The following is a 72,089-nucleotide window of genomic DNA, read 5'->3' as shown; positions in this document are numbered from 1 at the left end:
CCGGTCCCAAGAGCAAATCACCACATTTGAGATTCCTACCCAACATACATATCTAATTTTCTCCGAGTATCAAGATAAAAGGTTTATACTTATCACATTCATGATTCATAGTTTCACTCTAGAAGAGCACTTAAGTCCGTATTTATCGACATAGTAAGAACCATAACACTATTTGCCCCAAACTCACCCCGTGCAGAGACTACGCTAAGCGGCTTTGATTTTCATCCCTACAAATAGTCACTTAACTTTCAAAACAGTCCCACAGTCCGGCATCCTAAACTTATAAGCCTATAATACACTACAAAGATCTGAAACCTAAGTTCTAATACCAACTGTGACGCCCCCACTTCTCCTAAGCGCGAACCCAAGGGTATCCACGGTACGCCTGCCCAACCCTCACCGGGACTCACTACGATCCATAATACAAATTTAGAAATTCTTCGAATAATTTCAATATACATTTAAAATACTCCAAAACACAACTAGTTAACCTTCAAAGGTTAAATATAATCCAAAAGAATATGTACTACAGTCGTATACTATAATACAATTTAAGTCTTCAAAAGCAATTTAATACTATTCGTGAGCACTCTCGGTCTTGAACTCTATTAAGGAAAACAAAAGTGTGGAATGAGCTAAACAACCCAGTGAGGTTCCAAGACACTCTAGCAGTTCTAATAAATCAAGTAATTTGAGCATAACACATGTATGCTTCAAGGTTGCACATTGGTACATTAACATGAAACAGTTATCATTATACAGAAATAAACACATATTGAAAGATCCGGTGTTCCAGTGGAACCATTTCGGTCAACTTCGCCTTATAACTTCAGATCCCCTCGGTTTGTCTGGCCATCACCTTATCCCTCAAGTGGTAATACTCGAGTATACCGAAACGGTGGTCCAGGGTTCCAACCTACCCGACCGAGCCTAGTCCTGGCTCGAGCAGGTTAGTAACCAAGGACAGGATCCAGTTCAGCTTAGAGCTTACAACATGCGCAAGTAATCAAGTAAATCGGTAAATGGTAGTAATTTGTCATATTAGTAGGTCGAGTGAGATAAAGTACACACTCGCCTTAAAATGGAGAAAAAGTTCATAGGAGCAATTATCGGTAGCACTTAACAGTTAAACACGTAATGACTATGGAGTAAACATGTCGTAAAACTATTCAAATTACGTACTCCTACATGGAACTCTCACCAATCAAAATAAGTGAGTAAAGAAAGTCGTCAATAATCCATTTCGGGATTCTCTTCGAGACTTTCTTCATTGCCTGAAGAAAAGTGACCAATAATCACCCTCACAATTTCACAAATTCCTTATCAAACAAGAAAGAATGCACACTTGCTTTAGAATTCAAGTCAATGTCTTTATTAGGGTTTCATTTTATCAAAAGTGTAGATTTTAAAGGTACTGATGAAACTCATATCCTCCACGAAATCGGGTTCAAAACGATAGATTAATGTCAAGATAAGAAGTCAAGTTTCCAAAATTTCATTTTTTAAGAAATCGGCAAATTTTAGCCTTGTGCGTCAAGCCATGAAAAATCATATCTTGCACTCAGTAGGTCCAAAATTGGAAAATCTTATACTGTTGGAATTTCGTTTCAATGTACTAAAAGTTTCTAGAAAACACTTTTCCAAGATTCTAAATGGAAGACATTCGAATTTCAGCTCAAAATGGTTGACTTACACTTCCAAGACAGTTTCAGTCTTGGTTTTCGGTAAACTTTGGAAATTCGGCAAAATTCACCGAAAGTGAACCAACCTCTGAAATTTGCAGCACTATTAGAGTTCCAATCAAAGTTTTAAACACAATGAACAGAATTAGAATAGGAGTTTTGAGGGCCAAGATAAAGCAGCTCAAAATTGGCCAAAAACAAGGACTGTTGGGTCAATTTTCCAGATTTGGAAAACGAATTTGGCCCAGCATTTAGGTATCGAAATGGTCTTGGATTGACACCAAAATTGGTATAACTCAACTTCCATATGAGGACTACTCCTCTACCAAATTTCATTTGAAATTTCACACGGGTAGGTAGTGAACCAAACTACCCAAGTTGAATAAAATCCCAAGACCAATCTGTCTTTTGCTTTCTTCTTCCTTTTCAAACATTTTGCCCAATGAAACGACTCAAATCTGGCTCATTTATAAAACAAAAGTTTGAGAAACATCCAATATATATTTGGTAGGTGATTGACACCAAAATTTTCAAAATAACAAGTCTCAATTCAAGCTAGGCCATTCGGCTAGCCAAAATTAGGGTTTTCCAAATTTGGTACAGTTTGGGAATTGGACTATATCTCACTCAATTCAACTTGGAATTGGACATGGTTGATGGATTTCGAAACTACATTCAAAAGGTTACATTTCATTAGAAGGAGTCGTTTTGAAATTCACTTTTGCAAATAAGAGAAAATGGAGCCACAATTTACAGCTTCTACAATTTTCTCGGTTGCACTGGCAGAACAGAGCAGTTGACTTTGATTAGTCACTACAGATGACTCACTTAGAATTAAAAGGTGCATGATACACCGTTAGAAAATATGGTGTCTAGTTTCAAATGCCGCTAATGGTACCTGATTTTGACATCTGAGCAAAGAGTTATGATCGTTCAAAGTTTACTGCCAGAGAGCCCCTGTTACACGATTTTTCAGTTTTGTTCATACCAAAACTAGGTTTTTCCTCAACCAAATCAAGTGATTTTTGGTGAAAACTTTCCACACATCCTATATAACATATTTGCATCAGATTCAAGGTCATTTGATCACCAAAAATTAGAATCAAAGTTTCGGCAAAAATAGGGCAGAATTGGTCATCAACCAACCGAAATTTTCCTCAACTTTCCTTTCAATTTTCCAACTAATCTCACCTTGTTTACCTCTTAATTAACACAAACCACACTCATAATCACCATATCAGTCCAATATATCCATTGTGGGATTTCATAGAGCCCACTCCAATCATTTACAACAAAATTACAACACCCACATGAAGCTACAAGCTCCAAAGCCAAATTTAACCAACTAGAACTAAGATTAAGGGACCGAATGATTACCTCCTAATTTTTGATGAAAAATTAGAAATTTTGGTCACCAAAAGCTCCAAGAAACTCAGCTAGAGGACCTCCTTCTCCAAGCCAAGGTGAATCTCCAAGTAGTTTAGGTGTTGTGTGAAGATTTGTGGAAGATTTGGAAGCAAGATTGGAAACAAATGAAGAGAGCTTTGCTTCTCTTCTTCCTTGGGGTTGCTGGTCGGCTAATACTGGGAGGAAGTGACAGTGTTTTGTACTTTAAATCTTGACTTAGAAGCTTACGACAATTATGGCCCAAAAGTTTTACAAAAGTCAACTCTTAATAGTGCGCGTACGCGCGCGTTTCGTGCCTGTTTCCTCTCGGATTTGTTCCACTTGTGCACTAAACCTCCAATCTAATTCCTTTAACACTATAAATATTCACTCTTAGTAGTCTAAAATAAAATTATAAAGTCCATCAATTGGTCGCGCACGTGAAAATGCGAACTTCCGACTCGTGCGCGATAAAGCGCAATTTCAAAGAAATTCTTGTAACGATGATATAACTAACTAATACAAGGGTAAATAATCATGAAAATAACTATTTTACAAATAAAAACATGATTTCTCATATGAGTCTAGTATTAATTTCGCAAATCTCCAATTAATTTGTATCAGCGCGTCTTTCGGAAAACTTTCGACCCGCGCACGGTATAAGCTTAATTTTAAGTTACTCACATCTAATCTCTCAATTAAATTTTCTTAATCTACTATCGATTATTCTTAATTCTCCAAGACTAATGTATTCTCGGATCGAACATAGCCTCGAAAAATGTGTACTCCTTATTTCTCGCTAAACGAACCCTAGAAAAATTAATTTTACTAACGACACGTGTTAAAAATATAATTGAGACATTATTCCACTTAATAAGTTTAAAATGATTGAAATAAATTATTCAGAGAAAATGGGTGAGTAAATAATTAATTAAACTAGAAAAATAAAATAAAAATAAGAAAATTCGGGTCCTCACAACCTTCCCTCCTTAAAAAGAATTTAGTTCTCGAAATTCATACCTTCCATAACCTCAAATAACCCTGAACCCTGTTGTGTGATCATTTCAAATGTTCTTACAGATGCCACTGGTCGGTTTCCTCCACCATTAACTTGTCGAGGGATAGTTCTATTCCCTTGTTGAGTAGTAGTTTCTCGTGGATATCTCTTTGGACAGTCGTGAACTTTATGGTTGGTGCTCCCACATCCCATACACTTTCGCCCCTTTAGCCAGCAGTTTCTTCGATATTATTCGTCCTTCCACAATATCCACAGGTCGGACGAGGGTTGTGACTTGGCTTGATTGCGAGGTTTTCTTTGATTGTATCTGCGACGGCCCCACCTCCCCCTAAGGCGAACCAAAGGGTTTAGCGGACTGCCTGCCCAGCTCTCGCCGGGACTCACTCACTTACTACATTCCTCAAGTAAATTACAAGGTACAACTCAAATAATACATCCAATTCTCCAAAAATTACATATCATAAGCGAAGCGGAAACTAGTTCTAAGCGTAGAATGTAGATATACATCCGATTCAATTCCAAATATTTATACAGGCCCAAAAGTACATAAACCAAAACCAAATCTAAACTATACAAGATGTACGCCATCCAGCCACACAGAGATCCAAATACAAGTTCTTCCTTTACTTCGATCCCTGTGGGGAGAAGAAGATAATAGGGGGTGAGCTAGAAGCTCAGTGAGTGACCAGTAAAATCAACAGCCAAGTATATTTCACAATAAAGCATTGATATGATGTCATGATGCAGTAATCAAATGTTCATTTATTGCTCATGTGAGCCAGTGAAGTTCTTGTACTTAAATATCCAACGCTCGTTTAGATCAGGTAACCGTGAAACAGAAGTAAGGAGCCATCGTGCTCCAAAGAATGTGTAAACAATAATGGAGACATTGGTTCTAAGCACAAGACTTTCCAGGAACTCATTGGAGCCAAACTATGTCATGGCACACACCCAAACCCAAATGATATGCAATGGAGTAATAATGCAAGAATTAGTTCAAAAGTAACTTTGGAAATAGTTGAGGGATCACTCACCAACCACGACTCACGAACCTCATCCATCATTTATTATTGTCTTACTCAAGTCCAAGCCCTAGATCACAAATGGAAATAAGGACTAAAACGATCAAAGCGGAAAAACAGTAAAGGAATGCATCGGGCGTGCGCGGAAATGAAAATGGTACAAAACGGTTTACACGATTTTGCCCATAACTGGAGCTGTGATTATCAGATCAAAATGTACTAGGCAGTGTCTCGAAGCTTAGACAAAGAGTTACAACTTTCATGAAGACACCTCAACCTAGTTTTTAGTATATCCAAGTCAAATTTGCCAAATATAGAACTAGAATTCCAAAGGCTAGTTTATCTTTCTCGTGAAAATTTGGCAGCATGCCCCTTGTGTTTACCTAATTTTCCAGCCATTTATGGCCTCATTATTTTTCCTCAGCCAATCCCAAAGTCATACATATCATAGATTCAAGTAAATAGCCGTTCCATAGGCTCATAACAACATAAGAACAAAAATCAAAGTGATAACAAGTGTGGAAATGTAACCTAGCAAAAGACAGATTTGACGTGTGGTTGCGGAAAGAACACATCCGAGGCTACGCTTATCGGATTGAGGCGTAACTTATACCGTTTCGAAGCTAAGACACAGGGATACAATTTTTATGAAGATCACTTAGTCCAGTTTCCAATGAAACCTAGTCAAATTCCCAATTTACAGAACCAAAATCCAACTAGTCGGCTAATTAACCGCACTGTACTGGAATGGTCATATCTCAGGTTACCAAGGTCCGATTAAGGTGTTCTTGGAGGCGTTTAAAAGCTAAGACAGAATACTAAAACTTTCATGTTTTGTCAAAAGGCTAAATCCCAACGGATTATAGTGAATAAATACAACCAAATAGACTAAACTGTCCACGCGGAACTCTGGAATGTACCCTAGAACAGCGAGGGTATTTTCATCTTTTCACAAGCTACATAGCTCCGATTGAGTTGAAATTTTGTAGGAACCTATAAAATACCATTATATACAACTTTCATGTTTTAGGTCCAAGCCTAATTTGGCCTCTAAATATGAGTTCCAAAACCGGGCAGAACTGAATTAGGAAATTCCAGAAATCTGAAATTTTTGGTTTCCAATGAAACTCTCTTCAATTCCTTGTTCCAAACTCTACCAAAGCCCCTTATATAATCTTATATATAACATCTATCAACCATACAACAAGTTTAGGCAGAAATTAATCAAACCCTAACTTGCTTAAATCATCCAAAATTCATCACAACAACTTGCATATCTTGTAATCAAGCCAAAACATGAACTAGATAGCATCTTAAACCAAAATAAAAGAATCAAAGCCATAAATCAGACTTTATACCTCAAAAACAAAGCTTGAAAGAGTGATACTTCACCTCCTTTGGAATTTCTTAGTTCCCCAAGCTTCCCAACTCACAACCCGCACTTTAATCGGTTTAGAATTTTGATTCTTCACTTGGATGATGTAAATCAAGAAGAAAATGGTGCAACTCTTGCTCTCCCTTTCTCTCTCTCTATTCTCGGCCAAGGAGCAGAAAAAAATGAAGAAGAAAGGCTGCTCATGGTGTTAATTAAGGCAAGAGATTAGGATGAATCTTGACCACAAGCTTTGCCAACACTTGGCTCACCCTCCACCACAAAATTTTCTCTTTCTTCTCCTTGCATTTTGGCCACATATTTCGGTCAAGAGATAGCTATGAGGGGGAAGATATTTTGCTCAATTAGTAATGAGCTTGTATGGTAAGAAAGTAGTGGTCAAGTGGTGCGTTCAATCGCTAGTGCGCGGTACCCGCCGGTTCGCGCCGTTTTTCTTAAAAACACACGTACTAGGGTTTTCACTTCCTATTCACTAATCTTGTATCATTGCTTCTAATCACATATTATTTCTCACTTAAAAGTCATTTTTAATCACCAAATTTGATCCTTGCTTTGTACCGAAAATTCATCCGGCGAAAATCGCGAAAACCCTAATTTTGCTCCAATCTTGAAACCAAAAGTGAAACCCTACTTTCTAGGTTCATTGGCACTTATTGTGAGGTGATTGAGTAGTAGGGCCATTATAAAGTGCTAATTGTCAAAGAAAAGGTAATTTTTAAAAAAAATATAAGGAATTTGCACGGCTTCTGGCCGGATTCTCCACAAAACACTATTCACCAGAAATTTTTCCCTTTTCTTCTGCCGCGGGGCGTCACAGTATCTGTCCTACTGGAGCTCTTCGTGACGTAGTCCCTTCTGGTTCCTTTGTCATGGGTGCTGAAAGAAATGATAGTCTTACTCTATCCACTCATTTTCTAACTTTAGGTGGTGGTCCAATTTCTCCTAGTCTACTATCGGATGTGTGACGCCCCGAAAAAAAATGAGTTTGAGAACCCGGAAATTTTCTAATTTTCTAGGGTTTTATTTATTTAATGGCTTGTTTTCTGCGTTTTCTTTAGTAGGGAAATTTTCTAGATATTTTTAAGGAGCAGATATAGTTTTGGGATGATTTTTCTAGTATCAAATAGGTTTTGAGAAATTAAGAGTATATATCGGACGTGGGACCCACGAGTGCGAGAAGTTCGGAAAAATTCGGCCAATTAGGTTAAATTCCAGACACTGTGTAAAATTTATCGGGTGTTAAGAGATAAGTAGAGTGTGTGAAATGATTGATGTGAGAGAGAAAAGAAAGGATAGGAATGCATTAATGGAGTGCCACGTGTCACTTGGTGATTGGTTTTGACTTAAGAACACTATTCACTTTTTTTGACTTTTGACCAAAATTGGTTAACTATCTAAAAATTTCACAAAAAAATCACCATTTTCTTTCACCTTGTGGCCAGCCCTCTCTCTTGCCAAGAAGGAAGAAAACTTCTTCAATCTTCAAGCTTTCCACTAGCTCAAATCATCCAAATCAATCACACAAACTAGTTTCCACTCCATACAATCTCTCCATTTGGTGTTAGTGGTTAGTTTGGTGAAGTTTTTGGAGAAGCTAAGGTGCTAAGTTGGGTCTTTCCTTGGGTTTGCATGGTAAGTGACTAAGGAACCTTTCCTTTGATCTTGATAATGTTCAATTAGTGATTGGTGGTGGTTGAATAAGTGATTTTATGGATGATTTCATGATTTTGGTTGAAATTAGTGAAGTTTATATTTAATTAGGATTTTTCTGTTCTCATATGATTGTTATTATGTGGTTATGTATGATGATTGGAAATGATGTTTAATGATTCTAGAAGGTGCAAAAAGTGGAAGATTGCAAGTAAATTCTGTTTTGGAAGAAATCTGGAAAATTAGGGTTCTTGGTTCTTCATTCTGTCCGAAATTTTTGGTCCTAGATATAGGCCGAATTGGCCTTGGATCAAAACATAAAAGTTGTAGGTATTGATGTTTTAAGGGTGCCTGTAAAATTTCAGGGCAATTGGAGTAGTGTAGAATGAGATAAGCGAATTTACTGTTGCTGTTCTGGGTTCATCAGGATGTAAGAACTGCGTCTGAAATTGGTTGTTTTGACTGGAATTGTTTTGGATTTGGGTGTTGAGGTCTTCTGATGAAATGTAGCTTGATGCCCTAGCTATCATATGCCTTTGGAATTTCTGCATTCGGACCTGTATAGACTGAGTTGTACTGATTACAGCATTGTGTGATTTGTAAACCTGCAATCTCGGTTCTGGTTTAGTATTCTGCATGTTTGACCTAGTTGTGCTAGGATTTGGACTGAGTGACCTTCTACATTGTTGTAGCCCTGTCTTTTAGCTTCGAGACGGTGGGTCTTGTACCTTCATCCGACCATCGTAGCGCCTTTGGTACCATTACCGCAAAATGACGTCAAAACTGTTTTTCTGGTTTTGCGTTTAACTTTCATTTCCGGACTTTTCCCTAGCTTGACTGGTACTATTTGGAGCTTGCTGAATGGCTATTGGATGACCTTGTTGTTGTGTGTGTACCTTTGGGTTGAATGAGAAATATAATGAAGTCGTGATGGCTGGAAAAGTAAAGAAATTTAGGGGAAGTGCTGTCCGAACTTTGAAGGGATTTGTTTGCATTGAGTTGTGATCTAAGACTCGGATTTGAGCAAGGCAATGCTATATGATGGATGGTTTCTGAGCCATGGAGGTGAGTGACCTAAAACTCTTTCTAAAATTATTTATGAACCGTTTCTTGCATTATTGACTTTTGAACTGTTTCCAAATTTACTCTTAAACCGCTTTCCCGCATTATTTACTTTTGAGTTGTTGTCAAAGTTAATTTTGGAACTGTTTTCTTACATAGCATGCATGCTTGCATATCCGTGTCTTGTTATTATTGATTTTGCTTTCAATGATTGCTAAACGAGTTTTCGAAGCGAGTGTGTACTTTATCGCACTTAGCCTAAGTGATTGTGAAATTTTAATGATTGAGCGATTGAAATGTTAATTGTGCATGAATGTAAGCCTTTTGGGCTGAACTGGCCATTGCCCCTTGTTACCGGTCGTCTCGAGCCAGAAGCGGACTCGGTCGGGCGACTAGGAACTTGGGTGAACGTTTCGGTATACTCGAGTATTACCTTGTAGGTTGGTGGAGCCTGGCCAAAAGCCAGGGACGGGGTGAATGAATGAACGAATGAAACCAAATGCAATGAAATGACAGGAGAACGAATGTATCCTTTTCATGAATGTTACTATCGCTTTCCATTGTAAATGTTTCTTGAATTATTGATACTCCATATTGAAATGACATTATTGAAATGAACGATTGTGAAACTGATTTGATAACTGATTTTACTGGTTACTCGCTGAGCTTCTAGCTCACCCCAAAATGTTTTATTCCCCTCCACAGGGCTCAAGGCGAAGGAAGGGCTTGTAGTGTTTATTCATGGATTATCTCATGTATGGATTGAACTTGGATTTCCTTTTGTGTAATCATTCATATTGGGATTGTATTGAACGTTTAGAATTGATTGGATGTGTAATAGTCTAGTTTTGGACTTCCTCCTGTATAATAATTGTGATCAAGGATCAGAGTGGCGCAGTGGAAGCGTGGACGCTTCGATTTTGATATGTAAAGTTTGGGAACCTTTGATGTATATTTGATATATATATCTTGAAATTCAATTGAGGACTTTAGTGAACGACTGAGTCCCGGCGAGAGCTGGGCAGGCGGCCCGCCGAACCCTCTGGTTCGCCTTAGGGGGAGGTGGGGCCGTGACAGGATGCATCCCTTTTCCTCGCTTGAAAGGCTCTCAGTTGGGATTTTGTACTTTCCACCTTTTGCGCTTTCTCGAGAGCGTCAATAAATGTTTCAATCTGTGCTGCGGCAAGGGTATCTTGGATTTCTAAATTTAATCCTTGGATATACCGTCTTATTCTCTTCCATTCCGTAGCTACCAATTCTGGAGCATATGTAGATAATTTTTAAATCGTGTTTCGTACTCAGCCACACTCAAAGTTTCTTGACGAAGCTTTATAAAATCGTCTTCTCTCTTTTCTTGGACAAGTGGAGGAAGAAATATCGCAATAAACTCTCGTACAAAGTTTATCTAACTCCTTGGAGTTTGATCACTTTCCCACTTGTTTCTTATAACATTCCACCAAGCTCGGGTTGCTCCTTCAAGTTGAAATACAGCAAAAGTGACTTGTCTTTCCTCTGTGTAGTCCAAGACATCGAATATATTCCTTCTTTTCTCTAATCAATTCTCAGCCACGTCCGGGTCAGGTTCTCCAGAAAATTTGGGCGAGAAGAATTTCTGAAACCGCTCCAAAGCTCGATCCTCCCCTATCTCTTGGTTTCCATGTTGGTTGCCTTGTCCAACCCCCTGACCCCGTTGAGCTACTAAGAGCTCTAGTACACCCGTCATGCAAGTTAAAACTAATGCCATTTGGTCATCTCTTTCCCCAGCCCTTGGCTCGGCGTTTTGGTCAATATCAGACCCATTATCTACTCTTTCATTTCGGGGTTGTCTAAGTTGACATCCCTTTCGTTGTCTTCTAGTTTCAATGTTCATAGCTAATCTATACGCATATGCATAAACCTCACTAAGCCATAATTGAACTGCACACACATACCAGTAACAATTCTAAAGAAATGAAATCACTTGCACAAATAACATTATAACCATACAAGTCAAACACAAACTAGAGTTCATTAGATCATATCACAAGTTTCAATTAAGTAAAGTACATACCAAGTCAAGATCAGTAAACAAAAGTAAACAGGTGATTAACAAAAGTACTTGCATCATCAAGGTGCAAACTCTTAAGTCCTATTCCCATCGTGCCACTACAAAAGATCACAAGTAGTGCTTCACTAGATTAATTGGACTTAGATGATTCCCGTTCCCTAACACGTTCAACTTCAATCCCAACACCAGGATCTTCTGGGCTACGATCTTCTCCACCTCTCGCTCTTAATTATTGTGCCATCTTAGCCAAACGATTATTGATTTCCTGTAACTATTCACTTGAAATATCGATTCGTTCTTATTTCCCACAAATGGAGATCTCAAGTCCTTAGCATTGCCCTCAACTCCTAAGTACTCGGGTACAAGAATTCGAAACAAGATAATTCACAACTCGAGCTGACCGGTCCCAAGAGTAAATCACCACATTTGAGATTCCTACCCAACATACATATCTAATTTTCTCAAAATATCAAGATAAAGGGCTTATACCTATCACATTCATGATTCATAGCTTCACTCTAGAATAGCACTTATGTCTTTACTTATCCACATAATAAGAACCATAATACTACTTGGCCCAAGCTCACCCCGCGCAAAGACTACGCGAAGCGGTTCTGATTTTCATCCCTACAAATAGTTACTTAACTTTCAAACCAGTCCCACAGTCCGACATCCTAAACTTATAAGCCTAAGATAAACTACAAAGATCTGAAACCTAAACTTTGATACCAACTGTGACGCCCCCACTTCTCCCAAGGGCGAACCCAAGGGTATCCGCGGAACGCCTGCCCAACTCTCGCCGGAACTCACTATGATCCATAATACAAAACTAGAAATTCTTCGAATAATTTCAATATACTTTTAAAATACTCCAGAACACAACTAGTTAACCTTCAAGGTTAAATACAACCCAAAAGAATATGTACTACAGTCGTCTACTATAATACAATTTAAGTCTTCAAAAGAAAGCAACTTAGTACTATTCACGAGCACTCTCGATCTTGAACATTGTTAAGGAAAACAAATGAGTGGAATGAACTAAACAGCCCAGTGAGGTTCCAAAACACTCTAGCAGTTGTAATAACTCAAGTAATTTGAGCATAACACATGTATGGTTCAAGGTTGCACATTGGCACATTAACATGAAACAGTTATCATTATACAGAAATAAACACATATTGAAGGATACGGTGTTCCAGTGCAACCATTTCGGTTAACTTCACCTTATAACTTCAGATCCCCTCGGTTTGTCTGGCCATCACCTTATCCCTCTAGTGGTAATACTCGAGTATACCGAAACGGTGGTCCAGGGTTCCAACCTACCCGACCGAGCCCAGTCCTGGCTCGAGTAGGTTAGTAACCAAGGGCAGGATCCAGTTCAACTTAGAGCATACAACATGCGCAAGTAATCAAATAAATCGGTAAACGGTAGTAATTTGTCATTTTAGTAAGTCGAGTGAGATAAAGTACACACTCGCCTTAAAATGGTGGAAAAATTCATAGGAGCAATTATCGGTAGCACTTAACAGTTACACACGTAATGACCATGGAGTAAACATGTCGTAAAACTATTCAAATTACGTACTCCTATATGGAACACTCACCAATCAAAATAAGTGAGTAAAGAAAGTCGTCAATGATCCATTTCGGGATTCTCTTCGAGACCTTCTTGATCGCCTGAAAAAAAGTGACCAATAATCACCCTCACAATTTCACAAATTCCTTATCAAACAAGAAAGAATGCACACTTGCTTTAGAATTCAAGTCAATGTCTTTGTAAGGGTTTCATTTTATCGAAAGTTAAGATTCAAAAGTGTGGATTTTAAAGTTACTGATGAAACTCATATCCTCCACGAAATTGGGTTCATAACGATAGATTAATATCAAGATAAGAAGTCAAGTTTATGAAATTTCATTTTCTAAGGAATCGGCAAATTTCAGCCTTGTGCGTCAAGCCTAGAAAAATCATATCTTGCACTCAATAGGTCCAAAATTGGAAAATCTTATACCGTTGGAATCTTGTTTCAATGTACAAAAAGTTTCTAGAAAACACTTTTTCAAGATTCTAAATGGAAGACATTCGAATTTCAACTAAAAGTGGTTGACTTACACTCCCAAGACAGTTTCAGTCTTGGTTTTTGGTAAACTTTGGAAATTCGGCAAAATTCACAGAAAGTGAAATAGCCTCTGAAATTTGTAACACTATTAGAGTTCCAATCAAATTTTTAAACACAATAAATGGAACTAGAATCGGAGTTTTGAGCGCCATGATATAGCAGCTCAAAATTGGCCAAAAACAAGGACTGTTGGGTCAATTTTCCAGATTTCGAAAACGACTTTGGACCATCATTTAGGTACCGAAATGGTCTTGGAGTGACACCAAAATTGGTATAACTCAACTTCCATATGAGGACTACTCCTCTACCAAATTCATTTGAAATTTCACACGGGTAGGTAGTGAACCAAACTACCCAAGTTGAATAAAATCCCAAGACCAATCTGTCTTTTGCTTTCTTCTTCCTTTTCAAACATTTTGCCCAATGAAACGACTAAAATCTGGCTCATTTATGAAACAAAAGTCTGAAAAACATCCAATATATATTTGGTAGGTGATTGACACCAAAATTTTCAAAATAACAAGTCTCAATTCAAGCTAGGTCATTCGGCTAGCCAAAATTACGGTTTTTCCAGATTTGGTACAGTTTGGGAATTGGACTATATCTCACTCAATTCAACTTGGAATTGGACATGGTTGATGGATTTGGAAACTACATTCAAAAGGTTACATTTCATCAGAAGGAGTCATTTTGAAATTCAGTTTGCAAATAAGAGAAAATGGAGCCACAATTTGCAGCTTCTACAATTTTCTCGGTTGCACTGGCAGAACAGAGCAGTCGACTTTGATTAGTCACTATAGATGACTCACTTAGAATTAAAATGTGCATGATACACCATTAGAAAACTATGGTTTCTAGTTTCAAATGCCGCTAACGGCACCTACTTTTGACATCTGAGCAAAGAGTTATGATCGTTCAAGGTTTACTGCCAGAGAGCCCTATTACGCGATTTTCCAGTTTTGTTCTTACCAAAACTCGATTTTCCTCAACCAAATCAAGTGATTTTTGGTAGAAACTTTCCACACATCCTATATAACATATTTGCATCAGATTCAAGATCATTTGATCACCAAAAATTTGAATCAAAGTTTCGGCAAAAATAGGGCAGAATTGGTCATCAACCAACCAAAATTTTCCTCAACTTTCCTTTCAATTTTCCAACTAATCTCACCTTGTTTACCACTTAATTAACACAAACCACACTTATAATCACCATATCAGTCCAATATATCCATTGTGGGATTTCATAGAGCCCACTCCAATCATTTACAACAAAATAACAACACCCACATGAAGCTACAAGCTCCAAAGCCAAATTTAACCAACTAGAATTAAGATTAAGGGACTGAATGATTACCTCCTAATTCTTGATGAAAAATCAGAAATTTTGGTCACCAAAAGCTCCAAGAAACTCGGCTAGAAGACCTCCTCCTCCAAGCCAAGGTGAATCTCCAAGTAGTTTAGGTGTTGTGTGAAGATTTGTGGAAGATTTGGAAGCAAGATTGGAAACAAATGAAGACAGCTTTGCTTCTCTTCTTCCTTGGGGTTGCTGGTCAGCTGATACTAGGTGGAAGAAAGAGTCTTTTGTACTTTGAATCTTGTCTTAGAAGCTTATGAGAATCGTGGCCCAAAAGCTTTACCAAAGTCAACTCTTAATAGTGCGCGTACGCGCGCGTTTTGTGCCCGTTTCCTCTCGAGTTTGTTCCACTTGTGCACTAAACCTCCAAATGTAATTCCTTTAACACTATAATTATTCACTCTTAGTAGTCTAAAATAAATTTATAAAGTCCATCAATTAGTCGCGCGCTTGAAAACTCGAACTTCCGACTCGTGCGCGATAAAGCGCAATTTCAAAGAAATTCTTGTAACGATGATATAACTAACTAATACCAGGGTAAATAATCTTGAAAATAACTATTTTAGAAATAAAAAAATGAGTCCTCACATGAGTCTAGTATTAATTTCTCAAATCTCCAATTAATTTGTACCAGCGCGTCTTTCGGAAAACTTTCGACGCGCGCACGGTATAAGCTTAATTTTAACTTACTCACATCTAATCTCTTAATTAAATTTTCTTAATCTACTATTGATCATTCTTAATTCTCCAAGACTAATGTACTCTCAGATCGAACATAGTCTCGAGAAACGTGTACTCCTTATTTCAAACTAAACGAGCCCCAGAAAAATTAATTTTGCTAACGAGACGTGTTAAAAATATAATTGAGATATTATTCCATTTAATAAGTTTAAAATGATTGAAATAAATTATTCAGAGAAAATGGGTGGGAAAATAATTAATTAAACCAGAAAAATTAAATAAAAATAAGAAAATTCGGGTCCTCACAACCTTCCCTCCTTAAAAAGAATTTCGTTCTTGAAATTCATACATTCCATAACCTCAGATAACCCTGAACCTTGTTGTGTGATCATTTCATATATTCTTGCAGATGCCACTGGTCGGTTTCCTCCTCCATTAACTTGTCGAGGGATAGTTCTATTCCCTTGTTGAGTAGTAGTTTCTCGTGGATATCTCTTTGGACAGTCGTGAACTTAATGGTTGGTGCTCCCACATCCCATACACTTTCGTACCTTTAACCAGCAATTTTCTTTGGTATAATTTGTCCTTCCATAATATCCACAGGTCGGACGAGGCGTTGTGACTTAGCTTGCTTGCGAGGTTTTCTTTGATTGTATCTGTCCTACTGGAGCTCTTCAAGACGTAGTCCCTTCTGGTTCCATTATCATGAGTGGTGAAGAAAGTGATAGTCTTACTCCATCCACATCTGTTCTAACTTTGGGTGGTGGTCCAATTTCTCTTAGTCTACTATCGGATGCATCCCTTTTCCTCGCTTGAAAGGCTCTTAGTTGGGATTTTGTACTTTCCACCCTTTACGCTTTCTCGAGAGCGTCACTAAATGTTTCAATCTGTACTGCGGCAAGGGCATCTTGGATTTCTAAATTTAATCTCTGGATAAACCGTCTTATTCTCTTCCGTTCCGTAGTCACCAATTCTGGAGCATATGTAGATAATTTCGTAAATCGTGTTTCAAACTCAGCCACACTCAAAGTTTCATAACGAAACTTTATAAAATCATCTTCTCTCTTTTCTTGGATAAGTGGAGGAAGAAATTTCTTATTAAATTCTCATACAAAGTTTATCCAAATCCTTGGAGTTTGATCTCTTTCCCACTTGTTTCTTATAACATTCCACCAAGCTCGAGCTGCTCCTTCAAGTTGAAATACAGCAAAAGTGACTTGTCTTTCCTCTGTGTAGTCCAAGGCATCGAATATATTCCTTATTTTCTCTAACCAATTCTCAGCCACTTCTGGGTCAGGTTCTCCAGAAAATTTGGGCGGGAAGAATTTCTGAAACCGCTCCAAAGCTCGATCCTCCCCTATGTCTTGGTTTCCAAGTTGGTTTCCTCATCCAATCTCCTGACCCTGTTCAGCTACTAAGAGCTCTAGTACATCCGTCATGCGAGTTAAAACTAATGCCATTTGGTCATCCCTTTCCCCAGCCCTTGGCTCAGCGTTTTGGTCAATATCAGACCCATTATTTAGTCTTTGATTTCGGGGTTGTCTAGGTTGACGTCCATTTCATTGTCCTCTAGTTTCCATGTTCACAGCTAATCTATACGCATATGCATAAACCTCACTAAGCCATAATTGAACTACACACACATACCAGAAACAATTCTAAAGAAATGAAATCACTTGCACAAAATAACATTATCACCATACATGTCAAACACAAACTAGAGTTCATTAGATCATAACACAAGTTACAGTCAAGTAAAGTACATACCAAGTCAAGGTCAGTAAACAAAAGTAAACAGATGATTAACAAAAGTACATGTATCTCCAAGGTGCAAACTCTTAAGTCCTATTCCTATCGCGCCACTACAAAAGATCCCAAGTAATGCTTCACTAGATTAATTGGAACTAGATGATTCCTGTACCCTAACACGTTCAAACTTTATCCCAACACCAGGATCTTCTGGGCTACGATCTTCTCCACCTCCCGCTCTTAATTATTGTGCCATTTAGCCAAACGATTATTGGTTTCCTGTAACTATTCACGTGAAATATCGATTCGTTCTTATTCCCCACAAATGGAGATCTCAAGTCCTTAGGAATGCCCTCAACTCTTAAGTACTCGAATACAAGAATCCGAAACAAGGTAATTCACAACTTGAGCCGGTCGGTCCCAAGAGTAAATCACCACATTTGAGATTCCTACCCAACATATATATCTAATTTTCTCCAAGTATCAAGATAAAGGGTTTATACCTATCACATTCATGATTCATAACTTCACTCTAGAAGAGCACTTAAGTCTTTACTCATCCACATAATATAACCATAACACTACTTGACCCAAGCTCACCCCGCGCAGAGACTACGCGAAACGGCTCTGATTTTCATCCCTATAAATAGTTACTTAACTTTCAAACCAGTCCCACAGTCCGTCTTCCTAAACTTATTAGCCTAAGATACACTACGAAGATCTGAAACCTATGCTCGGATACCAACTGTGACGCCCCCACTTCTTCCAAGGGCGAACCTAAGGATATCCGCGGAACGCCTGCCCAGCTCTCGCCGGGATTCACTACGATCCATAATATAAAACTAGAAATTCTTCGAATAATTTCAATATACATTTAAAATACTCCAGAACACAACTAGTTAACCTTCAATGTTAAATACAACCCAAAAGAATATGTACTATAGTCGTCTACTATAATACAATTTAAATCTTCAAAAGAAAGCAACTTAGTACTATTCGCGAGCACTCTCGGTCTTGCACCCTGTTAAGGAAAACAAATGTGTGGAATGAGCTCAACAGCCCAGTGAGGTTCCAAAACACTCTAGCAGTTCTAATAAATCAAGTAATTTGAGCGTAACACATGTATGGTTCAAGGTTGCACATTGGCACATTAACATGAAACAGTTATCATTATACAGAAATAAACACATATTGAAGGATACGGTGTTCCAGTGGAACCATTTCGGTCAACTTTACCTTATAACTTCAGATCCACTCGGTTTGTCTGGCCATCACCTTATCCCTCCAGTAGTAATACTCAAGTATACCGAAACGGTGGTCCAGGGTTCCAACCTACTCGACCGAACCCAGTCCTGGCTCGAGCAGGTTAGTAACCAAGGACAGGATCCAGTTCAGCTTAGAGCTTACAACATGCGCAAGTAATCAAGTAAATCGGTAAACGGTATTAATTTGTAATTTTAGTTGGTCGAGTGAGATAAAGTACATACTCGCCTTAAAATGGTGGAAAAGTTCATAGGAACAATTATCGGTAGCACTTAACAGTTAAACACGTAATGACCATGGAGTAAACATGTCGTAAAACTATTCAAGTTACGTACTCTTATATGGAACACTCACCAATCAAAATAAGTGAGTAAAGAAAGTCGTCAATGATCCACTTCGGGATTCTCTTCGAGCCTTTCTTGATCGCCTGAAGAAAAGTGACCAATAATCACCCTCACAATTTCACAAATTCCTTATCAAACAAGAAAGAATGCACACTTGCTTTAGAATTGAAGTCAATGTCTTTATAAGGGTTTCATTTTATCGAAAGTTAAAATTCAAAAGTGTGGATTTTAAAGTTACTGATGAAACTCATATCCTCCATGAAATCGGGTTCAAAATGATAGATTAATATCAAGATAAGAAGTCAAGTTTCTAAAATTTCATTTTCTAAGGAATCGGCAAATTTCAGTTTTGTGCGTCAAGCCTAGAAAATTCATATCTTGCATTCAATAGGTCCAAAATTGGAAAATCTTATACCGTTGGAATCTCGTTTCAATGTACTAAATGTTTCTAGAACTCACTTTTCCAAGATTCTAAATGGAAGACATTCGAATTTCAGCTCAAAGTGGTTGACTTACACTCCCAAGACAGTTTCAGTCTTGGTTTTCGGTAAACTTTGGAAATTCGGCAAAATTCATAGAAAGTGAACTAGCCTATGAAATTCGTAGCACTATTAGAGTTCCAATCAAAGTTTTAAACACAATAAACAGAACTAGAATTGGAGTTTTGAGGCCATGATATAGCAGCTCAAAATTGGCCAAAAACACAGACTGTTGGGTCAATTTTCCAGATTTGGAAAACGACTTTGGCCCATCATTTAGGTATCGAAATGGTCTTGGATTGATATCAAAATTGGTACAACTCAACTTCCATATGAGGACTTTTCCTCTACCAAATTTCATTTGAAATTTCACACGGGAAGGTAGTGAACCAAACTACCTAAGTTGAATAAAATCCCAAGACCAATCTGTCTTTTCCTTTCTTCTTCCTTTTCAAACATGTTGCCTAATGAAAATGACTCAAATCTGGCTCATTTATGAAACAAAAGTCTGAGAAACATCTAATATATATTTCACAGGTGATTGATGCCAAAATTTTAAAAATAACAAGTCTCAATTCAAGCTATGCCATTCTGCTAGCCAAAATTAGAGTTTTCCAGATTTGGTACAGTTTGGGAATTGGACTATATCTCACACAATTCAACTTGGAATTGGACATGGTTGATGGCGTTGGAAACTACATTCAAAAGGTTACATTTCATCAGAAGGAGTCATTTTGAAATTCAGTTTACAAATAAGAGAAAATGGAGCCAAAAGTTGCAGCTTCTACAATTTTCTCGGTTGCACTGGCAGAACAGAGCAGTCGACTTTGATTAGTCGCTACAGATGACTCACTTAGAATTAAAAGGTGCATGATACAACGTTTACGGATGTCTAGTTTCAAATGCCGCTAACAGCACCTGATTTTGACATCTAAGCAAAGAGTTATGATCGTTCAAAGTTTATTGCCAGAGTGCCCCTGTTACACGATTTTCCAGTTTTATTCTTACCAAACTCGGTTTTTTCTCAACCAAATCAAGTGATTTTTGGTGGAAACTTTTCACACATCCTATATAACATATTTGCATCAGATTCAAGGTCATTTGGTCACCAAAAATTTGAGTCAAAGCTTCGGAAAAAATAGGGCAGAATTGGTGTGACGACCCCACTTCTCCCAAGGGCGAACCCAAGGGTATCGGCAGGCCGCCTGCCTAGCTCGCGCCAGGACTCAAAACCTAAAGTAATAAAACTAGGTAAATCGAAAGAGCACTATATACAATATATACAAACCCCAAAAGTGTTCTAATTACATTCTTCAAAAGTACCTGCTCATACTATTACATCCTTATAATTATAACCAAAACCAAAGAGTAGACCCTAAGGAGGGTCCTTATACAAACCACCACAACAAAAACAAACATCCTAATTGTCCAACTATTACAAGGAAACCCAACTATACTAGTGTATGTGTCAAAAGTCCCCGCGTCGGCCCCTGCTAAGGAAAATAACAGGAAAGGGGTAAGCTATATGCTTAGTAAGTAAACAGGGGCAAAAGCGTAAATTTCACGTAACAACAGTTACACAGTAAGAGTAAAGCAAAAGCAGAAAAATAACATCACATAATAAGGATACGGGTGGCTCCAAAGCCAATTCATGTGCCATGTATGATCTCCTGCCGACACTCCGTCGACCACAAATAATGGTCCGTAGAACTCCACTTGTTCTCCCACCGTACACCTTATCACCCTCTCTGGCCAGACACCTCACAAACTTGCTCGAGCGAACGAAATTGAGCTTGGTTCACAAGCTCGGGTCACAAACTTGGTCCACATACTCGGTGAACCGGATTCACAAACTTGGTGACCTCAAACCAGGTTGGACTGACTTCGACCAAGCCCTAACCGGCTCGAATAGTCCATCTAGGTCATGAGATCGGGCCCCAAACTCACAAACTTCACAAAATTTACTCAAAAGTCACCCCGAGCCACAAGCTCAAGGGGTTTAGTTCCAAAATGATTCATATACATATGCCATGTACAAATATGTGCGTAAATTAGGGTTTAGGTCGAGTGCGATAAAGTACACCCTCGCCTAGGCACCCTTTTCATACATATCGAAACACATAAGCAACTAACACATAAGAGCGGCCTGAGTACTTACTCAACGAACAAAAGAGCAAAAGTTCGAAATTTGTGCCGCAAGGAGTAGCTAGTAGGCCCCACCGGCTTCACCTAGCTCACCAACGTCTGAAAGAGAAGATTGCGTCACATAATATCATAAACGGCTACTAATATGCCTAAAACAAGCAAAACGGCAAAATCGGCACATACGAGTGCGGAAACGGCATACGGAAACGGGAATGGCGGCCTAGCCATTTTGCCGTCAAAACTGTTTTGAGCCTAAGCGAAGTTACGAGTGTCGGATCAAGGTACATGAGGTACTGTTACGAAGCTAAGAGGAAGGGTTACAGTTTTCATGAAGACACCTCAATCCGGATCTAAACGGAAATAGGTCGAAAGTACAGAAAACCGTTCCAGGAATTCGCACTCTAGAGTAACGAACAGGGTATGTTTGCTGGACCATAACTCCCAGCTCACAAATCCAAATCAGGAAATTCGAAAGGTATTAGAAAGCTGAGACATAAGGCTAAAACATCGATGTTTTGGCCAAGACCTGAATCCACTCAGAATAGAACAAAATTTGAGTGTCAAAGTATCCGTCAGAACTGTCCAGATTCAAGGCAGTTCTGACGATCAATCTTGTTTTGATCATAACGGAAGCTACGGAACTCGGATTTCGACGTACTTTATACCGTTTCGAAGCTAAAACCAAGATCTACATTTCTTATGAAGGAGTTAACACCCAGATCGTACGGGATCAAAACGGAAAAATGCACGGTCAGAAGCTGAAATTCAAAACGTACACAATTTCAGGGTACAAAACAGGTGCGAGTGTTTTGGTCATAACTCGAGCTACACAGATCCGTTTGACCGGAAATTCTGTAGATATATACAGGACTTAAGAGGCTACAATGTTGAAGAAGGCTACTCAGTCCAGTTTCTATTGCAACCAGCTCAAAATTGCCATATACTACCCCAGAACCGTAAAAACAGGCTCACAAACCGTATTCTGGTTCAAACATCATAAGTCAGGCTACCTAAGTCCAAACCAAGTGATTCCAAATCCATCCGAAAGATAAGAAACAGGGTTACAATTCATCAGAAGACCTCAACAACAAATTCTTAAGCATTCCCAACCAAATTCACCAATTACAGTCGCAGTTCTCAAGTTCGGGTAAAAACAGGACAGCAAGGGTAATTCTGTCTTTTCTCAAGCTACGCTACTCCGATTGACCTACAATTTTGTAGCCATCCCTAAAACATCATTCCCTACAACTTTTATGTTTTAACCAAAGGCTAATTCGGCCTCTAACTATGATGAACAGTGCCAGGAAGAAAGTAGAACTTTGAAACCCTAACTTGCTAATTTATCTTCCAAACCAGAAATTTGCTGCAATTAACTACCATTCACACCAACTAACTTCATTCTCAATCATTTCCAACCATCATACATGACCACATGATATTAATCATATGCAAACTGGAAAATCCTAAATAAATAGAAAACTTCACCAATCTTAACTAAAATCAAGAAATAATCCACCAAATCACACTTATAACAACCACAAGTCATTAATTAAACATCATTAGATAGAAGAGAGGGTTTCCATAGTCACTCACCTTATCAACACAAGAAATGAGACCACTTAGCACCTTAAGCTTCCAAACAACTTCACTAGTCACCTCACAACTACTAAGAGAAGGATTTTTATGGAGAGTTTTCGAATTTAATCGGTTGAAATCGAAGATTGAGCAAGATTGAAGCTAAGAAAGTGAAGAGGTTTTTCTTCCTTCTCCTTGGAGAGTGGCCGGCTATAAGGAGCTAAAAATGAAGATGATTTTGGTAATTTTTTTTGGGTTTATTTGTTCAATTAGTAAAAAGGTGAATAGTAGTCAAAATTGTAAGGTTTAATCATATGGTGACACTTGTCACCCTATTTAATACATACATATCCTTTTGTCTCTCTCCACTCTCATCCAGATAACAACCTTTAATTATCTCATAACACCCGGTGAATTAAACCCAGTATCCAAAACTTAACCTAATTGGCCGAATTTTACCGAACTTTCCGCGCTAGTGGGTCCCACGTCCTATATATGTTCTTAATTTCTCAAAAACTAACCGATACTAGAAAAATCATCTAAAAACTATATTTACTCAATAAAAATTATCTGGGGAATTTTCTAATAAAGAAAATGTAGAAAAAGGCGGGCGATAAATAAAACTCCACTTAAGCTTTCTAATAAATTGTAATACTAGAGGTTTGCTAATCTAGAGTTTGCTAACCATTTCAAACTAATACATAAACTAGGGTTTTCAATCTTAACCGAGATTAGGGTTTCCTCCTTAGCCCTAACCCTAACTTCACCACACCGAAATAATGAATAACCCTAATATCAACTTACGAACTGATTGGGGCCTCAAAATCTCCCCCACTTAGGAAAATTTCGTCCTCGAAATTAATTCTTTGGTCAAAGCATACCTTCGAAACCCGTCGAAGGGTCAGTCACCTCATATTGACCCATTGCATACACTCTTGCTGGCCCTTTGGCTCGATTTTCCCCTGCATTCATCGGCTTAGTTCTGGTCCCTTCAGTCGATGGCTTGAGTCCTTCCTTCTGCATCTTAGGGCACCGGGCAATCAGATGTTCGGTACTACCACATTTGAAGCATTTCCGTACCGAACTATTTTTCCAGCAATTTTCATCAGTATGATTGCCCCCACAGAAACCACAGGTTGGCTTAGTGGCCGTACTCGACCCTCCACGCTGGGCACTCCTCTGGGGCTCTTGCACTATCTGACCTCGCCCAAAATTATTCAGAGTTTTTACAGGTCGTGGACCGTCTGCGTCTTTACTCGCCTTCGCGGGTGGCTCGTTTCGCGAGCTCTGTCCAACCGGGGGATCGTTCGAGCTGGGTTGCCTCCTTTTCCGGTCATGAAAGGCTTTAACCTGTCCCCTGGCAGTCTCAATCCGCTGTGCTTTTTCTAGCGCTTGGCTAAACGTGTCCAACTGAGCAGCTGCTAGAGCCTCCTGGATTTCCACATTCAGGCCTTGGACGAAGCGACGAATTCGTTTTCGCTCCGTTAGCACCAACTCCGAAGCAAAACGGGAGAGTTTTGTAAACTGAGTTTCATACTCCGCCACTCTAGATGCCCCTTGACGCAGGCGGATAAAATCATCTTCTCGTTTCTCTTGCACAATGGGCGGCGAGTATTTCTCATTAAATTCTCGAGTAAAATTGACCCATGTCCAGGGGGTCTGTTCTCGCTCCCACTTGGCTTTGATCACGTTCCACCAGGCTCGCGCGGCCCCTTCGAACGGAAAGACGGCAAAGGATATCTGCCGCTCCTCCGAATACCTAAGCGCGGCAAATATGTCTAACATACGATCCATCCAGCCCTCGGCTAGGTCAGGAGTAGGTCCACCTATAAACTTAGGAGGTGCAAATTTCTGGAACCGTTCTAAAGCACGGTCCTCTCCCTCATGATTGCCCGGATTATGTCCCGGATTATGTCCAGGATTCCCAGTACTGCTCCCCTGGCCCTGTTGATTTGTCATTCGCTCTAGTAGATCGGCCATCCGCTGGATGGCTGTAGCGACTTGATCCGGTCCATTTCCATTATTTCCTTCAGAGCCTCGTCCTTGCTCTCCAGCTCTACTTTGACCACCGGAGTCCATTTCGGGGCACAAGTCTATGGATCGGAACGTTACATATACTTATTATTCAAACTATGAGCAAAAGTACGGACGTAAAGCGTATGCACAAAAGACACACAAAAGATAAGTTCAAAATGCCACTCAAATATATACATATATTTACAAAGTCACGCCAAAAGATTTACAGATTACCGACCTCCAATCGGTACAAAACCCAATGTACACAAGAGCACCGGCTCCAAAAATCTAGTCAGTCAACCAAATAACGAAAGAAAGTGGTCATGCCAGTTTTAACAAAAGTAATCCACTAGCTAAACAAAAGTACAAAAGCGACCCTAAACGCCTCTCCTAGGGCCCAGGTTCCCAACGGAACCTAACGTGTCCACCTCGTCCATCCCCTCTGGACCGGTGGCTCGAGACGGTGCCTCCGCGGCCATATCTAGGATGACCTCGCAGTCCATCGAAATACTCCGAACCCTCTCCTTCAGCTGCCTCTTCACAGCGAAAAGGTGCTGATGAGTGTCCTGAAGCTGACGGCGTAAAGCGTCCGCCCTCTGCATCTCATCTCGGAGACCCCGCTCCAAGTCCCTAATACGCATCGCCTGCCCATGGCCAACCTCTCTGGCCTCCTCTAGCTGACTAATCAGGCTGCGTCGCTCATCGTCCACTGCCAGGACGACCTCGTCAGGATAACTGTACGTATACCAACACCTACAAGGTCGGTGTGACACCTGACCAAAAGGGGAGTACAAAGTGTAAGGCTCTCCAGGTCTCTGCCGATAACGGATCGCCCGCTTACGCAGCGCTCGATCCTCTGGGCCCCTCGCACTCGGAGGTCTCGGTCCCACGCCACTGGGTCCCGCACCACTCGAACTGCCCGGATACATACCTACAAAATATTAATTCGTCAGCTCACCAGCATTTCAGCTTAAAGTATATCATTCAGCTTAAAAGAATCAAATATGCCTAGTGCCTATCGCGTATGTCCCACTTGCCCAAGTCCTCTAACCTAGGCGCTCTGATACCACCTGTGACGACCCCACTTCTCCCAAGGGCGAACCCAAGGGTATCGGCGGGCCGCCTGCCTAGCTCGCGCCAGGACTCAAAACCTAAAGTAATAGAACTAGGTAAATCGAAAGAGCACTATATACAATATATACAAACCCCAAAAGTGTTCTAATTACATTCTTCAAAAGTACCTGCTCATACTATTACATCCTTATAATTATAACCAAAACCAAAGAGTGGACCCTAAGGAGGGTCCTTATACAAACCACCACAACAAAAACAAACATCCTAATTGTCCAACTATTACAAGCAAACCCAACTATACCAGTGTATGTGTCAAAAGTCCCCGCGTCGGCCCCTGCTAAGGAAAACAAAAGGAAAGGGGTAAGCTATATGCTTAGTAAGTAAACAGGGGCAAAAGCGTAAATTTCACGTAACAACAGTTACACTGTAAGAGTAAAGCAAAAGCAGAAAAATAACATCACATAATAAGGATACGGGTGGCTCCAAAGCCAATTCATGTGCCATGTATAATCTCCTGCCGACACTCCGTCGACCACAAATAATGGTCCGTAGAACTCCACTTGTTCTCCCACCGTACACCTTATCACCCTCTCTGGCCAGACACCTCACAAACTTGATCGAGCGAACGAAATTGAGGTTGGTTCACAAGCTCGGGTCACAAACTTGGTCCACATACTCGGTGAACCGGATTCACAAACTTGGTGACCTCAAACCAGGTTGGACTAACTTCGAACAAGCCCTAACCGGCTCGAATAGTCCATCTAGGTCATGAGATCGGGCCCCAAACTCACAAACTTCACAAAATTTACTCAAAAGTCACCCCGAGCCACAAGCTCAAGGGGTTTAGTTCCAAAATGATTCATATACATATGCCATGTACAAATATGTGCGTAAATTAGGGTTTAGGTCGAGTGCGATAAAGTACACCCTCGCCTAGGCACCCTTTTCATACATATCGAAACACATAAGCAACTAACACATAAGAGCGGCCTGAGTACTTACTCAACGAACAAAAGAGCAAAAGTTCGAAATTTGTGCCGCAAGGAGTAGCTAGTAGGCCCCACCGGCTTCACCTAGCTCACCAACGTCTGAAAGAGAAGATTGCGTCACATAATATCATAAACGGCTACTAATATGCCTAAAACAAGCAAAACGGCAAAATCGGCACATACGAGTGCGGAAACGGCATACGGAAACGGGAATGGCGGCCTAGCCATTTTGCCGTCAAAACTGTTTTGAGCCTAAGCGAAGTTACGAGTGTCGGATCAAGGTACATGAGGTACTGTTACGAAGCTAAGAGGAAGGGTTACAGTTTTCATGAAGACACCTCAATCCGGATCTAAACGGAAATAGGTCGAAAGTACAGAAAACCGTTCCAGGAATTCGCACTCTAGAGTAACGAACAGGGTATGTTTACTGGACCATAACTCCCAGCTCACAAATCCAAATCAGGAAATTCGAAAGGTATTAGAAAGCTGAGACATAAGGCTAAAACATCGATGTTTTGGCCAAGACCTGAATCCACTCAGAATAGAACAAAATTTGAGTGTCAAAGTATCCGTCAGAACTGTCCAGATTCAAGGCAGTTCTGACGATCAATCTTGTTTTGATCATAACGGAAGCTACGGAACTCGGATTTCGACGTACTTTATACCGTTTCGAAGCTAAAACCAAGATCTACATTTCTTATGAAGGAGTTAACACCCAGATCGTACGGGATCAAAACGGAAAAATGCACGGTCAGAAGCTGAAATTCAAAACGTACACAATTTCAGGGTACAAAACAGGTGCGAGTGTTTTGGTCATAACTCGAGCTACACAGATCCGTTTGACCGGAAATTCTGTAGATATATACAGGACTTAAGAGGCTACAATGTTGAAGAAGGCTACTCAGTCCAGTTTCTATTGCAACCAGCTCAAAATTGCCATATACTACCCCAGAACCGTAAAAACAGGCTCACAAACCGTATTCTGGTTCAAACATCATAAGTCAGGCTACCTAAGTCCAAACCAAGTGATTCCAAATCCATCCGAAAGATAAGAAACAGGGTTACAATTCATCAGAAGACCTCAACAACAAATTCTTAAGCATTCCCAACCAAATTCACCAATTACAGTCGCAGTTCTCAAGTTCGGGTAAAAACAGGACAGCAAGGGTAATTCTGTCTTTTCTCAAGCTACGCTACTCCGATTGACCTACAATTTTGTAGCCATCCCTAAAACATCATTCCCTACAACTTTTATGTTTTAACCAAAGGCTAATTCGGCCTCTAACTATGATGAACAGTGCCAGGAAGAAAGTAGAACTTTGAAACCCTAACTTGCTAATTTATCTTCCAAACCAGAAATTTGCTGCAATTAACTACCATTCACACCAACTAACTTCATTCTCAATCATTTCCAACCATCATACATGACCACATGATATTAATCATATGCAAACTGGAAAATCCTAAATAAATAGAAAACTTCACCAATCTTAACTAAAATCAAGAAATAATCCACCAAATCACACTTATAACAACCACAAGTCATTAATTAAACATCATTAGATAGAAGAGAGGGTTTCCATAGTCACTCACCTTATCAACACAAGAAATGAGACCACTTAGCACCTTAAGCTTCCAAACAACTTCACTAGTCACCTCACAACTACTAAGAGAAGGATTTTTATGGAGAGTTTTCGAATTTAATCGGTTGAAATCGAAGATTGAGCAAGATTGAAGCTAAGAAAGTGAAGAGGTTTTTCTTCCTTCTCCTTGGAGAGTGGCCGGCTATAAGGAGCTAAAAATGAAGATGATTTTGGTAATTTTTTTTGGGTTTATTTGGTCAATTAGTAAAAAGGTGAATAGTAGTCAAAATTGTAAGGTTTAATCATATGGTGACACTTGTCACCCTATTTAATACATACATATCCTTTTGTCTCTCTCCACTCTCATCCGGATAACAACCTTTAATTATCTCATAACACCCGGTGAATTAAACCCAGTATCCAAAACTTAACCTAATTGGCCGAATTTTACCGAACTTTCCGCGCTAGTGGGTCCCACGTCCTATATATGTTCTTAATTTCTCAAAAACTAACCGATACTAGAAAAATCATCTAAAAACTATATTTACTCAATAAAAATTATCTGGGGAATTTTCTAATAAAGAAAATGTAGAAAAAGGCGGGCGATAAATAAAACTCCACTTAAGCTTTCTAATAAATTGTAATACTAGAGGTTTGCTAATCTAGAGTTTGCTAACCATTTCAAACTAATACATAAACTAGGGTTTTCAATCTTAACCGAGATTAGGGTTTCCTCCTTAGCCCTAACCCTAACTTCACCACACCGAAATAATGAATAACCCTAATATCAACTTACGAACTGATTGGGGCCTCACAATCTCCCCCACTTAGGAAAATTTCGTCCTCGAAATTAATTCTTTGGTCAAAGCATACCTTCGAAACCCGTCGAAGGGTCAGTCACCTCATATTGACCCATTGCATACACTCTTGCTGGCCCTTTGGCTCGATTTTCCCCTGCATTCATCGGCTTAGTTCTGGTCCCTTCAGTCGATGGCTTGAGTCCTTCCTTCTGCATCTTAGGGCACCGGGCAATCAGATGTTCGGTACTACCACATTTGAAGCATTTCCGTACCGAACTATTTTTCCAGCAATTTTCATCAGTATGATTGCCCCCACAGAAACCACAGGTTGGCTTAGTGGCCGTACTCGACCCTCCACGCTGGGCACTCCTCTGGGGCTCTTGCACTATCTGACCTCGCCCAAAATTATTCAGAGTTTTTACAGGTCGTGGACCGTCTGCGTCTTTACTCGCCTTCGCGGGTGGCTCGTTTCGCGAGCTCTGTCCAACCGGGGGATCGTTCGAGCTGGGTTGCCTCCTTTTCCGGTCATGAAAGGCTTTAACCTGTCCCCTGGCAGTCTCAATCCGCTGTGCTTTTTCTAGCGCTTGGCTAAACGTGTCCAACTGAGCAGCTGCTAGAGCCTCCTGGATTTCCACATTCAGGCCTTGGACGAAGCGACGAATTCGTTTTCGCTCCGTTAGCACCAACTCCGAAGCAAAACGGGAGAGTTTTGTAAACTGAGTTTCATACTCCGCCACTCTAGATGCCCCTTGACGCAGGCGGATAAAATCATCTTCTCGTTTCTCTTGCACAATGGGCGGCGAGTATTTCTCATTAAATTCTCGAGTAAAATTGACCCATGTCCAGGGGGTCTGTTCTCGCTCCCACTTGGCTTTGATCACGTTCCACCAGGCTCGCGCGGCCCCTTCGAACGGAAAGACGGCAAAGGATATCTGCCGCTCCTCCGAATACCTAAGCGCGGCAAATATGTCTAACATACGATCCATCCAGCCCTCGGCTAGGTCAGGAGTAGGTCCACCTATAAACTTAGGAGGTGCAAATTTCTGGAACCGTTCTAAAGCACGGTCCTCTCCCTCATGATTGCCCGGATTATGTCCCGGATTATGTCCAGGATTCCCAGTACTGCTCCCCTGGCCCTGTTGATTTGTCATTCGCTCTAGTAGATCGGCCATCCGCTGGATGGCTGTAGCGACTTGATCCGGTCCATTTCCATTATTTCCTTCAGAGCCTCGTCCTTGCTCTCCAGCTCTACTTTGACCACCGGAGTCCATTTCGGGGCACAAGTCTATGGATCGGAACGTTACATATACTTATTATTCAAACTATGAGCAAAAGTACGGACGTAAAGCGTATGCACAAAAGACACACAAAAGATAAGTTCAAAATGCCACTCAAATATATACATATATTTACAAAGTCACGCCAAAAGATTTACAGATTACCGACCTCCAATCGGTACAAAACCCAATGTACACAAGAGCACCGGCTCCAAAAATCTAGTCAGTCAACCAAATAACGAAAGAAAGTGGTCATGCCAGTTTTAACAAAAGTAATCCACTAGCTAAACAAAAGTACAAAAGCGACCCTAAACGCCTCTCCTAGGGCCCAGGTTCCCAACGGAACCTAACGTGTCCACCTCGTCCATCCCCTCTGGACCGGTGGCTCGAGACGGTGCCTCCGCGGCCATATCTAGGATGACCTCGCAGTCCATCGAAATACTCCGAACCCTCTCCTTCAGCTGCCTCTTCACAGCGAAAAGGTGCTGATGAGTGTCCTGAAGCTGACGGCGTAAAGCGTCCGCCCTCTGCATCTCATCTCGGAGACCCCGCTCCAAGTCCCTAATACGCATCGCCTGCCCATGGCCAACCTCTCTGGCCTCCTCTAGCTGACTAATCAGGCTGCGTCGCTCATCGTCCACTGCCAGGACGACCTCGTCAGGATAACTGTACGTATACCAACACCTACAAGGTCGGTGTGACACCTGACCAAAAGGGGAGTACAAAGTGTAAGGCTCTCCAGGTCTCTGCCGATAACGGATCGCCCGCTTACGCAGCGCTCGATCCTCTGGGCCCCTCGCACTCGGAGGTCTCGGTCCCACGCCACTGGGTCCCGCACCACTCGAACTGCCCGGATACATACCTACAAAATATTAATTCGTCAGCTCACCAGCATTTCAGCTTAAAGTATATCATTCAGCTTAAAAGAATCAAATATGCCTAGTGCCTATCGCGTATGTCCCACTTGCCCAAGTCCTCTAACCTAGGCGCTCTGATACCACCTGTGACGACCCCACTTCTCCCAAGGGCGAACCCAAGGGTATCGGCGGGCCGCCTGCCTAGCTCGCGCCAGGACTCAAAACCTAAAGTAATAGAACTAGGTAAATCGAAAGAGCACTATATACAATATATACAAACCCCAAAAGTGTTCTAATTACATTCTTCAAAAGTACCTGCTCATACTATTACATCCTTATAATTATAACCAAAACCAAAGAGTGGACCCTAAGGAGGGTCCTTATACAAACCACCACAACAAAAACAAACATCCTAATTGTCCAACTATTACAAGCAAACCCAACTATACCAGTGTATGTGTCAAAAGTCCCCGCGTCGGCCCCTGCTAAGGAAAACAAAAGGAAAGGGGTAAGCTATATGCTTAGTAAGTAAACAGGGGCAAAAGCGTAAATTTCACGTAACAACAGTTACACTGTAAGAGTAAAGCAAAAGCAGAAAAATAACATCACATAATAAGGATACGGGTGGCTCCAAAGCCAATTCATGTGCCATGTATAATCTCCTGCCGACACTCCGTCGACCACAAATAATGGTCCGTAGAACTCCACTTGTTCTCCCACCGTACACCTTATCACCCTCTCTGGCCAGACACCTCACAAACTTGATCGAGCGAACGAAATTGAGGTTGGTTCACAAGCTCGGGTCACAAACTTGGTCCACATACTCGGTGAACCGGATTCACAAACTTGGTGACCTCAAACCAGGTTGGACTAACTTCGAACAAGCCCTAACCGGCTCGAATAGTCCATCTAGGTCATGAGATCGGGCCCCAAACTCACAAACTTCACAAAATTTACTCAAAAGTCACCCCGAGCCACAAGCTCAAGGGGTTTAGTTCCAAAATGATTCATATACATATGCCATGTACAAATATGTGCGTAAATTAGGGTTTAGGTCGAGTGCGATAAAGTACACCCTCGCCTAGGCACCCTTTTCATACATATCGAAACACATAAGCAACTAACACATAAGAGCGGCCTGAGTACTTACTCAACGAACAAAAGAGCAAAAGTTCGAAATTTGTGCCGCAAGGAGTAGCTAGTAGGCCCCACCGGCTTCACCTAGCTCACCAACGTCTGAAAGAGAAGATTGCGTCACATAATATCATAAACGGCTACTAATATGCCTAAAACAAGCAAAACGGCAAAATCGGCACATACGAGTGCGGAAACGGCATACGGAAACGGGAATGGCGGCCTAGCCATTTTGCCGTCAAAACTGTTTTGAGCCTAAGCGAAGTTACGAGTGTCGGATCAAGGTACATGAGGTACTGTTACGAAGCTAAGAGGAAGGGTTACAGTTTTCATGAAGACACCTCAATCCGGATCTAAACGGAAATAGGTCGAAAGTACAGAAAACCGTTCCAGGAATTCGCACTCTAGAGTAACGAACAGGGTATGTTTGCTGGACCATAACTCCCAGCTCACAAATCCAAATCAGGAAATTCGAAAGGTATTAGAAAGCTGAGACATAAGGCTAAAACATCGATGTTTTGGCCAAGACCTGAATCCACTCAGAATAGAACAAAATTTGAGTGTCAAAGTATCCGTCAGAACTGTCCAGATTCAAGGCAGTTCTGACGATCAATCTTGTTTTGATCATAACGGAAGCTACGGAACTCGGATTTCGACGTACTTTATACCGTTTCGAAGCTAAAACCAAGATCTACATTTCTTATGAAGGAGTTAACACCCAGATCGTACGGGATCAAAACGGAAAAATGCACGGTCAGAAGCTGAAATTCAAAACGTACACAATTTCAGGGTACAAAACAGGTGCGAGTGTTTTGGTCATAACTCGAGCTACACAGATCCGTTTGACCGGAAATTCTGTAGATATATACAGGACTTAAGAGGCTACAATGTTGAAGAAGGCTACTCAGTCCAGTTTCTATTGCAACCAGCTCAAAATTGCCATATACTACCCCAGAACCGTAAAAACAGGCTCACAAACCGTATTCTGGTTCAAACATCATAAGTCAGGCTACCTAAGTCCAAACCAAGTGATTCCAAATCCATCCGAAAGATAAGAAACAGGGTTACAATTCATCAGAAGACCTCAACAACAAATTCTTAAGCATTCCCAACCAAATTCACCAATTACAGTCGCAGTTCTCAAGTTCGGGTAAAAACAGGACAGCAAGGGTAATTCTGTCTTTTCTCAAGCTACGCTACTCCGATTGACCTACAATTTTGTAGCCATCCCTAAAACATCATTCCCTACAACTTTTATGTTTTAACCAAAGGCTAATTCGGCCTCTAACTATGATGAACAGTGCCAGGAAGAAAGTAGAACTTTGAAACCCTAACTTGCTAATTTATCTTCCAAACCAGAAATTTGCTGCAATTAACTACCATTCACACCAACTAACTTCATTCTCAATCATTTCCAACCATCATACATGACCACATGATATTAATCATATGCAAACTGGAAAATCCTAAATAAATAGAAAACTTCACCAATCTTAACTAAAATCAAGAAATAATCCACCAAATCACACTTATAACAACCACAAGTCATTAATTAAACATCATTAGATAGAAGAGAGGGTTTCCATAGTCACTCACCTTATCAACACAAGAAATGAGACCACTTAGCACCTTAAGCTTCCAAACAACTTCACTAGTCACCTCACAACTACTAAGAGAAGGATTTTTATGGAGAGTTTTCGAATTTAATCGGTTGAAATCGAAGATTGAGCAAGATTGAAGCTAAGAAAGTGAAGAGGTTTTTCTTCCTTCTCCTTGGAGAGTGGCCGGCTATAAGGAGCTAAAAATGAAGATGATTTTGGTAATTTTTTTTGGGTTTATTTGTTCAATTAGTAAAAAGGTGAATAGTAGTCAAAATTGTAAGGTTTAATCATATGGTGACACTTGTCACCCTATTTAATACATACATATCCTTTTGTCTCTCTCCACTCTCATCCAGATAACAACCTTTAATTATCTCATAACACCCGGTGAATTAAACCCAGTATCCAAAACTTAACCTAATTGGCCGAATTTTACCGAACTTTCCGCGCTAGTGGGTCCCACGTCCGATATATGTTCTTAATTTCTCAAAAAGTAACTGATACTAGAAAAATCATCTAAAAACTATATTTACTCAATAAAAATTATCTGGGGAATTTTCTAATAAAGAAAATGTAGAAAAAGGCGGGCGATAAATAAAACTCCACTTAAGCTTTCTAATAAATTGTAATACTAGAGGTTTGCTAATCTAGAGTTTGCTAACCATTTCAAACTAATACATAAACTAGGGTTTTCAATCTTAACCGAGATTAGGGTTTCCTCCTTAGCCCTAACCCTAACTTCACCACACCGAAATAATGAATAACCCTAATATCAACTTACGAACTGATTGGGGCCTCACAATCTCCCCCACTTAGGAAAATTTCGTCCTCGAAATTAATTCTTTGGTCAAAGCATACCTTCGAAACCCTCGAAGGGTCAGTCAACCTCTTATTGACCCATGCATACACTCTTCCTGGCCCTTTGGTCGATTTTCCCCGGCGTTCTCGGTTTTGTTGTGGTCCCTTCTTCGGTGGTTTGAGTCCTTCCTTCTGCATCTTAGGGCACCGGGCAATCAGATGTTCGGTGCTACCACATTTGAAGCATTTCCGTACCGAACTATTTTTCCAGCAATTTTCATCGGTGTGATTGCCCCCACAGAAACCACAGGTTGGCTTAGTGGCCGTACTTGACCCTCCTCGCTGGGGCTCTTGCACTATCTGACCTCGCCCAAATTATTCAGAGTTCTTACAGGTCGTGGACCGTCTGCGCCTTTACTCGCCTTAGCGGGTGGCTCGTTTCGCGAGCTCTGTCCAACCGGGGAATCGTTCGAGCTGGGTTGCCTCCTTTTCCGGTCATGAAAGGCTTTAACCTGTCCCCTGGCAGTCTCAATCCGCTGTGCTTTTTCTAGTGCCTGACTAAACGTGTCCAGTTGTGCGGCCGCCAGTGCTTCCTGGATTTTCACATTTAAGCCTTGGGTAAAGCGGCGAATTCGCTTTTGCTCTGTTAGTACCAGCTCTGGGGCAAAGCGAGAGAGTTTAGTGAACTGAGTCTCATACTCCGCCACACTAGATGCCCCTTGACGCAGGCGGATAAAATCATCTTCCCGTTTTTCTTGCACAATGGGAGGTAAATATTTTTCATTAAATTCCCGTGTCAAGTTGATCCAGGTTCAGGGGGTTTGTTCGCACTCCCACTTGGTTTTAACCACGTTCCACCAGGCTCGAGCGGCCCCTTCAAACTGAAAAACAGCAAAAGATATATGCCGCTCCTCTGAATACCTAAGTGCGGCAAATATATCTAACATACGGTCCATCCAGACCTCTGCTAGGTCAGGATTGGGTCCACCTATAAACTTAGGAGGTGCAAACTTTTGGAACCGTTCTAAAGCACGATCCTCTCCCTCATGATTACCTGGATTATGTCCCGGATTATGTCCAGGATTCCCAATACTGCTTCCCTGGCCCTGTGGATTTGTCATTCGCTCTAGTAGATCGGCCATCCGTTGAATGGCTGTGGCGACTTGATCCGGCCCATTTTCATTATTTCCTTCAGAGCCTCGTCCTTGCTCCCTATCTCTACTTTGACCACCGGAGTCCATTTAGGGGTACGCGTCTATAGATCGGAACGTAACATGTACTTATTGTCCAAACTATAAGCAAAAGAGGGAACACAAAACTTATGCATACAAGACATACAAAAGATAAGTTCTAAAATGATACTCAAATATAGACATATATTTACAAAGTCACACCAAAAAAAATTTACAAATTACCCGACCTCCAGTCGGTACAAAACCCAATACACACATAAGCACCGGCTCCAAAAATCTAGCCAGTCAACCAAATAACAAAAGGGAGTAGTCATGCCAGTTCTAACAAAAGTAATCCACCAGCTAAACAAAAGTACAAAAGCGACCCTACACGCCTCCCCTAGGGCCCAGGTTCCCAACGGAACCTAACGTGTCCACCTCGTACATCATCTCTGGACCGGTGGCTCGTGGCAATGCCTCCGCGGCCATATCTAGTATGACCTCGCAGTCCATCGAAATACTCCGAGCCCTCTCCTTCAGCTGCCTCTTCATAGCGAAGAGGTGCTGGTGAGTGTCCTGAAGCTGACGGCGTAAAGCGTCCGCCCTATGCATCTCATCTCGGAGACCCCGCTCCAAGTCCCTAATGCGCATCACCTGCCCGTGGCCAACCTCTCTGGCCTCCTCTAGCTGACTGATCAGACTGCGTCGCTCATCATCCACTGCTAGGACGACCTCGTCAGGGTAACTGTACGTATCCCAACACCTACAAGGTCGGTGCGACACCTGACCAAAAGGGGAGTACAAAGTGTAAGGCTCTCCAGGCCTCTGCCGATAACGGATCGTCCGCTTACGCAACACTCGATCCTCTGGGCTCCTCGCACTCAGAAGTCTCGGTCCCACGCCACTGGGTCCCGCACCACTCGAACTGCCCGGATACATACCTACAAAACATTAATTCGTCAGTTCTCCGGCATTTCAGCCTAAAATATATCATTCATCTTAAAAGAATCAAGTATGCCTAGTGCCTATCACGTATGTCCCACTTGCCCAAGTCCTCTAACCTCGGCGCTCTGATACCACCTGTGACGACCCCACTTCTCCCAAGGGCGGACCCGAGGGTATCGGTGGACCGCCTGCCTAGCTCGCGCCAGGACTCGAAACTTAAAGCAATAACACGAGATAAACCGAAAGAGCACTATATACACAATATATATACAATCCCAAAAGTGTTCTAATCATCCCATTACATCCTTATGAATATAACCAAAACCAAAGAGTAGACCCTAAGGAGGGTCCTTATACAAACCACCAAAACTAAAACAAACATCCTAATTGTCCAACTATTACATGCAAATCTAACTATACTAGTGTGTGTGTCAAAAGTCCCCGCGCCGGCCCCTGCTAAGGAAAATAAAAGAAAATGGGTAAGCTATATGCTTAGCAAGTAAAAATGGGCAAAAGCGTAAATCTCACATATTAACAATTACACAGTAAGAGTAAAGCAAAAGCAGAAAAATAACATCACATAATAAGGATACGGGTGGCTCCAAAGCCAATTCATGTGCCATGTATGATCTCCTGCCGACACTCCGTCGACCACAAATAATGGTCCGTAGAACTCCACTTGTTCTCCCACCGTACACCTTATCACCCTCTCTGGCCAGACACCTCACAAACTTGCTCGAGCGAACGAAATTGAGCTTGGTTCACAAGCTCGGGGTCACAAATTTGGTCCACATACTCGGTGAACCGGATTCACAAACTTGGTGACCTCAAACCAGGTTGGACTGACTTCGACCAAGCCCTAACCGGCTCGAATAGTCCATCTAGGTCATGAGATCGGGCCCCAAACTCACAAACTTCACAAAATTTACTCAAAAGTCACCCCGAGCCACAAGCTCAAGGGGTTTAGTTCCAAAATGATTCATATACATATGCCATGTACAAATATGTGCGTAAATTAGGGTTTAGGCCGAGTGCGATAAAGTACACCCTCGCCTAGGTACCCTTTTCATACATATCGATTAATCATATGCAAACTGGAAAATCCTAAATAAATAGAAAACTTCACCAATCTTAACTAAAATCAAGAAATAATCCACCAAATCACACTTATAACAACCACAAGTCATTAATTAAACATCATTAGATAGAAGAGAGGGTTTCCATAGTCACTCACCTTATCAACACAAGAAATGAGACCACTTAGCACCTTAAGCTTCCAAACAACTTCACTAGTCACCTCACAACTACTAAGAGAAGGATTTTTATGGAGAGTTTTCGAATTTAATCGGTTGAAATCGAAGATTGAGCAAGATTGAAGCTAAGAAAGTGAAGAGGTTTTTCTTCCTTCTCCTTGGAGAGTGGCCGGCTATAAGGAGCTAAAAATGAAGATGATTTTGGTAATTTTTTTTGGGTTTATTTGTTCAATTAGTAAAAAGGTGAATAGTAGTCAAAATTGTAAGGTTTAATCATATGGTGACACTTGTCACCCTATTTAATACATACATATCCTTTTGTCTCTCTCCACTCTCATCCAGATAACAACCTTTAATTATCTCATAACACCCGGTGAATTAAACCCAGTATCCAAAACTTAACCTAATTGGCCGAATTTTACCGAACTTTCCGCGCTAGTGGGTCCCACGTCCTATATATGTTCTTAATTTCTCAAAAACTAACCGATACTAGAAAAATCATCTAAAAACTATATTTACTCAATAAAAATTATCTGGGGAATTTTCTAATAAAGAAAATGTAGAAAAAGGCGGGCGATAAATAAAACTCCACTTAAGCTTTCTAATAAATTGTAATACTAGAGGTTTGCTAATCTAGAGTTTGCTAACCATTTCAAACTAATACATAAACTAGGGTTTTCAATCTTAACCGAGATTAGGGTTTCCTCCTTAGCCCTAACCCTAACTTCACCACACCGAAATAATGAATAACCCTAATATCAACTTACGAACTGATTGGGGCCTCACAATCTCCCCCACTTAGGAAAATTTCGTCCTCGAAATTAATTCTTTGGTCAAAGCATACCTTCGAAACCCGTCGAAGGGTCAGTCACCTCATATTGACCCATTGCATACACTCTTGCTGGCCCTTTGGCTCGATTTTCCCCTGCATTCATCGGCTTAGTTCTGGTCCCTTCAGTCGATGGCTTGAGTCCTTCCTTCTGCATCTTAGGGCACCGGGCAATCAGATGTTCGGTACTACCACATTTGAAGCATTTCCGTACCGAACTATTTTTCCAGCAATTTTCATCAGTATGATTGCCCCCACAGAAACCACAGGTTGGCTTAGTGGCCGTACTCGACCCTCCACGCTGGGCACTCCTCTGGGGCTCTTGCACTATCTGACCTCGCCCAAAATTATTCAGAGTTTTTACAGGTCGTGGACCGTCTGCGTCTTTACTCGCCTTCGCGGGTGGCTCGTTTCGCGAGCTCTGTCCAACCGGGGGATCGTTCGAGCTGGGTTGCCTCCTTTTCCGGTCATGAAAGGCTTTAACCTGTCCCCTGGCAGTCTCAATCCGCTGTGCTTTTTCTAGCGCTTGGCTAAATGTGTCCAACTGAGCAGCTGCTAGAGCCTCCTGGATTTCCACATTCAGGCCTTGGACGAAGCGACGAATTCGTTTTCGCTCCGTTAGCACCAACTCCGAAGCAAAACGGGAGAGTTTTGTAAACTGAGTTTCATACTCCGCCACTCTAGATGCCCCTTGACGCAGGCGGATAAAATCATCTTCTCGTTTCTCTTGCACAATGGGCGGCGAGTATTTCTCATTAAATTCTCGAGTAAAATTGACCCATGTCCAGGGGGTCTGTTCTCGCTCCCACTTGGCTTTGATCACGTTCCACCAGGCTCGCGCGGCCCCTTCGAACGGAAAGACGGCAAAGGATATCTGCCGCTCCTCCGAATACCTAAGCGCGGCAAATATGTCTAACATACGATCCATCCAGCCCTCGGCTAGGTCAGGAGTAGGTCCACCTATAAACTTAGGAGGTGCAAATTTCTGGAACCGTTCTAAAGCACGGTCCTCTCCCTCATGATTGCCCGGATTATGTCCCGGATTATGTCCAGGATTCCCAGTACTGCTCCCCTGGCCCTGTTGATTTGTCATTCGCTCTAGTAGATCGGCCATCCGCTGGATGGCTGTAGCGACTTGATCCGGTCCATTTCCATTATTTCCTTCAGAGCCTCGTCCTTGCTCTCCAGCTCTACTTTGACCACCGGAGTCCATTTCGGGGCACAAGTCTATGGATCGGAACGTTACATATACTTATTATTCAAACTATGAGCAAAAGTACGGACGTAAAGCGTATGCACAAAAGACACACAAAAGATAAGTTCAAAATGCCACTCAAATATATACATATATTTACAAAGTCACGCCAAAAGATTTACAGATTACCGACCTCCAATCGGTACAAAACCCAATGTACACAAGAGCACCGGCTCCAAAAATCTAGTCAGTCAACCAAATAACGAAAGAAAGTGGTCATGCCAGTTTTAACAAAAGTAATCCACTAGCTAAACAAAAGTACAAAAGCGACCCTAAACGCCTCTCCTAGGGCCCAGGTTCCCAACGGAACCTAACGTGTCCACCTCGTCCATCCCCTCTGGACCGGTGGCTCGAGACGGTGCCTCCGCGGCCATATCTAGGATGACCTCGCAGTCCATCGAAATACTCCGAACCCTCTCCTTCAGCTGCCTCTTCACAGCGAAAAGGTGCTGATGAGTGTCCTGAAGCTGACGGCGTAAAGCGTCCGCCCTCTGCATCTCATCTCGGAGACCCCGCTCCAAGTCCCTAATACGCATCGCCTGCCCATGGCCAACCTCTCTGGCCTCCTCTAGCTGACTAATCAGGCTGCGTCGCTCATCGTCCACTGCCAGGACGACCTCGTCAGGATAACTGTACGTATACCAACACCTACAAGGTCGGTGTGACACCTGACCAAAAGGGGAGTACAAAGTGTAAGGCTCTCCAGGTCTCTGCCGATAACGGATCGCCCGCTTACGCAGCGCTCGATCCTCTGGGCCCCTCGCACTCGGAGGTCTCGGTCCCACGCCACTGGGTCCCGCACCACTCGAACTGCCCGGATACATACCTACAAAATATTAATTCGTCAGCTCACCAGCATTTCAGCTTAAAGTATATCATTCAGCTTAAAAGAATCAAATATGCCTAGTGCCTATCGCGTATGTCCCACTTGCCCAAGTCCTCTAACCTAGGCGCTCTGATACCACCTGTGACGACCCCACTTCTCCCAAGGGCGAACCCAAGGGTATCGGCGGGCCGCCTGCCTAGCTCGCGCCAGGACTCAAAACCTAAAGTAATAGAACTAGGTAAATCGAAAGAGCACTATATACAATATATACAAACCCCAAAAGTGTTCTAATTACATTCTTCAAAAGTACCTGCTCATACTATTACATCCTTATAATTATAACCAAAACCAAAGAGTGGACCCTAAGGAGGGTCCTTATACAAACCACCACAACAAAAACAAACATCCTAATTGTCCAACTATTACAAGCAAACCCAACTATACCAGTGTATGTGTCAAAAGTCCCCGCGTCGGCCCCTGCTAAGGAAAACAAAAGGAAAGGGGTAAGCTATATGCTTAGTAAGTAAACAGGGGCAAAAGCGTAAATTTCACGTAACAACAGTTACACTGTAAGAGTAAAGCAAAAGCAGAAAAATAACATCACATAATAAGGATACGGGTGGCTCCAAAGCCAATTCATGTGCCATGTATAATCTCCTGCCGACACTCCGTCGACCACAAATAATGGTCCGTAGAACTCCACTTGTTCTCCCACCGTACACCTTATCACCCTCTCTGGCCAGACACCTCACAAACTTGATCGAGCGAACGAAATTGAGGTTGGTTCACAAGCTCGGGTCACAAACTTGGTCCACATACTCGGTGAACCGGATTCACAAACTTGGTGACCTCAAACCAGGTTGGACTAACTTCGAACAAGCCCTAACCGGCTCGAATAGTCCATCTAGGTCATGAGATCGGGCCCCAAACTCACAAACTTCACAAAATTTACTCAAAAGTCACCCCGAGCCACAAGCTCAAGGGGTTTAGTTCCAAAATGATTCATATACATATGCCATGTACAAATATGTGCGTAAATTAGGGTTTAGGTCGAGTGCGATAAAGTACACCCTCGCCTAGGCACCCTTTTCATACATATCGAAACACATAAGCAACTAACACATAAGAGCGACCTGAGTACTTACTCAACGAACAAAAGAGCAAAAGTTCGAAATTTGTGCCGCAAGGAGTAGCTAGTAGGCCCCACCGGCTTCACCTAGCTCACCAACGTCTGAAAGAGAAGATTGCGTCACATAATATCATAAACGGCTACTAATATGCCTAAAACAAGCAAAACGGCAAAATCGGCACATACGAGTGCGGAAACGGCATACGGAAACGGGAATGGCGGCCTAGCCATTTTGCCGTCAAAACTGTTTTGAGCCTAAGCGAAGTTACGAGTGTCGGATCAAGGTACATGAGGTACTGTTACGAAGCTAAGAGGAAGGGTTACAGTTTTCATGAAGACACCTCAATCCGGATCTAAACGGAAATAGGTCGAAAGTACAGAAAACCGTTCCAGGAATTCGCACTCTAGAGTAACGAACAGGGTATGTTTGCTGGACCATAACTCCCAGCTCACAAATCCAAATCAGGAAATTCGAAAGGTATTAGAAAGCTGAGACATAAGGCTAAAACATCGATGTTTTGGCCAAGACCTGAATCCACTCAGAATAGAACAAAATTTGAGTGTCAAAGTATCCGTCAGAACTGTCCAGATTCAAGGCAGTTCTGACGATCAATCTTGTTTTGATCATAACGGAAGCTACGGAACTCGGATTTCGACGTACTTTATACCGTTTCGAAGCTAAAACCAAGATCTACATTTCTTATGAAGGAGTTAACACCCAGATCGTACGGGATCAAAACGGAAAAATGCACGGTCAGAAGCTGAAATTCAAAACGTACACAATTTCAGGGTACAAAACAGGTGCGAGTGTTTTGGTCATAACTCGAGCTACACAGATCCGTTTGACCGGAAATTCTGTAGATATATACAGGACTTAAGAGGCTACAATGTTGAAGAAGGCTACTCAGTCCAGTTTCTATTGCAACCAGCTCAAAATTGCCATATACTACCCCAGAACCGTAAAAACAGGCTCACAAACCGTATTCTGGTTCAAACATCATAAGTCAGGCTACCTAAGTCCAAACCAAGTGATTCCAAATCCATCCGAAAGATAAGAAACAGGGTTACAATTCATCAGAAGACCTCAACAACAAATTCTTAAGCATTCCCAACCAAATTCACCAATTACAGTCGCAGTTCTCAAGTTCGGGTAAAAACAGGACAGCAAGGGTAATTCTGTCTTTTCTCAAGCTACGCTACTCCGATTGACCTACAATTTTGTAGCCATCCCTAAAACATCATTCCCTACAACTTTTATGTTTTAACCAAAGGCTAATTCGGCCTCTAACTATGATGAACAGTGCCAGGAAGAAAGTAGAACTTTGAAACCCTAACTTGCTAATTTATCTTCCAAACCAGAAATTTGCTGCAATTAACTACCATTCACACCAACTAACTTCATTCTCAATCATTTCCAACCATCATACATGACCACATGATATTAATCATATGCAAACTGGAAAATCCTAAATAAATAGAAAACTTCACCAATCTTAACTAAAATCAAGAAATAATCCACCAAATCACACTTATAACAACCACAAGTCATTAATTAAACATCATTAGATAGAAGAGAGGGTTTCCATAGTCACTCACCTTATCAACACAAGAAATGAGACCACTTAGCACCTTAAGCTTCCAAACAACTTCACTAGTCACCTCACAACTACTAAGAGAAGGATTTTTATGGAGAGTTTTCGAATTTAATCGGTTGAAATCGAAGATTGAGCAAGATTGAAGCTAAGAAAGTGAAGAGGTTTTTCTTCCTTCTCCTTGGAGAGTGGCCGGCTATAAGGAGCTAAAAATGAAGATGATTTTGGTAATTTTTTTTGGGTTTATTTGGTCAATTAGTAAAAAGGTGAATAGTAGTCAAAATTGTAAGGTTTAATCATATGGTGACACTTGTCACCCTATTTAATACATACATATCCTTTTGTCTCTCTCCACTCTCATCCGGATAACAACCTTTAATTATCTCATAACACCCGGTGAATTAAACCCAGTATCCAAAACTTAACCTAATTGGCCGAATTTTACCGAACTTTCCGCGCTAGTGGGTCCCACGTCCTATATATGTTCTTAATTTCTCAAAAACTAACCGATACTAGAAAAATCATCTAAAAACTATATTTACTCAATAAAAATTATCTGGGGAATTTTCTAATAAAGAAAATGTAGAAAAAGGCGGGCGATAAATAAAACTCCACTTAAGCTTTCTAATAAATTGTAATACTAGAGGTTTGCTAATCTAGAGTTTGCTAACCATTTCAAACTAATACATAAACTAGGGTTTTCAATCTTAACCGAGATTAGGGTTTCCTCCTTAGCCCTAACCCTAACTTCACCACACCGAAATAATGAATAACCCTAATATCAACTTACGAACTGATTGGGGCCTCAAAATCTCCCCCACTTAGGAAAATTTCGTCCTCGAAATTAATTCTTTGGTCAAAGCATACCTTCGAAACCCGTCGAAGGGTCAGTCACCTCATATTGACCCATTGCATACACTCTTGCTGGCCCTTTGGCTCGATTTTCCCCTGCATTCATCGGCTTAGTTCTGGTCCCTTCAGTCGATGGCTTGAGTCCTTCCTTCTGCATCTTAGGGCACCGGGCAATCAGATGTTCGGTACTACCACATTTGAAGCATTTCCGTACCGAACTATTTTTCCAGCAATTTTCATCAGTATGATTGCCCCCACAGAAACCACAGGTTGGCTTAGTGGCCGTACTCGACCCTCCACGCTGGGCACTCCTCTGGGGCTCTTGCACTATCTGACCTCGCCCAAAATTATTCAGAGTTTTTACAGGTCGTGGACCGTCTGCGTCTTTACTCGCCTTCGCGGGTGGCTCGTTTCGCGAGCTCTGTCCAACCGGGGGATCGTTCGAGCTGGGTTGCCTCCTTTTCCGGTCATGAAAGGCTTTAACCTGTCCCCTGGCAGTCTCAATCCGCTGTGCTTTTTCTAGCGCTTGGCTAAACGTGTCCAACTGAGCAGCTGCTAGAGCCTCCTGGATTTCCACATTCAGGCCTTGGACGAAGCGACGAATTCGTTTTCGCTCCGTTAGCACCAACTCCGAAGCAAAACGGGAGAGTTTTGTAAACTGAGTTTCATACTCCGCCACTCTAGATGCCCCTTGACGCAGGCGGATAAAATCATCTTCTCGTTTCTCTTGCACAATGGGCGGCGAGTATTTCTCATTAAATTCTCGAGTAAAATTGACCCATGTCCAGGGGGTCTGTTCTCGCTCCCACTTGGCTTTGATCACGTTCCACCAGGCTCGCGCGGCCCCTTCGAACGGAAAGACGGCAAAGGATATCTGCCGCTCCTCCGAATACCTAAGCGCGGCAAATATGTCTAACATACGATCCATCCAGCCCTCGGCTAGGTCAGGAGTAGGTCCACCTATAAACTTAGGAGGTGCAAATTTCTGGAACCGTTCTAAAGCACGGTCCTCTCCCTCATGATTGCCCGGATTATGTCCCGGATTATGTCCAGGATTCCCAGTACTGCTCCCCTGGCCCTGTTGATTTGTCATTCGCTCTAGTAGATCGGCCATCCGCTGGATGGCTGTAGCGACTTGATCCGGTCCATTTCCATTATTTCCTTCAGAGCCTCGTCCTTGCTCTCCAGCTCTACTTTGACCACCGGAGTCCATTTCGGGGCACAAGTCTATGGATCGGAACGTTACATATACTTATTATTCAAACTATGAGCAAAAGTACGGACGTAAAGCGTATGCACAAAAGACACACAAAAGATAAGTTCAAAATGCCACTCAAATATATACATATATTTACAAAGTCACGCCAAAAGATTTACAGATTACCGACCTCCAATCGGTACAAAACCCAATGTACACAAGAGCACCGGCTCCAAAAATCTAGTCAGTCAACCAAATAACGAAAGAAAGTGGTCATGCCAGTTTTAACAAAAGTAATCCACTAGCTAAACAAAAGTACAAAAGCGACCCTAAACGCCTCTCCTAGGGCCCAGGTTCCCAACGGAACCTAACGTGTCCACCTCGTCCATCCCCTCTGGACCGGTGGCTCGAGACGGTGCCTCCGCGGCCATATCTAGGATGACCTCGCAGTCCATCGAAATACTCCGAACCCTCTCCTTCAGCTGCCTCTTCACAGCGAAAAGGTGCTGATGAGTGTCCTGAAGCTGACGGCGTAAAGCGTCCGCCCTCTGCATCTCATCTCGGAGACCCCGCTCCAAGTCCCTAATACGCATCGCCTGCCCATGGCCAACCTCTCTGGCCTCCTCTAGCTGACTAATCAGGCTGCGTCGCTCATCGTCCACTGCCAGGACGACCTCGTCAGGATAACTGTACGTATACCAACACCTACAAGGTCGGTGTGACACCTGACCAAAAGGGGAGTACAAAGTGTAAGGCTCTCCAGGTCTCTGCCGATAACGGATCGCCCGCTTACGCAGCGCTCGATCCTCTGGGCCCCTCGCACTCGGAGGTCTCGGTCCCACGCCACTGGGTCCCGCACCACTCGAACTGCCCGGATACATACCTACAAAATATTAATTCGTCAGCTCACCAGCATTTCAGCTTAAAGTATATCATTCAGCTTAAAAGAATCAAATATGCCTAGTGCCTATCGCGTATGTCCCACTTGCCCAAGTCCTCTAACCTAGGCGCTCTGATACCACCTGTGACGACCCCACTTCTCCCAAGGGCGAACCCAAGGGTATCGGCGGGCCGCCTGCCTAGCTCGCGCCAGGACTCAAAACCTAAAGTAATAGAACTAGGTAAATCGAAAGAGCACTATATACAATATATACAAACCCCAAAAGTGTTCTAATTACATTCTTCAAAAGTACCTGCTCATACTATTACATCCTTATAATTATAACCAAAACCAAAGAGTGGACCCTAAGGAGGGTCCTTATACAAACCACCACAACAAAAACAAACATCCTAATTGTCCAACTATTACAAGCAAACCCAACTATACCAGTGTATGTGTCAAAAGTCCCCGCGTCGGCCCCTGCTAAGGAAAACAAAAGGAAAGGGGTAAGCTATATGCTTAGTAAGTAAACAGGGGCAAAAGCGTAAATTTCACGTAACAACAGTTACACTGTAAGAGTAAAGCAAAAGCAGAAAAATAACATCACATAATAAGGATACGGGTGGCTCCAAAGCCAATTCATGTGCCATGTATAATCTCCTGCCGACACTCCGTCGACCACAAATAATGGTCCGTAGAACTCCACTTGTTCTCCCACCGTACACCTTATCACCCTCTCTGGCCAGACACCTCACAAACTTGATCGAGCGAACGAAATTGAGGTTGGTTCACAAGCTCGGGTCACAAACTTGGTCCACATACTCGGTGAACCGGATTCACAAACTTGGTGACCTCAAACCAGGTTGGACTAACTTCGAACAAGCCCTAACCGGCTCGAATAGTCCATCTAGGTCATGAGATCGGGCCCCAAACTCACAAACTTCACAAAATTTACTCAAAAGTCACCCCGAGCCACAAGCTCAAGGGGTTTAGTTCCAAAATGATTCATATACATATGCCATGTACAAATATGTGCGTAAATTAGGGTTTAGGTCGAGTGCGATAAAGTACACCCTCGCCTAGGCACCCTTTTCATACATATCGAAACACATAAGCAACTAACACATAAGAGCGGCCTGAGTACTTACTCAACGAACAAAAGAGCAAAAGTTCGAAATTTGTGCCGCAAGGAGTAGCTAGTAGGCCCCACCGGCTTCACCTAGCTCACCAACGTCTGAAAGAGAAGATTGCGTCACATAATATCATAAACGGCTACTAATATGCCTAAAACAAGCAAAACGGCAAAATCGGCACATACGAGTGCGGAAACGGCATACGGAAACGGGAATGGCGGCCTAGCCATTTTGCCGTCAAAACTGTTTTGAGCCTAAGCGAAGTTACGAGTGTCGGATCAAGGTACATGAGGTACTGTTACGAAGTTAAGAGGAAGGGTTACAGTTTTCATGAAGACACCTCAATCCGGATCTAAACGGAAATAGGTCGAAAGTACAGAAAACCGTTCCAGGAATTCGCACTCTAGAGTAACGAACAGGGTATGTTTGCTGGACCATAACTCCCAGCTCACAAATCCAAATCAGGAAATTCGAAAGGTATTAGAAAGCTGAGACATAAGGCTAAAACATCGATGTTTTGGCCAAGACCTGAATCCACTCAGAATAGAACAAAATTTGAGTGTCAAAGTATCCGTCAGAACTGTCCAGATTCAAGGCAGTTCTGACGATCAATCTTGTTTTGATCATAACGGAAGCTACGGAACTCGGATTTCGACGTACTTTATACCGTTTCGAAGCTAAAACCAAGATCTACATTTCTTATGAAGGAGTTAACACCCAGATCGTACGGGATCAAAACGGAAAAATGCACGGTCAGAAGCTGAAATTCAAAACGTACACAATTTCAGGGTACAAAACAGGTGCGAGTGTTTTGGTCATAACTCGAGCTACACAGATCCGTTTGACCGGAAATTCTGTAGATATATACAGGACTTAAGAGGCTACAATGTTTAAGGTGAATAGTAGTCAAAATTGTAAGGTTTAATCATATGGTGACACTTGTCACCCTATTTAATACATACATATCCTTTTGTCTCTCTCCACTCTCATCCAGATAACAACCTTTAATTATCTCATAACACCCGGTGAATTAAACCCAGTATCCAAAACTTAACCTAATTGGCCGAATTTTACCGAACTTTCCGCGCTAGTGGGTCCCACGTCCGATATATGTTCTTAATTTCTCAAAAAGTAACTGATACTAGAAAAATCATCTAAAAACTATATTTACTCAATAAAAATTATCTGGGGAATTTTCTAATAAAGAAAATGTAGAAAAAGGCGGGCGATAAATAAAACTCCACTTAAGCTTTCTAATAAATTGTAATACTAGAGGTTTGCTAATCTAGAGTTTGCTAACCATTTCAAACTAATACATAAACTAGGGTTTTCAATCTTAACCGAGATTAGGGTTTCCTCCTTAGCCCTAACCCTAACTTCACCACACCGAAATAATGAATAACCCTAATATCAACTTACGAACTGATTGGGGCCTCACAATCTCCCCCACTTAGGAAAATTTCGTCCTCGAAATTAATTCTTTGGTCAAAGCATACCTTCGAAACCCGTCGAAGGGTCAGTCACCTCATATTGACCCATTGCATACACTCTTGCTGGCCCTTTGGCTCGATTTTCCCCTGCATTCATCGGCTTAGTTCTGGTCCCTTCAGTCGATGGCTTGAGTCCTTCCTTCTGCATCTTAGGGCACCGGGCAATCAGATGTTCGGTACTACCACATTTGAAGCATTTCCGTACCGAACTATTTTTCCAGCAATTTTCATCAGTATGATTGCCCCCACAGAAACCACAGGTTGGCTTAGTGGCCGTACTCGACCCTCCACGCTGGGCACTCCTCTGGGGCTCTTGCACTATCTGACCTCGCCCAAAATTATTCAGAGTTTTTACAGGTCGTGGACCGTCTGCGTCTTTACTCGCCTTCGCGGGTGGCTCGTTTCGCGAGCTCTGTCCAACCGGGGGATCGTTCGAGCTGGGTTGCCTCCTTTTCCGGTCATGAAAGGCTTTAACCTGTCCCCTGGCAGTCTCAATCCGCTGTGCTTTTTCTAGCGCTTGGCTAAATGTGTCCAACTGAGCAGCTGCTAGAGCCTCCTGGATTTCCACATTCAGGCCTTGGACGAAGCGACGAATTCGTTTTCGCTCCGTTAGCACCAACTCCGAAGCAAAACGGGAGAGTTTTGTAAACTGAGTTTCATACTCCGCCACTCTAGATGCCCCTTGACGCAGGCGGATAAAATCATCTTCTCGTTTCTCTTGCACAATGGGCGGCGAGTATTTCTCATTAAATTCTCGAGTAAAATTGACCCATGTCCAGGGGGTCTGTTCTCGCTCCCACTTGGCTTTGATCACGTTCCACCAGGCTCGCGCGGCCCCTTCGAACGGAAAGACGGCAAAGGATATCTGCCGCTCCTCCGAATACCTAAGCGCGGCAAATATGTCTAACATACGATCCATCCAGCCCTCGGCTAGGTCAGGAGTAGGTCCACCTATAAACTTAGGAGGTGCAAATTTCTGGAACCGTTCTAAAGCACGGTCCTCTCCCTCATGATTGCCCGGATTATGTCCCGGATTATGTCCAGGATTCCCAGTACTGCTCCCCTGGCCCTGTTGATTTGTCATTCGCTCTAGTAGATCGGCCATCCGCTGGATGGCTGTAGCGACTTGATCCGGTCCATTTCCATTATTTCCTTCAGAGCCTCGTCCTTGCTCTCCAGCTCTACTTTGACCACCGGAGTCCATTTCGGGGCACAAGTCTATGGATCGGAACGTTACATATACTTATTATTCAAACTATGAGCAAAAGTACGGACGTAAAGCGTATGCACAAAAGACACACAAAAGATAAGTTCAAAATGCCACTCAAATATATACATATATTTACAAAGTCACGCCAAAAGATTTACAGATTACCGACCTCCAATCGGTACAAAACCCAATGTACACAAGAGCACCGGCTCCAAAAATCTAGTCAGTCAACCAAATAACGAAAGAAAGTGGTCATGCCAGTTTTAACAAAAGTAATCCACTAGCTAAACAAAAGTACAAAAGCGACCCTAAACGCCTCTCCTAGGGCCCAGGTTCCCAACGGAACCTAACGTGTCCACCTCGTCCATCCCCTCTGGACCGGTGGCTCGAGACGGTGCCTCCGCGGCCATATCTAGGATGACCTCGCAGTCCATCGAAATACTCCGAACCCTCTCCTTCAGCTGCCTCTTCACAGCGAAAAGGTGCTGATGAGTGTCCTGAAGCTGACGGCGTAAAGCGTCCGCCCTCTGCATCTCATCTCGGAGACCCCGCTCCAAGTCCCTAATACGCATCGCCTGCCCATGGCCAACCTCTCTGGCCTCCTCTAGCTGACTAATCAGGCTGCGTCGCTCATCGTCCACTGCCAGGACGACCTCGTCAGGATAACTGTACGTATACCAACACCTACAAGGTCGGTGTGACACCTGACCAAAAGGGGAGTACAAAGTGTAAGGCTCTCCAGGTCTCTGCCGATAACGGATCGCCCGCTTACGCAGCGCTCGATCCTCTGGGCCCCTCGCACTCGGAGGTCTCGGTCCCACGCCACTGGGTCCCGCACCACTCGAACTGCCCGGATACATACCTACAAAATATTAATTCGTCAGCTCACCAGCATTTCAGCTTAAAGTATATCATTCAGCTTAAAAGAATCAAATATGCCTAGTGCCTATCGCGTATGTCCCACTTGCCCAAGTCCTCTAACCTAGGCGCTCTGATACCACCTGTGACGACCCCACTTCTCCCAAGGGCGAACCCAAGGGTATCGGCGGGCCGCCTGCCTAGCTCGCGCCAGGACTCAAAACCTAAAGTAATAGAACTAGGTAAATCGAAAGAGCACTATATACAATATATACAAACCCCAAAAGTGTTCTAATTACATTCTTCAAAAGTACCTGCTCATACTATTACATCCTTATAATTATAACCAAAACCAAAGAGTGGACCCTAAGGAGGGTCCTTATACAAACCACCACAACAAAAACAAACATCCTAATTGTCCAACTATTACAAGCAAACCCAACTATACCAGTGTATGTGTCAAAAGTCCCCGCGTCGGCCCCTGCTAAGGAAAACAAAAGGAAAGGGGTAAGCTATATGCTTAGTAAGTAAACAGGGGCAAAAGCGTAAATTTCACGTAACAACAGTTACACTGTAAGAGTAAAGCAAAAGCAGAAAAATAACATCACATAATAAGGATACGGGTGGCTCCAAAGCCAATTCATGTGCCATGTATAATCTCCTGCCGACACTCCGTCGACCACAAATAATGGTCCGTAGAACTCCACTTGTTCTCCCACCGTACACCTTATCACCCTCTCTGGCCAGACACCTCACAAACTTGATCGAGCGAACGAAATTGAGGTTGGTTCACAAGCTCGGGTCACAAACTTGGTCCACATACTCGGTGAACCGGATTCACAAACTTGGTGACCTCAAACCAGGTTGGACTAACTTCGAACAAGCCCTAACCGGCTCGAATAGTCCATCTAGGTCATGAGATCGGGCCCCAAACTCACAAACTTCACAAAATTTACTCAAAAGTCACCCCGAGCCACAAGCTCAAGGGGTTTAGTTCCAAAATGATTCATATACATATGCCATGTACAAATATGTGCGTAAATTAGGGTTTAGGTCGAGTGCGATAAAGTACACCCTCGCCTAGGCACCCTTTTCATACATATCGAAACACATAAGCAACTAACACATAAGAGCGGCCTGAGTACTTACTCAACGAACAAAAGAGCAAAAGTTCGAAATTTGTGCCGCAAGGAGTAGCTAGTAGGCCCCACCGGCTTCACCTAGCTCACCAACGTCTGAAAGAGAAGATTGCGTCACATAATATCATAAACGGCTACTAATATGCCTAAAACAAGCAAAACGGCAAAATCGGCACATACGAGTGCGGAAACGGCATACGGAAACGGGAATGGCGGCCTAGCCATTTTGCCGTCAAAACTGTTTTGAGCCTAAGCGAAGTTACGAGTGTCGGATCAAGGTACATGAGGTACTGTTACGAAGCTAAGAGGAAGGGTTACAGTTTTCATGAAGACACCTCAATCCGGATCTAAACGGAAATAGGTCGAAAGTACAGAAAACCGTTCCAGGAATTCGCACTCTAGAGTAACGAACAGGGTATGTTTACTGGACCATAACTCCCAGCTCACAAATCCAAATCAGGAAATTCGAAAGGTATTAGAAAGCTGAGACATAAGGCTAAAACATCGATGTTTTGGCCAAGACCTGAATCCACTCAGAATAGAACAAAATTTGAGTGTCAAAGTATCCGTCAGAACTGTCCAGATTCAAGGCAGTTCTGACGATCAATCTTGTTTTGATCATAACGGAAGCTACGGAACTCGGATTTCGACGTACTTTATACCGTTTCGAAGCTAAAACCAAGATCTACATTTCTTATGAAGGAGTTAACACCCAGATCGTACGGGATCAAAACGGAAAAATGCACGGTCAGAAGCTGAAATTCAAAACGTACACAATTTCAGGGTACAAAACAGGTGCGAGTGTTTTGGTCATAACTCGAGCTACACAGATCCGTTTGACCGGAAATTCTGTAGATATATACAGGACTTAAGAGGCTACAATGTTGAAGAAGGCTACTCAGTCCAGTTTCTATTGCAACCAGCTCAAAATTGCCATATACTACCCCAGAACCGTAAAAACAGGCTCACAAACCGTATTCTGGTTCAAACATCATAAGTCAGGCTACCTAAGTCCAAACCAAGTGATTCCAAATCCATCCGAAAGATAAGAAACAGGGTTACAATTCATCAGAAGACCTCAACAACAAATTCTTAAGCATTCCCAACCAAATTCACCAATTACAGTCGCAGTTCTCAAGTTCGGGTAAAAACAGGACAGCAAGGGTAATTCTGTCTTTTCTCAAGCTACGCTACTCCGATTGACCTACAATTTTGTAGCCATCCCTAAAACATCATTCCCTACAACTTTTATGTTTTAACCAAAGGCTAATTCGGCCTCTAACTATGATGAACAGTGCCAGGAAGAAAGTAGAACTTTGAAACCCTAACTTGCTAATTTATCTTCCAAACCAGAAATTTGCTGCAATTAACTACCATTCACACCAACTAACTTCATTCTCAATCATTTCCAACCATCATACATGACCACATGATATTAATCATATGCAAACTGGAAAATCCTAAATAAATAGAAAACTTCACCAATCTTAACTAAAATCAAGAAATAATCCACCAAATCACACTTATAACAACCACAAGTCATTAATTAAACATCATTAGATAGAAGAGAGGGTTTCCATAGTCACTCACCTTATCAACACAAGAAATGAGACCACTTAGCACCTTAAGCTTCCAAACAACTTCACTAGTCACCTCACAACTACTAAGAGAAGGATTTTTATGGAGAGTTTTCGAATTTAATCGGTTGAAATCGAAGATTGAGCAAGATTGAAGCTAAGAAAGTGAAGAGGTTTTTCTTCCTTCTCCTTGGAGAGTGGCCGGCTATAAGGAGCTAAAAATGAAGATGATTTTGGTAATTTTTTTTGGGTTTATTTGTTCAATTAGTAAAAAGGTGAATAGTAGTCAAAATTGTAAGGTTTAATCATATGGTGACACTTGTCACCCTATTTAATACATACATATCCTTTTGTCTCTCTCCACTCTCATCCAGATAACAACCTTTAATTATCTCATAACACCCGGTGAATTAAACCCAGTATCCAAAACTTAACCTAATTGGCCGAATTTTACCGAACTTTCCGCGCTAGTGGGTCCCACGTCCGATATATGTTCTTAATTTCTCAAAAAGTAACTGATACTAGAAAAATCATCTAAAAACTATATTTACTCAATAAAAATTATCTGGGGAATTTTCTAATAAAGAAAATGTAGAAAAAGGCGGGCGATAAATAAAACTCCACTTAAGCTTTCTAATAAATTGTAATACTAGAGGTTTGCTAATCTAGAGTTTTCTAACCATTTCAAACTAATACATAAACTAGCGTTTTCAATCTTAACCAAGATTAGGGTTTCCTCCTTAGCCCTAACCCTAACTTCACCACACCGAAATAATGAATAACTCTAATATCAACTTACGAACTGATTGGGGCTTCACAATTGGTCATCAACCAACCGAAATTTTCCTCAACTTTCCTTTCAATTTTCCAACTAATCTCACCTTGTTTACCACTTAATTAACACAAACCACACTTATAATCCCCATATCAGTCCAATATATCCATTGTGGGTTTTGATAGAGCCTACTCTAATCATTTACAACCAAATAACAACACCCCCATGAAGCTACAAGGTCCAAGGCGAAATTTAATCAACTAGAACTAAGATTAAGGGACCGAATGATTATGATATAGGCATCCCTAGGGAAAGACCCTCCTAGAACCTCCCAACCTTGTAATTATCAGAGTTGGATCTTCTCTCCCAACAGAAATTGAACTCGATTGTTCTCATGAACTCAAGACCTCTGACACACAAAGGTAATCAGCAGCCTTAAGCAAATAAGGATGGATAAAGCGACACCACGATTAGGAAACAAGCTAATCGATAAAGTCTGATTTGAATCCTAAGCCATGAACTCAAGAATTCAAGAGTAAGTTCGATTAAGAACTTGAAGGAAAATTCCTCACGATTTCTGGTTGTAATAATCTCTCCCTCCGCTCATACAATAGCTGCCTTTTTATAGGCTAAAACTAGGGCAAAATCCGGCCCACATAAACCTGGAAGAAATTCGGTCCGCACAAAGAGCTTAAAGAGCCAGCTCTTTAAGGCTTTCCGATAAGGCCCAATAAGTAATAAAATACTCAACGTCTAACAACTACTAAACTAGACAGTCTTAAAACAACTACCAACTAAGCTAACAAGTATGAGATCATTCCTTCGCTTCAAACGTACAAGTGAACAAAGTAACTTCATGGTCCATCAAATCTTCAAACCTAACTTGCTCCTTGCTTGTATGTGAATGATCAACGCTCGTAAAGCTTCCTTCACCTTCTTGGTTCTTGATCCTGTCATCGGACCACCAATGTTGATCAAAGGGTCCTTGACCCAAAGTTGAAGTTAATTATTGCACACCCGTATCTGCATCATTCCCTCTTTCCTCGAAAAGATTCGTCCTCGAATCTTCAAAGTCTCCTCTTGAAAGTGATTTGTCCACAAATCGATGGTGCGCTTAAAGGACAGCAATGTTGGAAATAGATGAATGACTACGAGCCATGTTGCATGTCGTTTGGTCAGCTTCGGGAAGCGCTCAAACAAGGACATGCGCCAAGGTAGGAAAGAGCTTGTGTAAGGCGTGTGAAAATCCCAAGTGGCAATCCAAAACTCTCTAATTAGCCTTTGGTCATGAAGCTTCACATTGACACCTTGATTGTGCAAAGGTGTAAAATCCAGCACTAGTTGACATTGATTTGAATCATCTTGCATGGATAAATTGGGAGCAACTTGTTGCATGGATGAGACACTAAACAACTCGTGGAGGACAGCTTTGGGATCTTGCGTGACACACAATTTCTCATCTTCCAACATATAAGGTAGCAAACAATTGAATTCCACTTCATGAGGGTTACTCGAACTAGCACAAGTTGAAGCTGACAAATTGAGCACTTGGCCACCAGCTTTTGGCTGTGTGAATAAGCATGAAAGATCACCACCTTTAGTTGGAATAAGCACGAAATCAGGTTGTAAGTCTTTAATCAAAACTGAAAAATTTTGGACAGCTTTACAACCTACAAAAACAAAATAACCTTCAACTTGAAACAAATTAGAAATTGGGTAAAGAAGTAATGGTACATCATCAACTAAATGGTAAGAAGGTATAGAACAAGTTTTAAATGTGAATACTCCCTTTGCCACTTCATTATTCCTTCCACCAATTGATTCAACTTGAGAAGGCATTGCTAGCCTTTTACACTTTTCTTCAAAATATGGATAAGAAATACAAGTGTTAGGATGGAAATTATACTCAAAAGAAGGTAAAGATGATGAATGACCCATAGGTAGCAAATGAGAGTCAAATTTCGGAATTCTCCCTTCAGGGTGGATTTGACTTGATTCCCCTTTGGTATGGACAGATTTGAATTGATTCCCGTTTGGTATGGACAGATTTGAATTGAAATTGTTCCATGAGATGATTCCAAATAGATTCAATTCCTAAAAGACAAACTCCATGGAAGCTAGTGAATTGTACAAGTGACTTTGGAATGGAGCATAGCATGACTAACTTCACTTGACTTTGCTTAATCTGCACAAACGAAGAAACACTAAATAAAGCAAAGGTAAATTCGTTAGGAAAACAATAAACCCTCACATTTTTGCTCAAAATCGTCTCACTTTCTCTCTTTTCTTCCTTTTTACCACTCATCTCATCAGATTTTTCCATCTCTTTATCTAGTTTAACGCCCTCGATTGTTTTCTCATCATCAACCTCCTCAACAAATGGTTCAATAGGATGAGATACTCCTTTGTTGGGAATAGGGTCAGCTATCTCCTTCTTAGAAAACTCACTTTGATAGCAACCATTTGACTCCATTTGTTTTTGGTGTAGAAGACGTTGATATGTCTCCCAAAATGACTCCGCATGAGGTGGTTCAACTCTAAGTTTAGTCTTAGAAAATGCTGAATGAACCTTCTTATCACCTCTTGCATAAACCGGCTTTAAAGAGGTAGATTGAATGGAACCCCTCCTCTTGAGAGATTCATTCTCTTGCTTGAGTTTATGTTCGTTCTCTCGATTGTACAAGTCCGTGGTATAATGGAAGGGTACAAATCGTTTCCTCATCACTTGCTTCATTTCAGTCCAAGTGGCAATCAGTTGTTCCCTATTTCTCCTTCTTGTGGCACATACTTGCTCCCACCAAATAGATGCATAATCTTGAAATTCAATAGCTGCAAGTTTCACCTTTTTCTCTTCGGAGTAATTGTGGACTTCAAACACTTGCTCAACTCGCCTAACCCAATCCAAGTAAGCTTCAGGATCATTTTTCCCATGAAAGGTAGGCATCTTAGTCTTGATGGAACCAAGATTGTCATCGGTTCTCCTAGGTCGGTCTCGGCCTTCCCTCGCTTCCCTGTGGCTTTTCCTTGATCGGAATGAGGTGTTAGAATGATACCCCTCATCATCCGCATCATGCTCAACACTCTGAGCACTTGAAGCCCTATTGGGAATATCTCCAGTACCTCGCATCTCAATGGCAGCCAACCTGTCGGATATTTGTGCCATCGCAAATTCATGTCTCTCCGCTTGTTTTTGAAGAGTTTGGAGCACCAGTTTGAGTGACACGTCGGTCTCAGACGGCTCAGGCATGTTCCCCTCTTGAGACATATTGTCTAACCTGCAAAACAAGTGTATCCTAGTCGACCTTGCAAAGCACTCGTGTATCACTCAAGGAAAACACACTCACTCTCAATTTTCCTTCTCGAAGTTCTTAAGACAACTCAACTCTCAAAAATTCCAGAATTAATTACCCTATAAGTAATAAGACACAAAGCAGAATTTTTTTGCGAATCCTAGAAAACAAAAACTCTACCTGAAGCTGGAACTTTTTTTTTTTTTTGAGCTGTTGCTTTGCTGAGTTTCTGGTCAGTATTTTGGAGTATAAATGGTGCTTTTGGGGTGCTCAAATAATGTACGAACCAGTCCTCAAATTTCAGTCAAATCGGATTGCAAAACTAGCTCAACCGATTTTAGAAACTCAAGAACTCCCAAGGCGGTTTGGGCTAAGGTGTTTGGTTTGGTTTTGAAAACGGAATTGGGTGTGTTTGGGGCTGGTTAGGTCGTTTGGGGTCTTTGGAATTCAATCAAGATTGGAACTCAAGAGTTGGAAACCAATCAAAATTAGGAAACTCAAGTTTTGGGAAATCAACCAAGATTTGGAGACTAATCAAGATTTGGGAACCCACCAAGAATTGGAAACTCACGATTTTTTTGGAAACTTGATTTCCTTTGTATGAGAGCCAATTCCTTCTCTTCTTCCTTTTTTTTTTCTTTTTTTTTTTTTTCCGGCTCTTCAAGGAACACAAATTCAGATCACACCAACAAGTTCAAGAAAACGGATGAAAGGTTATGCCAATTCCAAGAAAACCCTAGTTCTTGGTTTATTGTTCAAGAATTTTCAAAACAAGACTTGGTGGTCCAAGAACTTCAAGAATTTGTTCAAGAAAGCTCAAGAACTTCCCCAAATTGCGTTGTGGTATTTAGGGTTTGCAAGAACAACAACCAATTCTCAAGAAATAGGCAAAACAGAATTTCAGCAATACTCAAAAGAAAATTCCAGCAATACTCTAGCAACTTGAATACTAAAACAAGATAAGATACGTGACTCTTTTTTTTTTCTTTTTTTGTCTTTAAACCCTAACAACCCAAACACAAATATAACAAACCCAAGAACTTGGACAGAAAACACAAAAAGACAACACCCAAACAGTTTTTTTTTTGACTCGGATGAACAGTAACGTGAACAGTACGCTACAGTATGATGAACAGTATTTCGGAATAGTAACGATGAACAGTAATCGCTACAGTTTTTTTTTTTTGACAAAAGACACAAACTAACAAGATATGAACAACTTCAATTAAAAGAGAATTAACCTGATGCTCTGATTACCAACTGATATAGGCAACCCTAGGGGAAGACCCTCCTAGAACCTCCCAACCTTGTAATTATCAGAGTTGGATCTTTTCTCCCAACAGAAATTGAACTCGATTGTTCTCATGAACTCAAGACCTCTGACACACAAAGGTAATCAGCAACCTTAAGCAAATAAGGATGGATGAAGCGACACCACGATTAGGAAACAAGCTAATCGATAAAGTCTGATTTGAATCCTAAGCCATGAACTCAAGAATTCAAGAGTAAGTTCGATTAAGAACTTGAAGGAAAATTCCTCACGATTTCTGGTTGTAATAATCTCTCCCTCCGCTCATACAATAGCTGCCTTTTTATAGGCTAAAACTAGGGCAAAATCCGGCCCATATAAACCTGGAAGAAATTCGGTCCGCACAAAGAGCTTAAAGAGCCAGCTCTTTAAGACTTTCCGATAAGGCCCAATAAGTAATAAAATACTCAACGTCTAACAACTACTAAACTAGACAGTCTTAAAACAACTACCAACTAAGCTAACAAGTATGAGATCATTCCTTCGCTTCAAACGTACAAGTGAACAAAGTAACTTCATGGTCCATCAAATCTTCAAACCTAACTTGCTCCTTGCTTGTATGGTGAATGATCAACGCTCGTAAAGCTTCCTTCACCTTCTTGGTTCTTGATCTTGTCATCGGACCACCAATGTTGATCAAAGGGTCCTTGACCCAAGGTTGAAGTTAATTATTGCACACCCGTATCTGCATCAGATTACCTCCTAATTCTTGATGAAAAATCAGAAATTTTGGTCACCAAAAGCTCCAAGAAACTCGGCTAGAAGACCTCCTCCTCCAAGCCAAGGTGAATCTCCAAGTAGTTTAGGTGTTGTGTGAAGATTTATGGAAGATTTGGAAGCAAGATTGGAAACAAATGAAGAGAGCTTTGCTTCTCTTCTTCCTTGGGGTTGCTGGTCAGCTAATACTAGGAGGAAGAAAGAGTGTTTTGTACTTTGAATCTTGTCTTAGAAGCTTACGAGAATTGTGGCCCAAAATCTTTACCAAAATCAACTCTTAATAGTGTGCGTACGCGCGCGTTTCGTGCCCATTTCCTCTCGGGTTTGTTCCACTTGTGCACTAAACCTCCAAATGTAATTTCTTTAATACTATAATTATTCACTCTTAGTAGTCTAAAATAAATTTATAAAGTCCATCAATTAGTCGCGCGCGTGAAAACGGGAACTTTCGACTCGTGCGCGATAAAGCGGTATTTCAAAGAAATTCTTGTAACGATGATATAACTAACTAATACTAGGGTAAATAATCATGAAAACAACTATTTTAGAAATAAAAACATGAGTCCTCATGTGAGAACCCAAAAATTTTCACATTTTCTCAGCATTATTTTATTTCTTTGCCTACATTTTATACTTTCCTTGGAAATATTAATATTTTTATGCATTTTTACAAGCAAGTACAGTTTTAAATTCATTTTCCTCGTATGAGTTAGTGTACGTTAAATTTGAAACGCATTATCGATGTGAGACCCGCTAGTGTTATAAATGTGGTGATTAAAAGTGAGTTTTGGATGATATTAAGTGTGGGATTAGAGGTGATAATAATAAGTTAGTGAATTCTAAGTTCAAACCTTAGTATACACGATTTAAGGAAAATCGGCTTGAACCGGCAGGTATCGCTCACTATCAATTGAACACACCACTTGAATACCACTTCCCTACCACCACATAACCTTGATATTGTGACAAGTGTTGGCCACCTATGGTTCCTTGACCAAGCCAATGTCTTACTTTCTTATCTTTCATTTGAGTTCATTCTTCACCATTTTTTTTATGTTTTGGCCGAGAGCAAGGAGAGGCAAAAGAGTGAAGAGAGTTTTCAATTTTTAACCTTGAATCCAACCTTTTGAGTGCAAACAAGAAAAACTAAACCGATTAATCACTAGTTTGGAAGCTTGGGAAGCTTGAGGAACCAAAAAATTTCAAGGAGAAGTGGAAAATCCTTCTTACAAGCTCTTGTCTTGAGGTATAATGGCTGATCAACCTTTCTTTCTCCATGAATCATGATTAAGTTCGGTATTAATGTTAGAATTGTGCTTGTGATGCTTGTTTCAAATGGTTTTGATCATTAGAGTGATGAATTTTGAGTTAGGATTTTGATTGATTCACTTATATTTCTTGTGGGTTAGGTATTATATGCTGTATATATTTGGTATATCATCTTGTAAAGGAGGAAGTAGTGGTATTTTTAAGGTAAAAATGTGAATTATAGCTTGAATATACCTGTGAAAAGACAAAAATACCCCTGACTCTCATAGGTTTAGTCCAATGGACAATTTTGATATTTCACAACACTAACCGTGTCTGTTCACCCTGATGTGTACTGAATTAGCATTTAGCCAAAACATGAAAGTTGCAGTGCTATGTTTTAGATTTTCAACGCCCCTGGAATCACCTCGTTTGGACTTCGGTAGCCTGAGTTATGGTTGTTTACGCATAGTGCGGTTAACTAGCCCGAATATGAGATTCTGGTTCTGTAAATGGCAATTTTGACTTAGATACACTACAAACTGGACTGAGTGGTCTTCATCAAAGTTGTAGACCTTTGTCTTAGCTTCAAAATGGTATAAATTTCACCCCAATCCGATAAGCGTAGCCTTGGTTGTGTCCGTTACACAAAATAACAGCAAATCTGTCTTTTGTTTCTTGACTCAACCTTCATTTCCGCACATGCTCCTAGTTTGATTTTGTATTTGAATGACTTGGAGCCTATGGAATGGCTATTGAAATGAGATGATGTTGTGTATGACTTTGGGATTGATTGAGGAAAAGAATGAAGCCATAAATGGCTAGAAAATGGGTAAATACAAAGCGTGTGCTGCCTAAATTTACGCTCAAGAACTAGGTAGATATACTTGTGACTTGAGTGAGGCTTGAGAGCGAATACCACGTGAACCATCTAGGGTATTTGCGTCTTCTTTTATCGAGGTACATAAGTTAGAATTCAGCCGAAACTTGTACCCTTGGAAAAATGAAATTTTCGACTAATAGAAATACGTTTTCTTTGTCACTTCGACTCAAATGGAGATTTTAAAGTTTTATGAGTGAGCATAAGTTTTACAAATATTTCACTTATGTCCTTTGGTTTAAATGTACTCTTTTCACTACCAAAACCATATTTATACCTTGTACTAGTACGTATTCAAATTTTCTTTGAATCACTTACATCTTTGATGGTTGAAGCATAATGTGTTCTTTTGATTATATTAAGGTTCCTTGGTGATTGAGGGTGTTATCCGAAAGGATACTTTGGACGTTATTTTACGTAAATAGGTGAGTGTTCCTTGTTTGTTATATTTTCATTGACTATGTGGCTTGTTCTTGATTATATGACTTGTTATGAACGAATAATAACATGTTAAATGTTTTCAATGATTGCTTAAAATGAGTTTTCTTGGCGAATGTGTAATTTATTGCACTCGACCTAAATGAATGTGAAATTTTCAATGATTAAATAATTAAATGCTAGTTGCGCATGAATGTAAGCCATTTGGCTGAACTGGGCCCTTGCCCTTCGTTACTGATCGACTCGAGCCAGAAGCGGACTCGGTCGGGCGATTTAGTGACCCTGGGTGAACGTTTGGTATACTCGAGTATTACCTTGTAGTCTGGTGGAGCCTGGCCAACGTCCAGGAGGAGGGTGAATGAAATGAATGAACGAATGTCAATGCAAATGAGGGGTTTTACTTATCGAAATGCATTTTCAAATGATTGGAGGAATAAGGGAATGAAATGAGAATGAATGAATGGCTCCCTGTGAGCCCGTATCCTTTTAATGAATGTTATTATCGCTTTATATTGTCATGTTTCTTGAATTACTTGCTATCTATGGTTATTGTATTGAACTGTTTGTTTGTTTGTGTGTTTGGAACCTCACTGAGCTTCTAGCTCATTCCGTTAGTTTTGTTTTCCTTAACAGGGGATGCGAGCAAGGACGAGAGCTCTGTATTGACTAGCCTAGTCTAGTTCTTTTGATCCTTTTGTAATGGTTCTCGCCCTAGCATTTGGCAAGGGTTAGATGTATGAAGAATTGAGAACTTTTGTACATTTGATTTTGTAATTCCTTTTGAGATAGAAATGTCTAAGTATATGTTCTAAGCTTGGAATCGTTATTATACTTTGCCTTGTGGTTTTGTTTCGATTTTATCTGAGGTGAATGACTGAGTCCTGGCGAGAGTTGGGCAGGCGGTCTGCCGAACCCTTTGGTTCGCCTTAGGGAAGGTGGGGCTGTCACAGTTGGTATCAGAGCCTACTTCGCGTGGTCTCTGCGCGGAGTGAACTTGGGCTAAGTGGTGAATAAGTATGACGGATTAAGTGCCCGTTGAACTTAAGCTATGGAGTCATGACTTGTTATAGGCCTTAAATCTTTCTCCTGGTATTTGAGGACAATTGATAGGTACGTCAGATAGGAATCTCGAATGTTGATAGTTTACTCTTGGGACTGGCCTGCTCGAGATGTAAATTATCTTATTTCGAATTTCTCATGCCCGAGTACTCCAGAGTTGAAGCGGTACTAAGTTTAAGACTTGCAGTTTGGGAACATTAACAGGCTTTGTTTGACGAGAATGAGTACAAGAGGTCAACGAACGTTTAGTTCAAATAGAAAGTGAAGTGAGAGATCGGACGGGGGCTATTTTAACCAAGTGTGAAACGGCTTGTCGTGTTATCTTCTTATTTTGTCTTTGTACTGCTACCGTGTGTATTTGGCTTGTGGCGTGGTAATATCCACATGTATAGTATTTTTTGCATTTGATCTTGTTCAACTTAATATTCTTTGTGAACTTGGTGTGGCAAATTTTGCCGTTCTAGTCAATTTACTTTGTTACATACTAAATCACTTTTTGAAAAACAAAAAGAGAGAAAAGGGAATGGAGGGGAGACGTAGTCATGGACGTGGAGCTAGTCGTGGCCGTAGGGCCAGGCAAGCTCAAGAACCGAAAGAAGAAAGAGAAACAATGGCCGAGCAAGAACATGTGTGAGACCCCGGTTAGTCCTTAACTGTGATATTATGTGAGTGATTCGGTTTTAGGGTTTTAAATGTGATTATGTTCTAAATATTCGAAAAACCCTAAAATAGGTTGTTATTAAAACCCTAACTGTGTAAATTTTTGGTTTTGACCAAAACCCTAGTTTTCGTATTAATCATAAGTTTGTGTGGTAGTTAATCTTATGCATGTTGATATATGTTTTCATATGAGTAAATGTCGGATTTGATGCATTTTACATGGGTTAGGAAGAATTAGAAAGTTAGAAAACCCTGAACTAGAAAATTCGTAGTATTATAAGTTAATAGAAGTCTTAAGTTGGGTTTAAAACCCTAATTTTGCCTATGACAAGAAAGTTGTTATTTAATTGTTTTCATGAAGAATAAGGTATTGCATAAATATGGATGATTAAGTTAGTGAGGTGATTAGTAGAGAAACTAAGTAAGATTAATTAGTTTGGATTAGATTAAGTTTAGATCCTATGGAGTAAAATGTAAGAAGTTCAAAATGTTTAAGGGCAAGAGTTGAACAAAATGCAAGTTGGAGTGTAGGGGCTAAGAGGCAATTGTGGAACTTTTATGTGATTGGGTGAGTGGGAAATATCTCTTAGGGTTGATGACTAAGCTTATGACTAAGCATACCTCTAGAATATACAAGAGAAACCAAGCTAATAAATAACAAACTAGCAAAAGAAAAAGAGAGAGAGAGAGGGCCGAGAGGGAGAGGAAGAAAAAGAGAGAGAAAAGCTTTTGTTTCTTGCATTTTTTTTCATCAACCTTGAGTTTGGATCTTGGAGGAACAACTTGGAGCTTGAGTTTTGGAAGATCAACTTAAGAAACTTGCAACTAGAAGGTAAAAATCTCACTTGAAAACTTGGTAAAGTTAGGAATGATCTTGGATAGGTTAAAATGATGTTTCATGGAGTTGTTTTAATGTATTGTTGCTTATGAGATACTTGTGAAGGAATTTCATGGTTTATTTTGTGGATTTATGGCTGTCTAAATTTCAGTCAAGCCAAGGGAATTTAGGGCTTCTTGTTTTAAGCTTTGTTTAGTTAATTTGGTTAGTGATTAGACTTGATAATGGAACTTTTAGAGTGATTAATTCATTTGAATGGTGAATTCTTAATAAAATTAGGTTTGGTTTAGTTAGAATTTAGAAGGTTAGGGTTTGATTGGTTAGGGTTTTGAAGTGAGTGAAAAACTAGTGAAATTCGAATCTAGATTGTGGTTAGTGTTTGGTAAATTTTATGGTAATTTGGGGAGAAAATTTTGGACCATTAATAGGCCTTTTAGAAGCTGATATATGTATGATTATTTGGTATGAAGTAAGTTAGAAAACTTGCATGAGAACCATAGAAACGGACCACGCGTTGCGGTACGCGAAACCGTTCAAATCTGGAAAACAGGGCAATCCAGAATCTGAACTTTGGCTACATTTTTCTTTGTGCTACGTATTGATTCAGGCTCTACCCAAACATGAAAGTTATAGTTTCTGAAGTCCTTGTTGTGCCTGCAAAATTTCAACCCAATCCGATCAGTGTTGCCTGAGTTAGGACCAAAACACTAATGACTATGTGAAATGCTGGATTTGGTGACGTTTGTGGTTTTTGCTTCTAACCGTGCTCAGTTCACATTGATAACGAAGGAACTGGGTGTTGAGGTCTTCATAAAACTTGTAGAACTTTTTTTTAGCTTCAAAACGGTATAAAGTGCATCCAAATCCGAGTTCCGTATCTTTAGTTATACCCAAAACAAAATCGGGTGTCAGAACTGCCTTTGAAGTTGGACAGTTCTGATAGGAACTTTGGACCCATTTTTCCTTATGCTTTGTACTAATTCAGCTTTTGGTCAAAACATAAAAGTTATAACCTTACAAATGAGCTTTCCAACGCCTCTAGAATTTCTTGATTCTGACCTCTGAGTCATAAGTTATAGTCGTTCAAACAGGGCCTGCTCGGTAACCTGAATTAAAACGGCTGGGACTGTCTTGTGCATTTTTGTCCTAGTTCCATTGAGATCTGACTTGAGGTATCTTCATGAAAGTTGTAGCCCTTCTTCTTAGCTTCGCAACGGGATCTCATGCACTTCGATCCGATAACCGTTACCTCAAAACAGTTCTAGATGCCAAATCTGCCCGTTTCCGTTTGCCGGCCATTTCCATTTCCGTAAGCCGTTTCCGTGCATGCATGTGCCAATTTTGCCGTTTTGCTTGATTTATGCATTCTAGTAGCCATTTGTGAAATAATGTGGTACAATCTTCTATTTCAGACGGTGACGGGCTAGACGGTGCCAGTGGGGCCTACTAGCTGCTATACGTGACGCGATCTTCACACTTGTGTTATACTTGCTTTTGTGTAAGTATTCAGGCCGTTTTGTGTATAACTTGCTTATGTGCTTTGGTGTGGATGAGAGGGTACTTACGCGAGGGTGTACTTGATCACACTTGACCTAAACCCTAATTTGCACTTGTGCTTCTTTATGAGCTGTGTATATATGAATTATTTTGGTGTTGAATCCCTTGAACTTGTAGCTCGGGGTGACTTTTGTGAAATTTGTGAAATATAATGAAGTTGTGGGCCCGATTTCAAGACCTAGATGGACTATTCGAGCCGGCCGGGGCTTGGTTGAAACCAGTCCAACCTAGTCTTAAGGTCACCAAGTTTGTGGTTCTGTGAACTAAGTTTGTGAACCGAGCTTGTGAATCAAGTTCAATTTCGTTTCGTTTGCTCGAGCCATTTCGTGAGGTGACTGGCCAGTGACGGTAATAAGGTGTTAGGTGGGAGTACAAGTGGAGTTCTACGGACCCTTATCGGTGGTCGACGGAGTGTCGACAAGAGGTCACACATGGCACATGACGTGGCTTTGGAGCCAACCTGTATCCTTAACTTGTGTTGTTACATTTATATGTTTGATTTGACATCTTTGTGACGTAATTGTTAGTCTTAATGTGAAATTTATATTTTTACCCCTGTTTACTTACTAAGTATATAGTTTACCTCTTTCTCTTTGTTTTCCTTAACAGGGGCCGACGCAGGGAACTTTTGGCACTATCACTAGATTAGTTAGGCTTGGTTTGTAATAGCCGGACAACTAAGATGTTTCTTCTTGTTTTGGTGATCTGTATAAGGACCCCTCTTTGGGTCTACTTTATATTTTTGGTTATTAGCATAAGATAATGTAGTAGTCTGGATAACTCCTTTTGAGGATGTAAATAAACTCTTTTGGGATTGAATATATTGTGAATAGTACTCTTTTGGTTTATATAGTTTTATTTGCTTTGTGTTTTGAGTCCTGGCGCGAGTTAGGCAGGCGTTCCACCGATACCCTCGAGTTCGCCCTTGGGAGAAGTGGGGGCATCACAACATGAACCGAGGGTTGAGGCCGGAGATCAAATGGCGACGGCGATGCAACAAATAACAAATATCCTAGGACGACTGGTAGATCAATAAGGTCAAATGCCAGTGAATCAACCCCGGAATCCTGAGATATGAAAGGATAGGGCTCTTGAGAGGTTCCAAAAGTTTTTACCTCCGAAATTTCAAGGAGGGCCTGATCCGGATATAGCTGAACAATGGTTGGAGGCAATGATTAATATCTTCGGAGCTTTGAATTACACGGAGCAAAGACAAGTAAATTTTGCTGTATTTCAATTCGAAGGACCAGGCCGAGCGTGGTGGAATGTAATTAAGGCCAAGTGGGAAAGAGAACAGACGGTATGGACATGGGCGAACTTTGTAAGGGAATTTAACGAAAAGTATCTCCCACCTTTGGTCCAAGAAAGGAGAGAGGACGAATTTATTGGGTTGCATCAGGGAACCCTGAGTGTGGCCGAATATGAGACCAAATTTACTAGACTGTCTAAATTCGCTTCTGAATTGGTGGTTAAGGAGCGAAGGAGAATAAGACGATTTATCCAAGGACTAAATTTGGAAATCCAGGAGGCATTAGCGGCGGTTCAAGTTAATACTTTTACAGAGGCTCTTGAGAAGGCTCAAAGAATTGAGGATGCGAAAGCCCAAGTAAAAGCCTTTCAAACGCGGAAAAAAGATACATCCAGCAGCATACCTGAGGAATCCGGAGAAAAGATAATGCTCTCCAAAGTGCAAAAAGTGAACCATTCACTTCGCCCACCTTCGACATTAAGAGCATTAGATGAAAGGTCTACGAAAGGAAGTCAGATCGGATCAAAGGACATTTCTCGAGAAGGTCAAATAGTAGCTCCTCAATTGGCCTGTGGATACTGTGAAAAGGCAAATCACACTGAGAATGATTGCTGGCGGAAAGGGGGAAAATGTTTGATTTGTGGGAGTAACAATCATCAACATAGCAATTGCCCGAAGAAACAGTCACGAGAGGGTAGTACTCAACATGTGGAAGGAACAAAACCGAAACAAACTAATGAAAGAGGAAACTGAACAAAAGTATCATCACAAGTTTATGCCGTAGACCAGCAACAAGTTCCGGGGTCATCTGAGGCAACGGAAGGTAAAAATTTAGAGGACGAAATTTCTTAAGGGGGAGAGAGTGTGAGAACCCAAAAATTTTCACATTTTCTCAGCATTATTTTATTTCTTTGCCTACATTTTATACTTTCCTTGGAAATATTAATATTTTTATGCATTTTTACAAGCAAGTACAGTTTTAAATTCATTTTCCTAGTATGAGTTAGTGTACGTTAAATTTGAAACGTATTATCGATGTGGGACCCGCTAGTGCGATAAATATGGTGAGTAAAAGTGAGTTTTAGATGATATTAAGTGTGGGATTAGAGGTGATAATAATAAGTTAGTGAATTCTAAGTTCAAACCTTAGTATACGCGATTTAAGGAAAATCGGCTCGAACCGGCGGGTATCGCTCACTACCACTTGAACACACCACTTGACTACCACTTCCCTACCACCACATATCCTTGATATTGTTGCAAAATATCTCCCTCATCCTCAGCCCTTATAGCCGAAATATTTGACCCAAAATGCAAGGAAAAGAAAACAAAATTTTAGTTGGTTTTGGTGGTGACAAGTGTTGGCCACCTATGGTTCCTTGACCAAGCCAATGTCTTACCTTCTTATCTTTCATTTGAGTTCGTTCTTCACCATTTTTTTTCTGTTTTGGCCGAGAGCAAGGAGAGGCAAAAGAGTGAAGAGAGTTTTCAATTTTCAACCTTGAATCCAACCTTTTGAGTGCAAACAAGAAAAACTAAACCGATTAATCACTAGTTTAGAAGTTTGGGAAGCTTGAGGAACCAAAAAATTTCAAGGAGAAGTGGAGGATCCTTCTTGCAAGCTCTTGTTGTGACAGCCTCACCTCACCCTAAGGCGAACCAAAGGGTTTGGCGGACCGCCTGCCCAGTTCTCGCCGGGACTACGGATCCGGAACAAACATAAACCCTTCCAAACGCTCAAAAGAACTTCAAAAGGTTACATTCAGAACCAAATGAGCCAAAGTAAAAGATACAATCAATCTTTGGTACAGCATTCCCACGAAAATCAAAATGAAATGGAAGAGCCGCTGCTACGTCACAGTCCATCCCCGTACCAGTACACTTTGTTTAACATGAGAGAATGTACATGCCCAAATATATGTCACATAAACATGAGGAAACACTTCAAAATATACATAGTAGTAGGTTTACAAACCAAAAGGAAACATTGTATTAAGATACATTTAGGGTTTCCAACTTCCATGGAGCTATACAAAAGGGTGTTTATACAGGCTCAATTCATTCTTCAAAATGATCATTGGTCCAAAAGATGGTTCCCTGTAAGGAAAACAAGGATAACGGGACGGGGTGAGCTAAAAGCTCAATGAGGTACCAAAAGTATAAACGGTAGGAACAGTAGAACTCATGAAAAATCACTTTTAAGGCACATATTCACATCAAATACAAGAGATGAAAGAACACCACAATGTAAAGGATACAGGGGGCTCTCAGGAGCCAAATCCCCGTTGCAATACTTGATCCAGCCTCGTTGACCCTCTGTCAACGTTCAAATGAAGGAACCAGTCCCGTAGAACACCACTTTAATGCTAAAATCCCGTTCACCAAACATACCCCTTACCGGGTCTGAACGCTAAACAGGAACAGGAATGGTAATACTCGAGTATACCGGAATCAAGAGTCTCAATACTCAAGGATTCCATAAGAACAGGCACCCATGGATTGTCAATTTCCTCGACCAAGCCCTTGCATGGCTCGATTTAATTAACTCCCCATGAGATTGAGCTCAGGTTTAACCAGAAAGTCGCTGGACTCACTTCCAAACGACATCATAACAAGTGCAAGTACCAGGTTCAAGTTCATAACAGGTACAAGTAATTGATTTCAGTTTATACAGGACAGGCAAGAGAATGAGTGTGATAACGTACACCCTCGTTCATTCAAAATAACAGAGTTCACAGTTATCCATGTCACAAATTTCAAGTATAGAGAAACCAATTAAACAACAATCCAGGGGAGTGGTACACTCACCTATTAAGGTGAAATAACGTCCAGAATATCTTTTCGAGTAACCCTCTCAATCACCGATAAACCCTAAGGTTAATCAAGAGAACATATTACAGTTCCTCCAGCAAAAGTTAGGTGAATCGAAGACAATTCAAATACTACTAGTACAAAGTATAAATATGATTTTGAAAGTGAAAAGAGTATATTTAAACCAAAGGATATGAGTAAAATATTTGGAAAACTCATGCTCGCTCGTAAAACTTTGAAATATCCATTTGAAGAAATGAAGAAAACGTATTTCTATTAGTCGTAAATTTCATTTTTTCCAAGTGTACAAGTTTCGGCCAGATTCAACCTTATATACCTCGATAAAAGAGGACGTAAATATCCTAGATGGTTCATATGGTATTTGCCCTCAAATCGTTACCTAATCCTCGAGTGTAAAGTTGGGCAGCACGCCCTTTGTATTTACCTATTTTCCAGCCACTTATGCCTTCATTATTTTCCTCAATCAATTCCAAAGTCATACACAATATAAATTCATCACAACAGCCATTCAATAGGCTCAAAGTCATCCAAGTACAAGATTTAGCTAGGAAAATGACCGGAAATAAGCTTTAAGCTAAGGAACCAAAAAGGCAGATTCACCGCTACTTAGCGTATCGGACATAACCGAAACTATGCTTATTGGATTGAAGTGAAAGTTATACCGTTTCGAAACTAAGACATAGGGCTATAACTTTGATGAAGACTACTTAGTCCATTTCTCATCCTAACTAGGTCAAAGTTACCAAAACAACCCCAGATTTTCCAGTTCGAAGCTCACTGTGAAATTCAACTAGCAGTCC

General features: G+C 41.2%; 1 protein-coding gene across 1 annotated transcript; it reads right to left on the bottom strand.

The window, feature by feature from the left end:
• Window positions 1–24,934: 24,934 nt before the first annotated feature.
• On the bottom strand, window positions 24,935–51,758 carry LOC113759917. The gene is made up of 8 exons (XM_027302496.1): window positions 51,753–51,758; window positions 51,223–51,567; window positions 46,531–46,875; window positions 40,877–41,221; window positions 36,710–37,054; window positions 31,069–31,413; window positions 25,415–25,759; window positions 24,935–25,063 (listed from the first exon to the last, which is right to left on the bottom strand). Exons 1-8 carry the CDS (start codon window positions 51,756–51,758, stop codon window positions 24,935–24,937), a joined length of 2,205 nt encoding a protein of 734 aa, XP_027158297.1.
• Between the last annotated feature and the right edge of the window lie 20,331 nt (window positions 51,759–72,089).

Source organism: Coffea eugenioides, chromosome 2 (genome assembly GCF_003713205.1).
Source record: "Coffea eugenioides isolate CCC68of chromosome 2, Ceug_1.0, whole genome shotgun sequence".
In the NCBI taxonomy this organism is placed as follows: Eukaryota; Viridiplantae; Streptophyta; class Magnoliopsida; order Gentianales; family Rubiaceae; genus Coffea; species Coffea eugenioides.
Note: the sequence above shows the minus strand (reverse complement) of the source record. Positions and strands in the feature narration are given on the sequence as shown.

What these genes read in the sequence shown, in the direction of transcription:
- LOC113759917 (XM_027302496.1), bottom strand. An exon ending in GTCCAGAGGGGATGGACGAG is followed by an intron (nt 41,222 to 46,530) that starts GTGGACACGTTA and finishes CCTTTTGGTCAG; the next exon opens with GTGTCACACCGACCTTGTAG. An exon ending in GTCCAGAGGGGATGGACGAG is followed by an intron (nt 25,064 to 25,414) that starts GTGGACACGTTA and finishes TCCGATCCATAG; the next exon opens with ACTTGTGCCCCGAAATGGAC.